Source organism: Pholis gunnellus, assembly GCF_910591455.1.
Source record: "Pholis gunnellus genome assembly, chromosome: 2".
NCBI classification, from domain to species: domain Eukaryota; kingdom Metazoa; phylum Chordata; class Actinopteri; order Perciformes; family Pholidae; genus Pholis; species Pholis gunnellus.
In genome coordinates this window covers 12,559,699-12,631,787 of record NC_136536.1, presented here as the reverse complement: position 1 = coordinate 12,631,787, position 72,089 = coordinate 12,559,699, and the positions used below count along the sequence as shown (strand labels likewise).

The 72,089-nt window shown below is 42.2% G+C and overlaps 2 protein-coding genes across 2 annotated transcripts; one reads left to right on the top strand and one right to left on the bottom strand.

Moving 5' to 3' along the window:
• The first annotated feature begins 28,855 nt into the window (after nucleotides 1–28,855).
• LOC306706553 (rho-related GTP-binding protein RhoA-D) lies at nucleotides 28,856–44,439 on the top strand. The gene is made up of 5 exons (XM_079173677.1): nucleotides 28,856–28,954; nucleotides 38,401–38,556; nucleotides 40,361–40,481; nucleotides 41,877–42,007; nucleotides 42,474–44,439. The coding sequence occupies exons 2-5, from the start codon at nucleotides 38,401–38,403 to the stop codon at nucleotides 42,645–42,647; spliced, it is 582 nt and encodes a 193-aa protein (XP_079029803.1). The 5' UTR covers nucleotides 28,856–28,954; the 3' UTR covers nucleotides 42,648–44,439.
• A 285-nt stretch (nucleotides 44,440–44,724) lies between these two features.
• Nucleotides 44,725–55,667, bottom strand: LOC306713441 (putative helicase mov-10-B.2). The gene is made up of 23 exons (XM_079183123.1): nucleotides 55,443–55,667; nucleotides 55,259–55,361; nucleotides 54,056–54,237; nucleotides 53,565–53,661; nucleotides 53,336–53,477; nucleotides 52,769–53,021; nucleotides 52,541–52,654; nucleotides 51,927–52,107; nucleotides 51,242–51,384; nucleotides 50,851–51,036; nucleotides 49,133–49,245; nucleotides 48,856–49,052; nucleotides 48,483–48,580; nucleotides 48,202–48,299; nucleotides 47,575–47,670; nucleotides 47,285–47,393; nucleotides 47,090–47,207; nucleotides 46,209–46,400; nucleotides 45,979–46,047; nucleotides 45,770–45,895; nucleotides 45,604–45,692; nucleotides 45,389–45,501; nucleotides 44,725–45,278 (listed from the first exon to the last, which is right to left on the bottom strand). The coding sequence occupies exons 1-23, from the start codon at nucleotides 55,574–55,576 to the stop codon at nucleotides 45,217–45,219; spliced, it is 3,015 nt and encodes a 1,004-aa protein (XP_079039249.1). The 5' UTR covers nucleotides 55,577–55,667; the 3' UTR covers nucleotides 44,725–45,216.
• Nucleotides 55,668–72,089: the final 16,422 nt, after the last annotated feature.

The following is a 72,089-nucleotide window of genomic DNA, read 5'->3' as shown; positions in this document are numbered from 1 at the left end:
ACACACACACACACACACACACACACACACACACACACACACACACACACACACACACACACACACACACACACACACACACTCAATAAACACATCTGGCAATCAGAGATATGCAGAAACACACAGCAGGGAGAAGAGGATCAGTGCGATATTGATATTACAAACACACATACACCTGTGCACTCTCTTGATCCCTCTCAAACACACACACACACACACACTCCACCCCTGACAGAGATACGGACTGTTAATGACAGGCTGGAGGACGAATGATTTCCTGGCAGCCATCGTCTCCTCGCTTCTTAATCCAGGCTGTGGGAGGCGGGCAGTGTTGACATCTGAGACCAGTGTGTGGGATCCTTTCATATCTGACCTTTAACACAGCCAGACCAGAGCAGGTAAAGGTCTACAACTCCCCAGTGACTTGCATAGATTTGATAGTGCACTCCAGAACAACGGGGAGAGAGAGAGAGAGAGAGAGAGAGAAAGCACTGGGACAAATTGATAGACCTTGAATAAAAACCTATTAGCTACAAAGAAAATTAGGTTACTTCCCTCTTTCTTTTTAAGATCACGCATTCAGATTCCCTTCTTTTCCCAATAGAACTTTGTGCTCATGAGACGATATTAGCAAAAGCTTGAAATGTTGTGATGAAGCATGAATATATTCATTAGAGTATTCTGTGTATTTCTGGTTTTAATTCATATTCATAGACACAGAATAGGATCCTTAGTCGGTTAAATAGGTGGCCCTACTTTACGCCCTGTTTAATTCACATTCTCACCACATCATGGGATTGCATCATTAATACAGCATCATAGTGGGAAAACAACCAAGTATCTCTATGGATTACGTTCAAATTAGACAATTCGCCAGTGCAGCACATGCAATTTACGTCCAGTGTTTGTGAAGCTACAGTACTTTGAAACTGTAGCTAGTGAAGCTACAAGCTACTAGGCAAAATGGCCTACTAGCTATCTCACATGATGAAACCTCTGTTATTAAAGTTACTGTGAGGATCTTTCAACTGGTTATTAAACGTCAAAAGTCTCTGATTCCTCTATATGAACTACATAAGTCTAGGAGACTATCGGCAAGAAGATTGTAAGTAATATACAGCAATGAACAAATGCGCTCATTATTTTGTGCCGTAATTAAATCTAATGCCAACGTTAAAAAGAATTGTTCAACATATTTGGGCATGTGCTTTTTTGCTTTCTTACCAAGAGGTAGATGCGTTTGGATACCATAAGAAGAAGCGTGATACCACTCTCATATCCGTCCTTTAATTGTGAAGTTTAAGCTGATTGGCTAAGTGTCCTTCCTGGAGTCTTGTCGTTACTGTGAGGTTGCAACCCACCTCATAAACCACAACTTTTTACACTTGGGAATTAGTGACCTTTAGAGGTGCTGAAAGCCGATTATCCTTGGACAGAGACAAGCTAGCTGTTTCCCCGTTTTACAGTCTTTGTGCTAAGCTAAGCGGAAGACCTGCTGGCTGTAGCTTCATATTTACTGTATAGACATGGTAATAGCACCAATCTCCTCATCTAACTCTGCACCACTTTCCCAAAATGTCAAACTATTTCTTCAATGATACAATAACCCTACTGTACTTGCCATGCATAGATATTGTAGAAATTAAAGATATTAATAAAAAGTGTGGGCATTGAGTGTCAAAATCCAGCATGATGCCAACTTGTCCAATATCCTCAAGTCTTTAAATAGGATTGCAATAAGACTTTAGTCTAGTGAGGTTGCTTTAATGTGGCATGATGGCAAGTGTTGATCATCACTATCACCAAACGACCTCCCACATCCACAGCTCTCCCCTGCCGGGAGAAGGGAGATAAGGGCAGGCTTTGACCTGCCACCCGTACCCACGACACCTGCCACATGGGTCAATCAGCCAGGGGTGCCACGTCTGTTAGGGCCAGGGTGAGCCGGGTAGCTGGTCAGCAAGCAGTTTAATCTCCAACAGATTCCCACCACCTGGCTCTACTGGCATCGCACCAAGCCCTGCAGCCCTCCAATCTGGCAACCCCTACTGTCATGTTGCACAGGGTTCAACGGAAAGTGAACTGGAAATGGACGGATGGATGGATAGATGGACGAAGCACATAAGCGCAGGCAGCCTACATTTTAACTTCCATCTCTTAAAGAAAACGGTTTTCTTCTGTCGTGCTGCATGTTAGCCCCAGGGGAGGATTTGCTCTTGGGTCTTTGATTACCAGTTTGCAGTCAGGCTTTTCAAAATGACACAATTCTTAGATTCCCCTTCAGCAGTATAGCATGTGGCTTGTACTTAAATCTCTCATCTGTTGGATGAGGATTTAGCATTTGGGGTTGGCTGTCCATGTCCTTGTTGTAAATGTGTGCTGCGGAATTGTTTTATGCCTCTGAATGCAGTGTGAGGTTAACCATGTATGGCTTAGCTCCAAACGGAGGCTGAAGAAAATCAAAGAAATGCTTGTTTTAGTTTTACAGCGTAATCAAGAGGGTTGTACAGTATTTTGCATCGAAGGTATAACTGGCTGCACTAGATTGCATAACCAACGAGAATTTGTGACACAATTTGGACACAGCAGATTAATTTTCGTATCCTCCAAATCCGCCGCTCAGCACATTATCAGCCTTTCCTCACACAAAATAAACAAAGACATGCACACAGACCCACACTATGCCCCCATTCACCAACACACACACACACACATCACTTTGCAAGAGGTTTAACTAAATGATTAATTTGTCTTCTGTATTAAATAATAGTTCTGTGTTTCTATATGTATGTATGTAAACCCTTTACATTACATTTGTTGAGTTGTTGTGGGAACAAAGACAAATCCAATTAAACTTAGATTATCGACCGTTAACACACATAAAAAAGACAAATGAAAGTATTACGAGTTACTAGAGCTGAACTTGATCTCTTATATCTTCGTTCTGACCAAAAAAACAATACCCCAAAGGTATTCAATTAACAACGACATGAAGCAGAGAGGAGCCAAAACTGCAAATATTTAGTATTTTTCACTTTACTGACTAATACGAATAATAGATGGCGAGATTAGCAAAATTGCTCTGGTTCAATGTTTTAAATGTAATATTTTTATACATATTATCTATAATTGCGATCTCATTTTGAAGCTTAACACTGAAAATCCAATTCAACTGAATTAAAGTAAATGGAGTTGATTTAAATTGAGACGTGCTGTGCAGGAAACAAGAGACAGGAATGTCTTTCAACACCCAGAACCATTTGGAGGACTAACACTAGTCCACAATGTTCCATTAATCACGGTTATTAAGCACAGTAAGAGCAAATATTGGCTGCTTATTTTTCACGGTCTCATTCAACGGAGAAAGTTCGGAGATACAGACACCGAGCCCTCCCTCGCGATACCAACAAACAGCATCGCCATGACTCAACATTATAACCCAGTGAAGCAAATGAAGAGCTTATATTTGTGCTGCACTCGGCCGCCACTTGAAAACAGAGGGGCAGAGTTTGAGAAATGGAGCACCCAGATTGAAATAGATGAGTGTAAGGCAAGAAAAGAAACCGAGAGGCACCGGGACATGGAGAGAGGAAGGCACACGGAGAAAGAGAGAGGAATGGTTCGTAGGTGGGGACCTTGAAAAGCTTTTGTTCTCTGAACACAGAGGGTTAGTGAGGCATCACTTGGCAGTTGGTTCAAAGCAACAAACTCTAAATCAATCTTTTACAGCTTGTCCAAACAGACTCACACAGACATGCACACACTGACACAAAAAACAGACATACACACAGTAGCAACCACAAACAAGCAGACACTTTGTAGTGTAGACCTGTGTTGAGGAAAAAAAAGGTTTTCACTTTTTCACTTCCTATTTATGGTATGCTTGAAATAGGAGAGTCTGGTTTGATACTGAGACCATGTGTGTGTGTGTGTGTGTGTGTGTGTTGACGTAAAGTGTGTGTGTGGCCACGCTGTGTTTCTTTAATGAGCTCGGTTTACACACTTCGTTAATTGGCTGGCACGGCAAAGGACCATCCAAGATCTACAGGCCAGTCTGCACACACATATATACACATCTCCATTTCACTCTGCTTATTTATTCATGTATTAGTTAGTTTGTTCCACTAGGTTCACTTGCAGGCTGCTGTAGTAATTGCCACTATATTCCCTGCATTGATTTCCACTCCAACGGCAACACTCTCTGTGCCATGCACATGAGCACACACACACACACACACACACACATGCATACGCAGTCGCCGACTCCCTGTGCAAATCTGCCTTCGCAAGAAACAAAGCAACTGCAAATTGTGTTCTCACTCAATTTATCCATCCATTTATCTATTTACGTGTATCTCCCTAACATGTATTCATTTTGTGGTAACAAAGAGACAGGTAAGACAGCAAGAACAGCAGCCATTCTAATGAAAGTATCTGGGAAGGGAAGAGAGCAGAGCTTTCTTTCAGCACACCCCTCATCACACTGGCTGTAAAAATAGCATCAGCCCCACAATCCCGGGCAATGTTCTCTCTGCTTCCTGCTCAGGGCTGGTTTCTGGTTAGCAATAGGAGGTACAGTGGAGAGATTTTGCCGTTGCTGTACAACAAATACAGAGCAGCCAGATAGGCGTTCTGTTAGAGCCGTATGTGGTAGGGCATTCGGACTGGACTGTGTATGTGTGTGAGAGAGCCATGCAAAACATGATTACAGATGGTAGTGGTGTGTGTGTGTGTGTGTGTGTGTGTTTGTGGGTATGTGGGCAGGCAGGACAGGAGGCCTGCTGGGAGAGATAACTTCTCAAATCTGTCCTCTCCTTCTCACTGACACCCTTCTGCTCAGACCTCTAAAAGCTTACCCCTTAGGCTTACCCTGCGCACACATACAAGCACACACTCAAGCACGTGCGCACACACAGGATCCTCATATCAACCCTATCCCCAACTCCCATTTCAGTCGTCACAGTTCTCTGAGGTCCATTGGAGCTGTGGTTGATTTGGGTAAGATGGACATGGAGAGACAATAAAAAGAGGGATGGACAACAAGTGCATTAGCACAGAGGTCTGTCCAGCCGGGGTTATTATCTATTAATGGGGTGCAGGTTCACACATGCGTGCGCATATATACGCACATATGCACTCACTTACAATAGCAAACGCACATTCACAGAGGGAAAGAGAAAGTTGGAGAGCGGCCGTTTAATATTTAAACAGGATGCTTTAAAGTCTAAATTGAATTAGGGTGACACAAGGAGACACTCTGTTCCCCCAAAAATCTATTAAAATCTCATGCATTCTACAGATTTCATACTGCATGAAACTCAAAACGATGGCAAACAAAGCTCATTTCACAAATCCCCATCTTTTGTTTGTCCTCCATGTGCTCTCTTTCTAGAATTACTTTTTGTTTTTTCAACAGCGGTTCTTCCTTTGCAGCGACCCGTTGCCCTCCCCTCCCCTCTTTATCCCCGTGAACAAACACCTACACGTCAGATAGATTTTCCCTGCACCGTGCTTCATTGCATTATCTCCTCTTTTCCAAACACCTTTGGGGCTGAGAGGACAGACAGAAGGACCAGGCGATGTCAAGGAGATTCTTTAAATCCCTCCATGCTGGGGAGTCTCAGCTTTGAACAAATATGTCCTTAAAGCAGCAGGGGGGGGGGGGGGGGGGGGGGGGGGGGGGGGGGGGTGTTGTTCCTGCAGCACCACGGACAGCTCCCTCATTGAAGCCCTCTGCTCTGGTCAGCACCACAGACAGCTCCCCACTGCATAAGGTGCAGTCTGGATAACACAGGATGGCAATACTCAGAAAGGCGGTTTAGGAGGTCCTTTAATTAAGAGCCCAATTAGTGTAGTCAGGGGTACGTAGATTGTGCAGGATATACCCACCTCTAAACAGACAATATAAAGTGTACTCACAGCTCAGTCTGCCACTAATTCCTACAGTGTACAACCCAGATGGGGAAATTTGACCTGATGCCTCACTGATGGTCGTCACGTTGCATGCTCGTCATGACATTTATTAACTGATGAACACTTCATTCTCTTTCCTGAGTTTGATGTAAAATGCATATCACAGTCATCCATATTTGTTGTTGTTCAGTAAAAAAAAAACACAACATGCAGAGTCATAATTAAATCAATCTTTAAACAAGACAAAGACTCTGAAGATGGACAACAGCGCTTTGAGCTAACAATGCTAACATGCTGATGTTTAGCAGGTATAATGTTCACCAACAGACCGTCCAACAGATCAACATTGCCATCTATAGACCCATACCACTATCATGACTACAAATACATTTCTAATTTTAACATAATACTACAGAAATTCTTAATAAGTCAAAGACAAATAATTTCTTATTGAGATAAGAGCAACAAAACGTGTGGAAAACATATTGATTAAAATAATTGACAATGTAATTCCTTGTGACCAAAAGCCCTAAAGCCATCGGCATCACAAATAAAGCTCCTATTTGTGCCCTTTTCTGCCACAGCTGCAGTCCGGGGGAGGACACAAGGCCGGCTTAGCCTCATCACATAAAGGCAGGCGGAATGCTAATAAAGTTGGATTCAATCAAATTGAAAGCAGTCTTTTGGTAATTCATGGCTTTAAATTTAGAATTTTTGTTCTGCATTCAGAGCCTCTCTCTGCCGTTCCCACAGAGACTGAGTGTTATCCTCACTCGAACTGAGAGGATGTTGTGTTATCTACTGACTCCGTCCCTTTAATTGTACACAGACGTAAACGGTTAAAAACATACTATGATTATAAATGATCTGAAAGTGGTTCTGAATTAAATCCTCTTTTGTTATTGTAACATGATATTTGGTGCTCAACAAACTGCTGATGTTCCATTCCTCACAGTAGATATCATCTTTTTCTAGTCACTTTTGCTTTTTCCTCTCGCCATTTGTTCATTAAGTCCTGTTTTCTGGCGGCACTGACACATATCTTTGTCTCCTCGGCCTCGGGGGTTATCACTAAATCCAGCTAAGCAACACATTCCTGTAATGAACAACTGTGGCTGCTGGCAGAAAGTATCGAGCATCATAATCTGTCCACCAAATGGTTTTCTCCCGAAAAGACCAAGCCAGCACTTAAAATAATAAATAGCAAATGTAAAAGCTACATACGTGTTCAGTTTTAAACAGCATTAAGACAGATGTTTATTTGTATTAAACGTTGCATATTAAAACCGACCCAGGTTTGTGTTCATGCATATGTGCATGGCTGTGGTTTTCTCCCTCTGTGTCACCTCAAAATGTTCTGGCTAATGGCAGTGTCATAATATTAGTCATATTAGGAGGGGATTAGTAAGAGAAACCGTCTTAAGGATGTGATCCCTGGGAGGGGGGTGCCAGATCCTGCTTGTATTACTGTCTGCCCTGTCTCGCACACTGGGAGCCTAGCAAGCCTCGCCTGCTCTCTTCAATAGGATCTGTAGAGAAACATGTCACACCGAAGCGCACCACCTACTGTAGCTCATTCCCCTTCTTCCACTGTGTGTGTGTGTGTGTTTTTTATATATATCTCATCTATTGGAGTGCTGGTGTGAAACATGTCTTGTAGAAAAACAGAAATGCTCCGGCTGTGTTGGAATGTTGAAGTGTACGGATTAGGAGAACAAGACCAACGCTCTTGAGCTTCTTAACAAGGTGTTCCCTCTTACTGTCATTTAATGTTTGAAGTGACTTCTCAGGAACTAAAGTGCACGACTTACGTAACAGTATGTTTCTGAAAATGTAGTGTTGATACCATTGACGGCTGGCCGGTGGAAGGGCGCACATGCAGCGACCCCACCAGCCACAAAGCTTATTCAGTGTCAACAGCTTCCATAGGATCCAATGGGAAGCGGCTCGATTCCCGGCCCCCACAGTCTGCCTGTAGAAGTGTCATTGGGCAAAGATACTGAACCCCAAATTGCTCCCAAAGGCTGTGCCATCACTGTGTTTGTCAATGTGCATGAGTTTAGATCCTGATGGGCAGGTGACATCTTGCATGGCAGCCTCTGCCATCAGTGTCGGAATGTGTGTGCGAATGGGTGAATGTTGACATGTAGTGTACAGTGTTTTGAGTGGTCGGAAGACTAGAAAGGAGCACCATTTACCGATATGTAGCTATTAACAACTATTTCATTCATTTCCAGCTGGTCCAGGCAGATGTCAATGGCAAGATAGCACGGTAGGCTAAACTGTAGGCTGTTGCAATTTGTTTTACTGCACATTGAAATTGCAATAACAGAAGCAGTAAGCCTTTAAGCATTAAGCCAAATATAACAACCAAATCACGACAATATGTTTATAAAATTTTGGTCTGAATACATTGAAATAAACTATATATTTTTTCTAAATCTGTTTGTTTTTGTTTTGTTTGCTTGAGAGAAAGGTTAGTAGCCAAGATAAGCTGTTGCATGGAGTCTGTTTGCTTGTCTGATTCCATTTTTGAGTAAATGTAAGAGTCTTCTACAGTTGGAGTCAAAGTCTCTCTGACCCAAGCTAAACCAGCAGAAGCTCTCAGTAGCCCCACCCAGGTAAATAATCATCATCAGCCACTGGTTGGACACAAAAGTAGAACAATGTGTATGTATTTATTCCTCCATCCCCTTCTACGGCTCTGCCATTGGTGGGCTTCAAGCAAGAGACCAGCTAAACCACACTAACACACAACCAGCCCCCTGCAGTAATAACTGCTGTGTTTGTGCTACATCTTAAACATACCAATCTACAGCATATAAAGCTTCATACTGAAAGCATAACTGCATAATTAGATATAATTGCATGTGCTGTGGGCTTGCCTAACAACCTAATGAGGCAGCTATAAAGCTAGTGGTTCCACTTATAAGAGCATAATGAAAGACTACAAGATAAAAGGGCATACACAGACAAACACAGGCAACCAGTAGGATATGCCCTGAGCGGAAAACAGAGAGTAGAAATTATTAAAGTGACTGAGTGAGTTTAAGACTCTCATTATACTCTGTCAACAGAAGCTCAGTTCATCACTGACTGTGAGTGTCTCTGTTGTTCCCATGTCACAGCCTTTTGGGACGTCATTTGCGCCCCAACTTTTCTTTCGGCAGTCGCCGAAGGAATGACCAAGACGAGCCTCGCACAAACACTCCTCAGGAGAGCAGACATCTCACACACACACACACACACACACACACACACAAGGCCGGGCCTCACTATGCCGTCCTAATGACCACAGTGATTGCCGTGTAGTTGTTGATGTAGAAAGCTGCCGGAGCCAGAGGGTTGTATGTGTGGCGTAGCTCTGACTTCTGGTTAACGGCTCCTCGTTGCCGTCAGCCATAATGAGGCAGCCGTGACGCCGCCAAAAGCTGCAGTGTCTGTGTCGGTCGGTTTATTGCCGCCGCTGAAAGTGATACCACATCTACAGCCCACACACTGGTGGAGACTCCTGTCACTGCTGACTCATTAGCAGAAGCTACAGCTGCGCCGAAATCAACAAATCAAATTGCTTTCTTAATAAGTTGCAGTGGCGGGCCGTGGATTTTATACCTGGGCCTTCAGTGCTGTTCTCCACTTCTAATAACCTCATTATGACGTCACAGCTACGGGTTATTATTTGTTTCGTGTAAAAGCCGCATATTCACATAACACTGCAACATTTGACAAATGAAATAAAATGTGCAGATACATGAATACGATCATGACGGGACGCTGCGTCATTAACGGACAATATAGTCCAAATCAATGTAACACAATGACAACCTCACAAGAGCAGTCGCATATATTCATATGGCAACAAATCAATCCAGCAGACCTGCAGCGGATCCACGCATTCCACCACACGAGCACGAGCCATTCAAATACTATTCATAAAAACGCCACGATAGACAAATGAACAGTAGAACAAACGAAGTTCACTTACCAAATGCTGTCTATGCTGACAAAGAGTTTAATCCCAGTACATCAGTTCCAGTAAGAAGTCCAACCGGATCCGCCGCTGGTCGGTTGTCCGTGGTCCGCCGCTGTTCGGTTGTCGTCTTTGACCGACTTTCGGTTGTCTTCCGCTGCCGGTCGCTTGTCTGTCTTCCGCAGCCGGTCGGTGGTCCATTTTCCGCCGCAGTTCGGTGGTCGCCTTCGACCGCGTTCGGTGGTCGTCTTCGGCCGTGGACCAGCGAAGGGCGGGCCGCGGTTGTGAGTTGTAGATCCACTCGAGTCTCTCCAAAAGTACCGACGCTCAGTTAAAATGAAACACATTCCCAGCCATAACATGTGCAACGCTTCTGACACTGCATACAAATCCTTTTCCTGGCTGGGTCAGGACTGCTAGCTGTGGAGTCCTTTCTTACTGTCCAGTTTGTTCAGAAATGTCCTTCTTGAGAAAAGCGTTCCCAGTAACTCCGCCACTAAATCCGTTTCTCCTCCTTCCGCCATTTCATATTAAAAAAACAAAGCTAGGTAAAATGTCTTTCAAATATTTCCACTTGAACTCTGTCTGCTACAAAGCTCTGCTAGCAATCATGTTTCGCGGGCACATAGTCACATGCCCGCCCACTGACCAATCACAGCACACTCTGCACCTTGCTGGCAGAGAGGCATCTGGACTCTGAGCTGACGTAACTAGGCCTGCAAACTGCTCTGGTGGGGCCATGAATCCCAAACTAAAGATCTGATGGGTTGAATCAACAATATCGTCCCCATTCAATTTAAACTGCACATGGCAGCACTGGGTGAGTCTGCAGGCTGGGGCCTCTCTTCTTACTAGAGACACAGAGGTGAAATCTGATTGGATAAAAGCTCTACTTAAAACAAGCTGCACTGGAAGCAGAGCAACTGAGGAGCACAGTAGCTGTGCAATGAGAAAATAAGATAATGGGAAAAATATTTGTATAAATTATAATACATATAAGAAAAAATTAAATGTATTTAAGAAAAAATATTAAATTATAAAATAGCTATAACTTTGTGATTCTGTTTAGGCCAGCAGAGAAGGCTTTGCAGGCCCTGACGGCCCGCCACTGATAAGTTGCAACGTGTCACGGCAACAGTTGGCTGCTAAAAACAGCAACCATTGTTCTTAACCTGAACACCAAGAAATGGTTCCACAACATCCACCGCAGTCTAATGTTTCTGAAATGTTGTCGATTATGCCTCGATGAGCCAGCAGGTTTTTACAGTTCTGCAACATTGAAATGTGTCAACCAAACAAGCGCTCACGAGGCAATCGGCATTACATTATTAAAGAACTATTCACTTTTTCAGCTCAACTCAGATGCAGTACTTTAGTTCCTGGTGAAAATCTGATTGAAAGAAAATAAATGATGCATTCACTTCCTGGTGTACACACTGGAGTGCAGTTTATTGCTTAGCTTAGGGAAAAAGTTATATAGTTGGTGACAGTGAATCTCTCACCTGAACTGAACTAATCAATCAAAATGTCCACCTCTATTTTGAAATCGAAAATTTGAGTTTGAGAGTGAGAGGCTGGCAGTGAGACAGCACAGCAGAGAGTTTGGTCAAGAGAGAGAGATGGCCATTAACAGTGTAAATGAAGGGAAACATGTAATGACAGGACCCTCGAGTCACTGATGAGGGTGATGGATGGCTTTCAACTCAAATATATGGCAGGTCATCACTCACCGCAGACTTAAGCACGCGCATACGATGCATTTTCGGACACAGAATCACACACACTCACTCATGCTCTCTCTCATTCTCTCCCCTATTAACCTTCTGCTCATCCACTTACACTGCCTCGCACGTGCTATTCAGCATTGCATTGTTGGCCCTGCAATCACATCGATGGCTTTGAAAAACACTCATGTATGCACAGAAATACAAACACACACAGAGAGCGTCGGTCACCGTTGCCCTATTACATAACCTCATTAGTCAAATAAGGAAAGCAGTATTCCTCTGTCTTCTGTCTTTTTCTTTGCCACAAATAATTATCGTTATCTATAACCATTTGCTTATTGTTGTCTTTTAGCTTACAAAATGTATAAAATAATGACGAATAGCAATCAAATAATTACAAGAGATCAACATGATTTCTTAAATTTGCTTGTTTTGTCTGACCAACAGTAAAAGATCCCAAACAAATCAATACAATATGTCTGTAACTGGAAAACATTTGTTATCTTTTACTTGATGAATAATTATTAATTTAGGGCTGCTATTACTGATTATTTTTAATGTCGATTATTTTGTTATTATTTTAGTCATTTTGAGATTAATTGGTTAAAATCTTTAAATTCCTTGTTATTTCTAACAAATTGTCCAAACACCAAAGATACTCAATGAAAGAAAGCAAATCCTCATATTTAAGACTCTGCAACTAGATTTATTTTGGCATCTTTGCGTGTAAATTACCTAACTGATTACTCAGTTATCAAAATTGTTGGAAGAGTTCAACAGGAGCTCTTAAAATTGCTAATTTTGTCCAATTGTCAAAAAAAACAAGGTATTCATAATGTAATGAATACATTATGGCAGCAACTGGCAGAAGTTTATTTCTATTTGAAGAATAACATAAACTATTTATTTAGGGCTGCAACTAGGAATTATTTTTATTCTGTATTAATCATTTAGTCAATGTCCAACACATTTTCCAAAACACAGAGATATTAAATGAGTGGAGCTATTAAATATAGAAAAGCTGATCACTCCTCAAATTTAAAAAGCAAGAACCAGAATTTTGAAATATTTTTTTATTTATCTATACATTTAAAAAACTGACTCCTAACACTACAGTTGTCTTTTATTTTGCTCTTCTTCGTTTTGTCTTGGTGCCTTATTTTGTCCTTTAGCACCTTTTGTTGGCTGCCTTGTTTGCACTGCTTCTAATCTTAAATGTGGCACCATTGGTTCACTCGGTTATCAAAAGTACTGCCATGAATTTTCTGATGATCAACTAACTAATTGATTTTCTCTCATTTGACCACTGAGTTCAACAACAAACAGCTCTACACACACACTGCCCTGGCTGTGACGACGACTGAAAGAAAAGCTTGATGTTTTTCCCCCGATGCAACTTCTCTCCTCTCCCTCTGGTCTTCACCACTTCCTTGCTCTGTAGTCCGGGGAATCGGTGTGTGGGGTACAGAGGTGCTGGGTAAACAGTGGTTCTGCAAAGTGCTTTTTGCCGGGCTCTGTATACCCGGGTAATAGAGGCAGTAATGGAGTTTGTTCAGGCTCACGTAATCCTGGAGCTGTGAGCACAGCATCTGCTGCTGTTTCCCTCTGACGCGGTTCTGTTCCACAGCAGGTACTGATGCTGTTGTAGCTGTCACCGTTACTGTCCCACACAAGCCGTTTGGGAGCAAAGCAATGTGTTGTGTGTGAATGTGTGTTTTCTACAACAACAAAAGTGTGTCAAAAAAAGATATATGTTTGTGTGCATCCTGAGCAAAAATTGCATACAGATAAAGTGAGGGTTTGCTCAAAGATGTGTGTCTGTGGGGGAGGGAAGGTGTCTGGAAGTGTGTGTGTGTGTGTGTGTGTGTGTGTGTGTGTGTGTGTGTGTGTGTGTGTGTGTGTGTGTGTGTGTGTGTGTGTGTGTGTGTGTGTTTGTTGAAAAGTCTGGGTCTGTGTGTATATGTGTGCGCAGAGAAAGAATCTAAAAAATATATGTTTGGATGTGATAGCTCACCTTTGGGAGGTGGGATAAGAACAGGGCTGGCGGCTAGGAATGAATTTACGGGGCCCGATCTCCCAGAAACAATTTCTTTATGTGGGTTACACACATTTAGAGTGGCTACTCGTCCCCCCTGGGCCTCGGCACACCACACACAGCTACTGGAGATGGCCAATGAAATACAGAACACCTTTTATAGGACACATGCTTTTTATTTATTTGTATTTATCCCCTGTAGCTTCCCCCCCCCCTCTCTCTTTCTCTCTCTCTGTGTTTAGGTCTCTGTCTCACTTGCTCCTGCTTCTCATTCTTGTTCTTTCTTTTTTAATTATCTCCTCTTCTTTTCTCATCATGCAGAGCTACAGGAGGTGGCAAATAGAAACAAGATCACCTTTAACACAGACTATACTTTTTAATTTCTTCCTGGTTGCTCTCCTTGTCTTTGTTTGTCTCTCTTTCTCTCTATAGACAGCATGCTTTGACAGTATTCCCATGACCCAGAGGGCTTATTGGTAGAAGAGAAGGATAAAGGAAGTGAGAGAGAGACATGTAGGAAGAGGGAGCGTATGAGTTAAAAGTGTACAGGGAGACATAAGGAAATTGTGGATTATGGAAACATGAAAGCTTGCTGTATTTTAAGGATAACTCACGTGTGCTTTTGGTCATGTTGCCAGAAGGAGGCAGGGTAAAATTGTCCAATTTAAACATTGACCTGCTGGTTTGCAAATCAGTGTATCCCCTGCATTGCCAATCCCATACAGCCATTCAATTTCCAAAAGCAAACATGCACTGGGGCGTCCCTGTGGCACAGGGATTAAGACGCCCACTATGACCTTTGTTGCATCTCTCTCCATTATTTCCTGTCACCTTTCCACTAATCACTATGTAATAAAGGAAAAAAACGGCAAAAGAATTTAATAAAAAGCAAAGATTCACCTAAAACCGAGTCTTGACCGAGGTGGTTCTTCTTTACATCATCCTCTCCATCTCTCGTGTTATTTCAGTTAAATAGTTAAATGGTTTTGAAGGAGATATAATGTGAGTCAGCCAACCATGGCAATTCATTTTAAAGTAAGGACACATGAGGAGAAGTGCTATTCTGTTGTGTTTTATTTATTGGACCGGTTGTGCATCCGTCACAGAAAGGAGGCTGCAATTACTTAATGGTTCCTAAATGACATGGCACAAAAGAAGACATAGGTTATATAAATGCATGTAAAGATTTAACCTTTATTAAAAGATGAAAGTCTAAATCTCCTGCTCACTTGAACGTAATTTCCATTCTTCCTTCCCCTGTCCTCATTTTTCTATCTTTCCTCTCATTCTCTCCATTTTATGGAATGAACTGGTGATGTTTTAACATTTCATGATGGTATTCATCAGCCTGTGGCCATATTAAAAATACATTTGAGAACCATTCTCGGAGCAAGTGACCTCACATGTATTTGTTTATTTTAATGCATTCCTTTTCCACATAAACCTCAGCACCTTATCTTGGTCCCCCCCCCCCCCCCGCCCTCTAGCTGCCACCTCCCTGCATCTCTACTCTCCTGTCACTCATGTCTCACTGTCAGTTCTCTTCCTGCTTATTTTGTAACTCCCTCACACCACTTCTCAGCCTCGTCTCTTCTATGTTCCTTGCAGAGGCTCATGAAAACAGGGGGAGCGTAAGAGACAGAGACAGATGGAGCTGGAGCATGTCAAAGATATGTCCGCAGTTGGGATGACCCTCTTTGTTTAAATCAAATCACCCTGTATGCACACACAAGGATTTTATGAACAAGTCAAGGGGATTAAAGGGCCAGAAATAGCCATAAGATAACATGATGAGGAGACACAAATGTTACCATGCAGGCTGTTCTCATACACTGTTCTTCGCTATACCTATACGTAGTATAAAATGAGAACAGAAGCAGCAGGTCTCAGGGTGGATGGTTGAGTCTACAAACACTGGACTTTCATTCGGGAAACCGCTGTTCATGTCTCGTGTGAAACCAGAAGTAAATGTTGAATTATTTGCCACTTCCGTAATTACTTTAACCTAAACACTGACTTATTTGTCCCTTAACCTACATACTTAACTAATGCCACTTTAGTTACTTGAACATAAACGTTGACTTATTTGTCCCTTAACCTACATACTTAACTAATGCCACTTTAGTTACTTGAACATAAACGTTGACTTATTTGTTACTGAACTTTTGTACTCAAGTAACAACACTTCTGTAGTTATTTTAACCCAAAACATGGTCCTTTCCAAAACCTAACCAAGTCGTTTTTTTGCCTAAACTCCGCAGGCGCTTGCGCAGGTGCACTGGTCGCTCGTGTTGCTTGACATTCGTTGGAAAACTCACAAAAAAAGAATAGGAAAACCGTTCAGAAGATATCATACAAACCATTGTAAGAGGATATGTTGCACCATGTTACCTCGAACAGTGTATTTTAACATATCCAGAGCTAAAAGTATAGCGACTGCAACAACTCACAGCCTCTACACTGCTACCAAATTGATGCACAATGTGTCCACTGTCGCCAATAAAGGTCATCTTATGAATCACCATCTACAGTAGATCAGGTGATCCATGGTGCTGCTGCAGAAGACGCCCACCGCTTTCAGGGTGATGAGTTCCTCTACATGCTCCACTCACACTTCACATTTGTTATGTGTACATATGTTCCTCTCATGTAAAGACTATCCAAACCACTGTTGAGTGCAACTATTTTTTTTTTCTTCAAATGGGAGACAATTTAGTGCGAAGGAAACGTTAAGGTTCCTTATCTGTTCTTTCACCATGAAATAAGGCAACAACATATTTCTCATTTAGCACCTTTGGACACATCACAGCTCATAACATTTGTCAAAACGAGGTGAGCAGCTGTTTGCGCCCGCTAAAGCTCTGCATAAAACAGCGCACTGAACCCGGTGCCATATGCCCGTATACGCACAGTTTAGACCTACGTGCCCCCTTTGTGCACGCGTGTGTGTGTGTGAGAGAGAGAGAGAGAGTGAGAGAGAGAGAGAGAGAGAGAGAGAGAGAGAGACGGCTGTGCAACACCTGAAACACCCGCAATCATTTGTCTTTGCTGTAAAACCACCACCCGATAATAAAACTCATACCATGCCAGAGAAGGCTGATGGGATATTACCGCGAGGAAATCTTTTTTGCATAACTCTCATGCATTCATAAAATCAATATCTTGTATATTCCCTAAAATGGAACGGATGAAGTATAATCCATTCCGTGCGTAACTGGTGTTCAAAGACGAGATGAGTCGACTGTTATAAAGCATATTAATCACGCGTGGCAGGTGTGCCACTAATTTACTTTGTCTCACGCGCACTGCCAACAGTCAACAGAAATCGCATTAAAACCGTGGGACACCGTGGGCAGGTGTAAAGGCACTGATCCATACCTGTTGGTGCGGTGTGGTCTTGTTCTGTTAGCCCAGCAGGTGATCCTCTCTCCTCATAGCCGCTCCGCTACCCGAGACGGAGGAGAGGCTCGCATCCCCTCTCCGGTACCATAAAACGGATCCTCTCTCTCACACCGGCCGCTTAGGTTCGACTGAAGCGGAAAAAGTTACACCATACTCTCCACCTCCGCAGCCGGGCAAGAGAGCAACGAAGCCGGTGGCAGATATGACCTCCCGGGTTAAAAGCAGCGGTTACTCCGGTGCAAGAAAGGGTCCCTTGAAAGTTCCGCTGCTCTCCTCCGCTTTTGCACAACGGGGTGAGACAGGAAACTTAGTTATTAAGACATACCAACATGGAGGAAACATCCAAGTTAAAACCTCCCCAAATCAGCCTTTTGTTTTGCACCGAGAATCCCCCGTTTATCCTCTTCTGGGGGAAGCGACGACAAAGTAGCCGAGTGTGACGGGACAGAGGTGCGATGCGGTCGGGGAGTCAGACAGACTGTTGGTGCGCTCCCGATGATGCGCCTGGAAGACAGAGAGCGCTGCTTCACTGTCAGCTGTGAAGCGGAGCAGCGCTCCCTAGCGGCCCGAAGAGGGAACAGCTGACTAGACAGGCGCATGCAATAAATGTAAATGATACTGTACAGTAATGTGAAGAAGACCATATGGGCTGCACCAAGACCTGTTGGATATATTATATGTGTCCTCTGTTGTCAACATAGACTGGCTGACAAACAGAAAGAGGCATGAGCTAATGTAGGCCCTATCAGCAACCACACACACGTACACGTACACAATTCCAAATGCGTCAGCAATGGCTCTCTGGGGGATGGATGCTGGACATGGGGAAAGTCTGAAATGTTTGTGTCACTTCAAGAAGGACAAAAACATATTGGATCGCCCACACCCTCCCCCTCGTCTCTCTCCCTCTCCCTCTCACAGCTGTGTGAAGTTCAAATTAAATTGAACTCACTTTAGCTGAGCTATGGGCATTTCCCGGTAGACTATAGCAACAGGAGCAGAGGGGTGATCGACACCATGCCCAACCAAATTGACCTGTGTGTGTGTGTGTGTGTGTGTGTGTGTGTGTGTGTGTGTGTGTGTGGTCTCCTTCCACTGCCTGGAATGACCTGAGCTGCCCAAATAAGTTTACTCACAACAAATGACTTTGTCCAGACTCTGTGACTCTGCAGTTCATTTGAGGAGGAAGCCCCACTGGCTCTGGAGTGTAACTGTGTGTGACTGTGCATATAGGTGTGTGTGTGTTGCGTGTGTGTGTGTGTAGGTGTGTGTGTGTGTCTCGTCTGTCTGCATAAGAAACAGGTAATAGTAATAGGTATCAATGCCACAGAAGTCAAGCAGTCGAGAACCTTGGTCATAAAACACTACACACACAATCAGCCAGTGAAAGTACAGTTCTAGCGGTGTGTGTGTGTGTGTGTGTGTGTGTACAGTATAGCCTATGTAGGAGTTAGCATGTAAGTGCCAGAGTTGGTGTGTCTGTGAGGTGTAATCGAGGTGATGATGTATGGCTGCAAACATGGATGACAGGGTAATTGATCCATAGTGGGGGCGTGATTGTGCTCGTGTGCATGTGAGGAGGCTTAGTCATATATCATTTCACCCAGTGAGCTAATCTGTTACTCTGAAAAAAAGAGTTCAGATTACTGAACTGAGCTTCTCGAGCCTTCAACACTCTCCTCTTCAACACTTTTCCTCTCTTTTTTTCCACACTCAGTGTTTTATTTCTCATTCTTTGATTCCTCCATATTATCAAAGCATTCTCCTTCTATCTGTCTCTCTCTCTCTGTCTGTCTCTCCATTGCTTTCTCTCTCTGTCTCTCTCTCTCTTCAAGTAACACAGGTGAATCATGGATAACCAAGCCACCGGATTTGTCTTCTACACCGTTCTCTGGCAGCACAGTTAAACTCAGCATGTGGATTGCGAGATAACAAATAGCACATGCATGCAAGATCCCTGTGCTGCTTGGAAGACCTCAAAATCAACCTAATTCCTTTGGGATCTGTGGCATTTGCACACATACATCGTCACCCACAGACATGTATACTCACACACATGCACGCACTCCAACTGGTGGCCTCCCAATCACACAGGGAGGGATTTAACATGTGCCAATCAGAGTGCTTGGTGCATTTCTGTCACAGAATAGATAGTCAATTCCCACAGAGAGAAGCTTTACAGACCACATGACAGCCCAGGAGAGTCCTGTTTTGCGTACATGGAGAGAGGCCCATGCTAGCACACACACACACACAAACACAGCCACGTGGACATATTAATAGAGCAGCTCAAAATAATCTAATCACGTTAGCTTGTCACACATTTCCTTCAATCACTGAAAGGGAAATCAGCTCAACGTAACAACTGGAATGGAGGAAAATGCTGTCGGACCATGAGATAATCCTTACAGGCATGAGATGTTTGCCACATGGCCTTTCATATCATAATCAGAGCTGTTGATGAGAGCAGACGATGTACAATGGAGCATACGAGGTCTATACAATCAGACCTATATATTTTAAGAAAAAAAGCCATTTCCCATCTGTTACAATACATTCTAACTGTCATCCTAAAAGGTACCCAGCACAATATGCATAACATTTGATTGTCATGTAAAAACATCAAAGTAAAGATGAAAGCTTGTTACACAGTATTATGTGTACAAATGTGCGCGCGTTTAAAAGCCTTGCCAGATTACTCTTATTAGCAAAACCACGTGAGTGCATCGCTTCATTTGGAATAAACACACAGAAACACACACGTTGTGTTCTCTGTTGCATTGGCAGGCGGTAATACCAGCATTAGCATATGAAAGACGGCAGCTGGAAGGTGTAGCTGTCACTGTTGTTGTTTCTTGTTGCTTGTTGTGTTATCCATTTGGATGGCAGCTCCTCTGTTCCTGCTAACCCTCGCCGCTTTCGCGCTCCCTCCCGTCTTTCTGTGTGTCTCCTTCTGTCTGTCAGTCATGCTCCTCTTTTTTCTCCCTCATGTATCATACATATCCCTCTGGGAATGTAGGGGATATACACTACATGCATGTACGAAGGGTGAACACGCATGCCGGACAGCTCAGACAAAAATGGGGTAAACATGCATCGTTCATCATATTTGTGTTAATTGTTCTCGGTCAGAATTCAAACATATGCTGACTCTCTGGAAATTCTAAAACGTATTTCCTCAAAGTTCCCACTAATCTAGGAATCTCTGCATTAATTTGTAAACTTGAAAAAGCTGAATAAGCTTCTTTTTTTTACTCGAGCAGTGCTTTTTAGAAGACTGTGATTTACAGTGTTAAATAAGTTACAGTAGATCACTCATCACAGAGCCTTAGTGGAGTTGAAAGACTCGCCAAAGAACACTTTTTCTCAAATAGCATCAGGGTGCCACCTACCAACTGAACTCTCTCTCCTCCTGTCTGTTTCTGCCTTTCTCTCACTCAAAGATGTAAATGTTCAAACAGACTAATTCCTTCAAAGCGCCGATGGGCATGAAAGATCATTCTCCGCCCTCATTGCTAATTGATGGCCTTGCATCGCAGCATGAAAGCTCCATGAGCCATGCTTGAGACTCTCATTAGCGTTAACTACACTAGAGTTAGCCGCATTAAAATTACATGACAGACATCCTCGACACACCTTATACCGATCTGCTTTCTGTCACGTTAAATGTCCTTTACAGTACATGAAAATGAGCTGAATGATCTCATCGCCAAAAACAAAGAGGCAGAATAGCCGCAGTGTTTATTCAGGTGGTCAGACTAACGTTGCTCTCTTCCTCACCTTTCCGTGTGACTGGTCACACCACCGGTTCATGCTTCTTTTTCAGCTTGAGCTTTCCCCCTGGGACAGCCAGTGTGGCATGGGACCGTAGGCAGTTGTTGAACCTCAGACAGAAGAGCAACATGACGGATTGACTGACAGCATTTCCCAGCTGGTATGGCAGCACCTGGAGTTCCTCCAGGGAGAGCTGGGAGGATGCTGCTTTTAGAAAAGATCATCTATGACACTCTGCTTGCCCTGTGAATGAATGCAGGGGAAGATGCATTTAGTACGTTTCTGTAAAATAACTCTGACCTCCTTTATAACGGCATTAATTTATTCAAGCTGTGAACCCAACATTGTCACATGTTGACTATATTAAGTCAATATTCACTCTTCTTTACCTCTGTTTTCTGTCTTTAGCTGCTGAAGTCTCCACTGTGTTCACCTGCTAGTCGCTAACTGGGTCTGATATTTGGTGCTGGGCAGGTAGTGACTTTACAGCTTTTTCACAGCTGCCTGATGAAACACGTTAATGATGGCAGTGAATGTGAGTGCAGGCTATACAAAATAAAACAAAACAATGAGCTGAAAGACACCAAAACTGCAAATGTGGGTTATATATGGCTGTTGGTTTACCATGAAGAGCGAGTCCTCGCACACATTGCTACAGTGCAAATGCAGCTTCAAAGGAACAGTGTGTAACATTAAGTTGGATTCATTGGCAGAAATGGAATACAATATTCATAACTATGTATAAATCAGCGTATAACCACCTGATGTGTTTTAATGTTTTGTTGTCATTTATTATTAACCTGCAGTGCACATCTCTGATCTCTCTGCCGGGGCTGAGCTCCTCTAACTACACACACACACACAAACACGCACATGCACATACACACACACATATGCACACAAAGCATCAATGGAGACAGTGAGGTGAACCAGGTGAAGGGAAGGTTACTAGAGTTGACAATGACTAGAGCAGCAAAACAGCAAAGTCACCGTATAAAGGCATTAATATCTGGAAATACAAAATAATGAACAAGTTCATAAAGAACGATGAACACAGACGTCCATCAGTATCCGTCAGTATTGTCAGTTGGTTTGTAAAATGCCTTTGTGCTGTGTTTGTGTAAGCAGTGGATTAGAGACTGTGTGACAGAGCCGATTGAATTAGGTTTTGCTTTCGTGCTTGTTGAACAGATGTATTCATAAAGTTCTGGCTTTTTAACTATTATCCACACTCATGTCAAAGGATTGAGTGGCAACAACTCCACCACTCTTTGTCAGATAAAAACAATCAGTGGTCCAACGGTCACACGCGTAGGCTTGAGGACATGCTGGATCGCAGCTTCCTCACATCCAGTTGACTTTGATAAACACAGCAAGGAGGAAATGAAGAGCATCGTGTCACCACCCGATGTTCTGTTCTCAAAATGTCGCTCCTTTACGCTTCGTCGGGTTTTACACAAACGTAGACACAACAGGAGTGCACCAGAGACATCTCTACAGGAATAGACTCTCCTCAACAGGCTTTGTCACCAGGCTGTTTGACCAGTGTTTGCATTCAGCGCCAAACATGGAACTAGTGTAACCAGATGTTTTCAAAGAATATATGCATTTATTAAGCATAGAATTAAGTAGATTAAAAAACGTTCATACGTGTTGATTATGGGAATGCAGTGACAGCGGTTTTGTCACACAGGTGCCGCTCTGGAACAAGAAGAGGGCAGAGAGTGATGATCCTTTAACTTATCAGATATCCGTGTGTGATGGGAGTCAGTTAACCCATACATGGAGGAGGATATGCACACCAGCTGGAGAGCTCTCTCAGTGCAACGAGAGACTTGTTTCCATGGCTTTTTAAAATATTCAGTGGTGAAGAGTTGAAGATGATGGCACCGCTTCACCAGGCAGTGCAAATAGAAGCTCTATTTCTCTGTGTGTGTGTTTTTTTTTTTACAGATACTGGGGAACAATAGAGAGTAACAGAGAAAAGGTCTTAGTACCAATCCTTAAACAACTCAATTCCTCAGCTTGTGTCTTGACCTCTCAGCTCCACTCATCTGAGCAGTAGGTTGGTGAGGTCCAGTTAGATAATCTCCTGAGCACAATCAGATACAGGCGTTATAATGCAACAGCCACTCATAATCCAAAATCGTTTCAAGAAAAACAACAGCCATAAAAATCTGGGATTATGTTGTTCCACGCCACCGGTTCAGGGACAGGAATGTCTATCGCTCCTTCTGTCTTTCTTTTTTTAATCCTCTCTCACTCTCAGTGTTTCCGTCTTTCTCTCCTCCAGCATTTCTCTCTCTCTCTCTCTCTCTCTCTCTCTCTCTCTCTCTCTCTCTCTCGTAAACAGCTTTAGTAGGATGGAACCAGACAGATAAGGGTCTATTTGGAGGCTGAAGAGCAAAGTTGCACTGTCGAATGCACTTGTCAGGTTTATACTGTACAGCTAAGAGAGAGGCAGAGAGCATGCAGTTGTTTTAGGGATTAGAGACTGTTCTCCCACTTGCATTGGAAAGTATTAGTAGATATTATGCCTTTAACTCATCCCTGCATCCACCACCCTGCTGTGGCTCAATGTACATAAACTGGATTAGAAGGTCTGACACAAACACAAGTACTGACGCATGCCTTTGGCTTTACATATTAAAACAGCACAGCTGGGTATTTGACCCAAGTGAAAACGAGATAAAAGTTTAACTGTCCCCTCAATTCCTGTTTTTTATGTTTGCATGGCTTGCTCATCCCTGTAAAGCCTTACAAGAAGGAGGCAATTGTTTTTAAACTCCTCGTGAACTTGTTCTGCTGAACAAAAGATTCACATTCATATAGGTTTTAAATTGCCTGATACTCACACAACATCCCATCCATACAGATGCGTGTCTAGAACCCCATAGAGGCACCCCTGTGCAAAGCACAGCCACCGAAAGCAATTCAGTCTGTTTGTATATGCTGCCAGTGGGACCACACTGCATTCATTCATCCGTCTCACCCCTCTCTCGACACTTCTTTCCCACCTGCTTCCCCCTATCCCCCTCACTTCTTTCCTCTGACCTCATTCCCCCCCCCCCCCCCCCCCCCCCCCCCCCGATGACAACACCAACACATGATTAATGATAATCCATGCTGGCCAATGGTTGTGATGTGGGAGCGTTTTTATATGAGGCAGCAGGGATGATTTCCACTCACTCTTTCTCTGTTCCCAGTTGTGTCTTTTACTCAACTGACTCCAGCTTACTGAGGAAAAAAGACACCAGAGGGAGCCACGATGAAAGACACTTTGGAGAGGAGAAAACCAGTGAGCCCACATTCCCTGCTACTAATAGCACTATTTTGAAGAGAAATCAGCTCCGAGCATGAGTAGGAGGAGGCAGACGAGGTCGGTGGTTATAAATGTCGTCTTCTGGAGTAATATGTTTTTCATTTTTAGTTTTGGCCTTGTTCAAAACGTCAATGTTGCAGTTCAAGGGGTGAACGGGCATGAGCAGTAGGCAGGGGGTGTTTCATTGGAAGTCAATAGTGGTAAAAATCTGTCTCTTAAAATACCGTATGTGAAGACAATGAATTGTTTTGTAACCATGAAGAAAGAAAGGCATACAGAGGAGTTGTTTATTGACACTATTTGTGAGATTGTAGGGCCCTCTAGTGGTCCGGTCTGTTACTCTCCTAAAACATATTCTTGTTAAATTGCCTTTGCACAGATCGATATTATAATCGTTTCAAAGCATTTGTCATGATTTGTTATCACGTCTGGTAGACAGGTGTGTAGGAAAATAAAGATAAATCATGTTTTATTTATGGATCTTCGTCAGGCACAACGTGAACCAAAATGTCTTTGTAGTTAAGCCACAGGCTTAAATAACCTGTAAAATGTAAGACCTGAGAAAGTTAACACATCAATAATTGACTCTTTCTTGTTTGGTACTTTGACAATTTCTTGGGTTCCAATATTTGCTCGGCTCTTTGTTTCATATTTTAGAGAAACGGTTGCCTTCTTCATCGGAGCATTAAAATATAATATTAGACTATTTACTTGAAATATTGATGGATATTTTGTGGAATATTTCTTCATGTTTTCTTAATATAATCAGCAGATATGACTTGTTTTTCTTAAAGGTTATGGAGATTATGAAGACCCAGTTACGATAAGGAGACATAGACTTAATATTTTCAGATCTGCCCATAAAATGCCCATCCCAAGTTCTCAGAGCCCATAGTCTACAACTCGAAGATATTCAGTTTACTTAATAAAAGACAAAGAAAAACAGAAAACATTCACATTTGAGATGCTGGAACCAGTGATTCTTTGCCATTTTTGCTCAAAAACTATTTTTTTTGTCAATTAACTAATCAACTAATCATTACAGCTCCATTGATGATAACTTGATTATTTTGCATTCCCCATATAATCTTATTTTTCCTCTATTTTAATTAGTATTCAACCCATTTTGACATATCTTTTTCATTTGAGGCTGTTTTTTATTACTGGTTAAAGTTACTGGTGTGTTAATTCAGGTGTCAGGTGTTTGTTATCACAGCCTATTGCATTATTAGTCTAAAGATGTTTTGGTTCACATTGTGAATTTGGTCCATGGCCAAACTATTGTGTCTCTAATAAATTCCGTGCTGACGGAGTGGGAGGACCTTTTCTTTCTAAGCATGACAGCATCTGGACTGAAAACGAGTCCAGATGTTGACTCCATTGTTTTAACCAAACCAGATTGATGAGGTGGATTTCCTTCTGTTTCTTGACATCAGCCTTCCTCACTACTCCAACAGATTACCTCGCACAGACAGTGTTACAGCATTCAGGTTGTACTGTGTGTGTTACACCACTAAGGGTCGCTGCGTCCTCACATACTGTAGCTGTGTAAATGCTGTAAGGGTGAAGTGAGGACATCTAGTCCACCTCCTCTCTCATGAGCAAACTTCCTCAGGGACTTGATGGTGACTCAGTAGTTCACCGCAGCCTCAAGCTTGTTCTCTTGTGTTCTGTGTCCACTGATCCACAACGACCAGTGCGAGAAAACGATGAGAAATGCCAGAAGTGCGTTTCACAGAGATACTATTGATGTTTTGGTGTTGTCTCCAGAGGGAAAAGGCACTGTGTAACCCCAAAGATGAATTATATAAGCGTTAATAAATCAATGAAAGGCGTAGGTCATTGTACGTGTAACTTTTGATGCACAAGCCGTCCTCTCAAAAGGTTTATATTCCACACTGGACACCGTGATGCAATGTCAGCATAGTCTGTGATACTGTCATTTGTTTTGTAGATGAAAGGTTTTTACGTACATTGTTAAACTACCACCTGAATTGTAATGGTGTAAGAATAAAAGTGCAATCCTTTAAACCCACTGTGTAATGGTGACATGTTGATACTAGAGTCTACTGTACAACTCTATCATTCATTTTTGGTTGGTAATGCATAATTGTATGACACATTGCCCCAGGCCGGGAAACATATTGCCAGTTTGTGTGAACAGTTTTGCAGTCCATTTTCACAGTTCATTTATCTTGTCTTAGCTATCTGTGGATGGATTCCTTCCTCGGTTTATTTTACGTTGTGATGCTAGACGTTTAACATTACACATGGAAAATAATGGATTTAAATCCATTATTTTCATGACATCAAACGTGCCATGACATCAAACCAAACTTTTGCACCAATTCCTTTCTGAACTTGTCTATTTCTTCCATTCAGTCACCCTCCCCCACTACAGTAAATCACACACCATCTTTTCTCAACAACTTACCCGTATAACTACACTGTAAAAAGAAGAAAAAAAATAACTCAATCCATACATCTAAATTACTGTGAAAAAGTCAGTGCTATCTCGTAGCAGTGTGGGAGTTTCCCCTCGAGGCTGTACACACTTACTGTATATTACTGAGCCCACACTGGAAACTCTACTCACTCTTCCAGCTACTGAGGCGCTGAATAGTGACACTTGACTTCTGTACTTAACTTCAACCGGGCTCACTCTGGCTCAGCAGTGGTGCTAAATGCTAATATGTTTTCTATATGGATACAAATAATACTTTAATTATTCTAATCTTTTCAGTTCAGCGACTCTCATGATAAAAAAACACAGAAGTGCTTCTAGATTTAGAAAGTAGCTCCTTGTAAAATGGCAGTTTATACTACGACTCTTTTAGATTGGATGGTGCTAATATGATAGCTTTCTCCCCATATTGGACCAGGTCTCTCTGTTTACTCAAAAGCAGTCAAGATGAATTATCATTGGTCAATGACATGGATTTACATGTGAAAGTTCAGCCTGAAATTGCACTGTTAAAAACCTTTAGAAACTCAAAAGTTTACATTTTTTTACACCAAAAGAAATTACTCTGTGTGCACAGATCAGTAAATATTAACACTATGGATGTCTCCAAATAATTCAACCATCTACGTGTACAGCTGATGCACCACGTAGCATGGTGTCACAATAGCAGCTAGAGGGAGAATGATGGAGAGAGCACATAGAGGTGTTGTTTGCGAGCTCTCTGAATTGCAGCTGCATCGCAAACGCTCATCTTTCTCCGGTCGACACACATCCGCCCCATCCTCCCAGACAGCTCATATAAATACCATCAGTATTCTTTGGGACTGAGAGGGGCCACTGTGCACTGTTTTATTTTAAACTACTACAGTATGTGGGTATTACCATGGAAACTGCAGAGAACTGTCCAAATGACTGTCAAAGAGCCAGGATACAGAAGAGGAGGATACATTCAGTGTGTTGTGGAGGCTTGTGGTTCAGGCCTGTCAACAACTAAAGTCTTTGTTTTGTCTCCCCACACGAGAAGCACAACTAATGCACTAGAAACTGGCCGCTAGGTTGTTTTTCTTTGGGTACAATAAATCTTCCCGATTGACTTCAAAAGAACTGTCTTGATAAACATGTGAGTGTTTATAATAGGCTACTGTGGGTTAATAATAGGCCTACTGTCCTTATCCTGGAGCTGCGATGTTTTTAAAGTGTACTGCACTCTAAGGCGAATTAACTTCTGACCTCACAAAGCTCAAATCCCTGTTGTGTGATTTCCTGTAGCACTGTTTGAAAACAGCAATCCAGTTAAAGTCCATTTCCTTACACAACAAGGAATAATACTACTGATAATAATTATTAATTATTAACTAATGACATTAATAATGAAATCAACGTACGATTATGTTAATGTATTAATCTCAGATCTTTACAAAACACTGAAAAACATTGAAAACCCAACTAATGGTGACAATTTAAACCACAGACCACCTCTTTATATAAATGATGTCATTATTCTCTAACCGTAAAGGGGAGGGGCCTCTTAACGGTTAAATCCTGTCCGCCAATAGCGTGCAGACGCTGGAATCTTAAACAGTGAAGACACCGTGCTGCATTCAGGTGCAGTCTGGAATTTTTATTTTCAGAATGCTGTACGCATCTGAGCCTCTGTCCCAAATGTTGTTTTTCAGTGTGGTAGTGTTAAAGGAAACGTAGAATTTAATAAATGTCTTTAATTCGTTTATGTGTAGTATTGATGGACGATTTGTGTCACAGGATTCTGCACACAATGGGATTGCGGGAGCCTTTTACATCAGAATTATTTTTTTGGGGATTTCTTGAAACATGTATTTGTTTTCTTCCGGAAAATATAGTTACAGAGACAGGAAATTTAAGAAATATTTGGTGCCAATCATAGCAATCAATATGAGCTTTAAAAAAAGCAAAAATGTACATTAATTAACTGTGTATAAATCACATTGGTCGGTAGAGATCTGGTGTGGTATTCAGTGTGTAGATCTGGTGTGGTAATTGAGGGGAAAGCTGGCAGAGAGCATGCAAACCATGTCAAAAAGGATGACAACAATAAGATACTGCACTTAACTGTTTTATCTTTATCTTTTTTAAGTGTGCGTCTTAGAAATATACAAAGATGTTGCATTATTTCCTCGAGCCAGACGATTAAAATGGCGGTTTCAAGATTTCCGAGGGGGACCATGAACGCAGTGTTAAGGGAGGGTCTTGAGTATCGGTTTGGTCGCTTCCTCCTCGGCCGTTTTTACTCTACAGCTGCTCCACGGACGGAAGTCGGCAGGAGAGGGGAACACGGAGGCCTTTGATATTTAAAAAAAGCACACTCAAGGTAAGAACATATTTGTTTTCCCTTTCTCGTTTCATTTCGCAAGCGCCTCGAGTCAGTAAAGCGAGTTTTGAGGTGTGAAGGAAAAGTGACACGTTAATGAGCCGAGATACGACCAAGCTGCAGCTCGGAGAGAGTGGAAACCTGTTACTTGTTTAGAAGTTTGTTTGTTTTTCCAGCCGAATGGCTTACGTGTTTTCGACGTTTAGTTCGTATACATATAAAGGAAAAGTACAACTAACTGTGTGGGCACACCTGTTTGTTCTCTCCTGTCGGAGATATGGGTCATATCAGCATTCCTACCACACAAACCCAGCCCTGCCTCATAATGTGCCTTATTACGTAATCTAATTATAATGGACTTCAGCTGTGGAGGACGGCAACGCTGATCTTTACTCGCTGTAAACAACGTATCGCCTCTTTCTTTCTGGAAACCTGTTTGGCCAGTAACTGGGAGTTGATGGTGTCGAGTATTTTTGTCCTGCTGTACATGAACTATTAAAAGCCAAAATATCAATAGTACTTATAGGCTACCGAGTGACCTCTTCTTATTTAGTTTGGACCTTTTTTTAAAGTCTCTCCTTCTCGCCCATTTGAAGTAACTGTTAAAACATTTGTCCGTCCCGAGGACATTCCTCGGTCGGAGTCACCACACCCTTGTTATGCTGCTCGGCTGCCGTAGCCCTCATACGTCTCACAGACTTGTTCCCTTAATTGTCTCGGCGCGTTCCCCATAATAAAGATGCTACCACCGGTATCCGAGCCCTGCAGAACTAATGCCATCCATCAACTGGACTGCTCCCCTTTGTGTCTACACTGTCACAAGGGCAGACACAAACCCAGAAGAAGAATGCTTAAAGATATCTTCCTGGCGTGTGTGTGCATGTTTTTATGTAAAATGTTTGTGTGGCTACTACAGGAGAAAGTATGATGTCATTGTAGCAGAACAGCTGATCAGGCGGTTTGCAGGTAGTGGTCAGAAGTGGAAGTGTTACACTCACACACACATAAATCAGTGCCAATGCAGTGGAAGGAAATCCCCGATCTAGACTACATTAATGTAAAAGCAGAAGTCATGATGTCTGCGGCTGTCATCAGCAGCATCCGTGTGGTTTTGACTGTCACTCTACCGAGTGATGCAATCCAGATCCTCTCTGTGTGAAGTGGGCTGTGTTTGGCTTGTAGAAGTAAAGTATGAGTGGTGTAATTTCCAAATAGAGATGGATGTAGATGGTGGATTGGAAATACTAATGTTCAGAAAAGAAAAAAGAGCTCACCCACATAGAGGAATCCTTGCACACATGTAATTTAAGAGAAGTTCAATATCTTTGATCAAAACATTCACTAATTAAATGTTTTGAAAGGTTTTCTTGGCTTGAACTGCACAAACAAGTATTTTACCCACAGCATACCGATAAGTTAAGCTTATGGATCCTGAGTATGTGGATCAGGTAGCTTGTGGAGCGTCGGATACATATTAATTCAACATTTAGGTAAATGTTAACTAGTATCGAATTAAACTCTGTATCAGCATTAAAGGACTCGGATCCAGATTTGATCGGGACATCCATACAAATACCCCAAATATCCTAACCATCTAATTAAAATCAGAGATGGTGTATCGTAATGACAGACTTGACATCTCTAGCCTGTGCACTCTTATTCTTTTCTTCTTGTCGTATTGAGGTCATCTCAGACGACAACTGAAGCTCAGTAGGTCACTACGGAAGCCTTTATGGACAATTCTGGATCAAAAGCTCTATATATGTCAGCATCTCCAGAGGCCGTTTCACCCTGGTGCTGCACCTCATAGTGTTGCTCTCCACCACTGGCCTACTACTTGTGTTTTACTTATTGTACATGCCAGGCCGAGCCTTAGGGATGGCGAATGCAGAAAGTTCTCCCGAGCAAAGATTTAGGAAGTGGTGCATAGACAGAAGGGGAATGCCCAATAACGGCCGTTATTCCATCCTTCCTGCTCATGCTCATGTTCAGTGGGGAGCCGCTGGTTTGTGTATTTTAAGGCCATAGGTGCTTATCAGTGGAGCTGCTCAAACACAATGTTCCACCCTAACAGAACCCAGGAAAATGCTTATCTGTGTTCTAGTCATCTGACCGTGACTAGCAAACATGTCCGCATGGAAAATTGTGTCTGTAAGCTGCTGGGTGTATAATGCACAGCCAGTAAGCAGATGAGAAAATCCTCTAGGGCAAAAAGAAAAATCTCGTTCGGCGGCCTTTTGCTTTGTGCTTGCAGTTTCAGGAAGTCCTTAAAGGGGCAATTAGGAAAGCCAAACATGTCTTCTGAGTAACATTATCAGCAGAGCTCTTAGGAATGGGAACTGGTAGCTGGTTCCATTTTGCAAAATACCCCAATTAGTTAGCTGAGAGATGCTAACAAATCTCTTATGACATCTTTTATTTCTCTTCACGTTTTTACTAGCAAAGAGTGCAAATCACATAGTCAGCAGGCTTCATTTTTAATAGCAGACTGTTAAAATGACAAACGTCACGATCAGCTGTAGCGTTAAATCTGTTCAACAACAGTGAAAAGTGTGTCTGTTCTCTGATTCATGTGCTCTCTGCAGCTGGTGTCTGTATTCAGCCAAAGATTGTTTGTTGAAGGACGCATCACTCTCTGTTGTGACGCTGTACGAGGACTGTTCGTGGACTCTGTGTGTTTTTGTAGTTCAGCAGAGATCAACAGAGTGGCGAAATAATCCAGCTCATCACCTCAAGTCACTTTGAGAATCTCCCTGTTAAATCTTTATTCATATATCAATATTTGACAGTAATCAGATAAACCTAATAGTTGTGAGACGGGACCTTTAGTATTTAGTAAGTAGGCTACAAGTATTATTTGAATGTGTCCTAATGTTTTAAGTACAGGCTGTGAACAAGCTGTAGTGTTTCTGCCTTGTCAGCCAAGAAAAGGTGATTAGACATCTTTGGGTTGCAGTTATTTTAGCATTTAGTTGCAGCCAAAGTTAAAAAGGTGAACTTAATAAGATAAGGGTTTTGAAATGATTGGGAAATCGTTATTGCTTTGTAATACTAATAAATGCTATTGAACACTGCACATTGGCACAGGTGGACTGGACAGATGCGATGAACTGGTGTTTTCCAGGGAGGGAGGGAGGGAGGGAGGGAGGGAGGGGGGTACAGGAACAAATTCTGAGGGAGTAAGAAGCAGGGCTACGGAAACACGTTAATGATTTCTAACCAAGTCCTGATTAGCTCTGTTCCCTCTCCACTCCATGACTAATTCATCCATTTATTTATTTTGTACTCATGGAATATTATTCAAAGACGTTGGTATGTTTTAAGTTTCTCACTATCTGTTGCTGGTGTATAACTTGCGAATGTTCTGACCACCACGCCTCTCCTTCCTCCCTTCCCTCCATCCGTCTGTCTGCATGGCAAGTGAAATTCGGGGGGGGGGGGGGGGGGGGGGATGAGAGGATAATTCTGTGTGCTGTTTCTCTCTTTCGTCCTCTGCTCTGCTCGGAGCTGTGCTCTGTGATGAATTGGGTCGGAGTAGTCTCAATGGCTCTGTCCTATTTTGGGCTCCAGCTAGGTTCTCATGACTTTAGCTGGATCCTGAGCAGCCGCTTCTGGTCTCAAGCTGGATTCAACCTTGTGTAAGGAGAGAGAGAGACAAAAAGCTGATGGAGCGCAGCAGTAGTTTCTAGGTTCATCCTCATTTTGTTGTGCCACAACTTCCAGAGTTTGATCGTCTATGTATATATTTTAAATTATATTTGATTTATATTTCCCTACATTATACATCTCCACAGTACAAACTTCGCCTTAAGTAAGTCTACATTGAAAGCAGTCTGAGTATGTTGTTCAACTAAATAGCTCTGCATTAAGAAAGTACATCCGGTACCTCCCTAAACCGGTCCTGCACTGATTTTACACATCAGTGTGTTCCAGGTCTTCCAGGAGAGTATTACTGCATATGAGAACGGTTCTATAAAGCCTTTTGTGGCTCCAGAGAGAGCGGCCTTAAATCTGATAAGTTGCCTCAATTGATTCTGAATTGAAACGTTTTCTTTCTTTCCTGCTCTTTAATTTCCTTTCAGAGCGACACGCACCGCGTCCTGTCGGAAGTCAGTCGTGGGTCCGCATGACGTCTTGTGTATTTTGTCATCTGCGTTTTGTTTCCTGCGCTGTTTGTTCGGTATTCCCCAATTTCATATCCTCATTAAGTGGCCGCGCACACCGTCAGAAAATCGAAAAACCAAACCCAAACTTTTTCATTTTAAAGGCAAAGAAAACCAGCAGTTATTCACATCATTATCCACATCCGTAGACCAGGGATTTTGTTTGGGGGCATTTCTGATTTAACAATGAGAATGTTTCTATCATCTTTTGTGTAATAGGAGTGTCATTGTAAACCTGTTGTGTCAGAAAGGTTTGAACAGGATGCAGACAGCCTCTCCGTCCCCAGCATGTTCAAAACACTGCCCTGAAATGCAGTCTTCAACCAAAAGCAACACTTAAATGAGGTGGAGACAAGTTGCTCCGCCTGTTACAGTGTCAGGTGAAAGTGTAGTTGTTGCAGTTTGGCCCCATGTCTGTGATCCACGCTGGTCTTCATGTCTAATCCATTCCTCAACATTTCAACCAGGAGAATAAGGGAGAGGTACTGGTGGACGGAGAGATGTTGTGTGTTTAGAAGAAAGGGGTGAGGGGTGTTGAAAGTGGGTGAGACATTCCTCAAAGCTTCCGTCCTCCCACATTTGTACACAGTCAGACAGGGTTTGATTGTGAGCATTCACTGATCCGTTATTAATTTTCATGTGGAATGCTTATTCCTGCTTTTGACCGATCAGTGTGTCAATATCTCAACTGTTAACACTCAATAACAACTGAAACATCACCTGAAAGTATACAGCTAGTATAAAGTTGACAGGGGGTGTCCTGGCACATTCCAAGGAAAAGGAAATCAGGGTGACATGAATTAATTCATGGTCTGCTGAGCAGCTGAATTTTGTAGCAGTTTGTGATTCTACATTTACATTTCTCTGTCCTTATTCAGTAACGTCTGGTGATATATTTCGCCCAGGTCAGATATGGTGTGTCTATTGCTTTAGTATGTATGTCTCCAGATGCTTCATTCATTACAGTTTCTATTGTCCTTTCTCTGTCAAACTGGATCAGAAGGTGAAGCGACACCTTCAGGTCTTGACTTGGCCAAACGAGGTTTGACTCTATTTATCATCTCCTCTTGACTTCCATCACTTAATGTAGCTTAGAGGCATCTACATATCATGACTTTACCTCCAACAGGTTTTACGTTGTACAGCCGGTGAGACATGAAATACCATCCAGCCAGTATAGTGAACTGAGCCATGAGTTTGAAGGCTTCCCAGACGCCAAAATGCAGCACAAGTTTATGATACCGTGAGACAGGATTTTACAACTTCATCACGAGGTGAAGACTAGAAATATGTTGTTCATGTTGCATAGTAATCCACCAGGAATTTGCACTTGTATGTATTTAATCGGTCACTCAGCCGTGCCTTGTCAGGTTACATCATGTTGCGCTGCAGAAAAGCTTCAAACGCAAGAACAAAATGCTGAAGTTCAGGTGCAGCATTTCAAAGGTGTGGTTCACCTGCAACATTCCACTGAAACGGAGGTATTTTTTTTGACACGAAGCAGCTCTGATTGCTTTACTTTCTGCTGCACGCTGTTCAACTCTTTGCGGTTCCACTGTAACAGTTTTACTAAATAACAACAATACCTACAATGTTTATTTGTGTTGTTTTAATAAGTACTCTTAATCAAAAGGGCCACTAACTGCAGTGTTGGTTTTAATACCTTGAGTTTGCTGATCCATGTGATTAGAATGTCTTTTTTTTTGCTATTGTCCCCCCCCCACACACACACACACACACACACACACACACACACACACACACACACACACACACACACACACACACACACACACACACACACACACACACACACACACACACACACACACACACACACACACACACACACACACATACTTCTGTTGAACAGGACTGGCTAATGTGTTGTGCATGTGCAAGGAATGTGAACTTTGTCCTTTGCTACCCCACACAGGGACTAACATTATGCAAGACGGGAGTATTCACCCTGAGAAACGTGTGAACGCATTTCTAGGTTATACGACCTTTCTCTCTCTCTCTGTATATTATGGCTCACTACTCGCTTATTGTTTTTTGCAACACTGAGAATAATGCAGCTGTACTATCACGTGGCTGGCTTGGTCTATTCAATTCACTGCTGCTGGTACAAGTGTTTGTAACAACACACAGATCTTCATTTCAATTATTAATGAGTGTATTTGGACTGTTTTCCCCAAACACTGAGGCCTACTTATTGCAACATAAAATCAAGGCAACCCTTAATTATTGATTGTTGAATATAACTCAACATAGTGTCATAATACAAAAGCAAATGGTAAAACAATGAACAGCTGCATACTTTAGGATGATGTTCTTTGGTGGGTTTAATTTGTTTTAATGAGGTTTGTGTAGCACTTTGTAATATAATTCATAACATTAAGGGATCATTTTTAGATTTAGTAAAACTCACTCTCAGGCCATGGCTAGAGTCCTAGTTAGTGATGATATGAATCATATTTACTTTGATTCGTACAACCTCCACTCTGTTATATGGGTGTCTGCTCTCCATGAATCCTCACACACGGTGCAGACTCTTGTTAAAGGAACAATCCCACACTGAGTCCAGACTTGTCTGACTTCAGGGAAAGGAAGAGACTCCTCCTTGTGCTAATAAAGCTCATTTGTAACTGACCTGAGGGGAGAAACTCGAGGAGGGAGAATAAGAGAAAATGACAAAATGGTTGAACTCCAGATGTCTTTCCAGTGGCTCATTTTCTCTCCTCCCTCTACTGTTTATGTCATACCAGGAAGTCACTACTTAAAGGAAGTAAGGAAGGCAAATGAGGACACAAATGTCATGGGAAAAAGCACTTTAAGCACCTGCAGATGTTCACCTCACAGCAGAGGATGACTCTTGTTTTGCAGACCTGTGCTTCCAGCAGGAAGAGCATACAAATGGATAGTTAATGAGTTCATAATAAATCGAAACCATAACACTTTAAATTCTTAAAAGAAATGATTTCACTGTTCCACAGCTGGCTTCCCACGGCTACGCTGTCTGATATTTATGTGTAAGCAACATGTGCCAGAGTTTGACAATTATATTAATGAATTGACATGATACAATCAATTGAGAAAGATTGGTTCATAGTTATTCTACTGATTGAATTATTTAAATTTCATAAATTATGAATTTATGCATCACCACTTCGTATGATATCACTGTTAAAGTGAAGTTTCATGCCACATTTTAAGGGTAGCAGACCACGCCTCAACATCAGCACTTATTTAGAGAAGAAGTCCTTGGAGTGCCTGTTCCCATCTTTGTACCGTCAGTGTGCACACACACACACATTAGTGCAAAGGTTAGGGGCCATTATCCCCACTAAGCACCATGTGTGGCCCCCGGCACCGTATAGGCAGCATGCTGGGAGAGCTATCGTCGTCAATAAGCAACATTATTTTGTAACGGCACAAGATCTGCAGGACTAACAAAGCTTTGTGTGTGTGTGTGTGTGTGTGTGTGTGTGTGTGTGTGTGTGTGTGTGTGTGTGTGCGTCCGTCCCTCCTTCTGGTAGTGACAGTATGATGAATGGAGTAACAGCAGCCTGCTATCACTGAGAACAGGTGGCTCTCTCCAGAGACAAACTGGCCTGATTTAACATGTGGGAGAGAAAAAGCAAACTGAACAATTGTCTTTTGATTCTTGTGGTGAAGATGGTAGATGAGGCGAATCAAAATGAAGGACGTGGAGATGGATGCACAAACGTCTCGCCTCAAAGTCTTTTTTAACAAAGCTGAAGGAAATGTAATTCATGCAATAAATGACAGAATACATCGTTTCGGTCCCTCTATGTAGAGGAGCCACCATGTTCCCATTAAGAATTGAATTTGCTTTAGTTTCTATGAATATTTGGTATCAACAGCCCACCCACTGACCATTTCAGAGGAAACAACTGTTTGTACACTCAGTAATACTCTGTTTACCATTCCATAGAGCAAAACTACAGTTTGACATATTACAGCTGCTAGTATACCAGTTTGAGTTTGTGGATCTGATGCTGATGATGAAAGAAGTACTTTAACAAGTGCTTAGACGTTTTGCTTTCTTGGGGTTACGTCTTGTTTTCTAGAAGCTGCAATAAATTACTTTTTGGCCACTTTGCAGGAAAAACAAGCTGTAAACACGACACTGAATGATCACATGTTAAATTGATATGACAAACTTCTCAGCAAGCAGTTGCGTATTTACACACCCAGTGTGTACACAACCTTATTCAGTGTGAGTTGATTATGAATGTAAAAGCAATCTAATCTCTCCTTTTGTAGCTGTGTGTTTGCTCCACTAACTGGCTCTTTAGCTGCTAAATGCTCCAATATGTTCACCAGCTAGCTGTGTCTGTCTGCCGTTTGGTGCTGGGCAGGTAGTGTAGAGTGGGGATCTTACTTTTTTACTGAAAACAGCTGCCCGCTGTAGTCAAAACAACACTGTGAGAGCGGTGAGAATAAATTCAAAACAGTAAAGTTATGGTTCTTAAAACCAAAACACTAAGCTGAAAAATGCTTTTTTTTTATTTTTGCATGTGGACTCCTCAGCTCTGTAGAGCTGAGGAGTCCACATGCAAATAAACATATCATCCATTAATAATATATAACTATTATAGCTCCTTTTTAAATAATCTGTGTAGATCTTTGTTTGGTTCAGAAACTCTCAGATTGGTAAATGTACATTGTCTCATCACCTACTGCCTTCTCTCCCTTATTGTCAGCTTGTGGGAGATGCTTATTGATCCGTGTGAGTTTGTGGGTATGTGTGGCTATATCTTTCTCTGGCAAGCCACATTTCACTCCCATACACCCTCCTCACAGGGATACAAGCAAAGATAATGGGAGAACATTGTGTGCCATACAGAGGCTTCAACAGAAACCAGTAAGAGCTGTAGATCACAAGGCCACAGGGATGTAGAAGTGACACATTTAGGATCATTTTTAATGTGATGTGCAGCCGTGTGTTGGAGCACCGAGGCTGCAGCATTCCCAACACTGTTGCTCGGCTCCTGTTCTCTTCCCTCCCACTGCTGACTCCTCAGCCGGACTCTGTTTTTTTCACAGGACGCAGTCCAGGAAAGGGAAGAGGGTGCGGCTCTAAAACAGACTTCGATCATCTCTTCTTCTTTTTTCCTCTTGTTCTTTCACTCTTACTATTTCTGGTTGGATTGATTCACCTCCCTCCTGTCTTGAAAGAGATTTGCTTCTCCCCAGTGTACTGATTGTTTGGTTATTCTTAAAATAAAGCCTACCCACATTTTATTCTGTTTGTAGATGGCAGCCATCAGGAAGAAGTTGGTGATCGTTGGGGATGGTGCGTGTGGGAAGACCTGTCTGCTCATCGTCTTCAGTAAGGACCAGTTCCCAGAGGTCTACGTCCCCACGGTGTTTGAGAACTACATCGCTGACATCGAAGTTGATGGCAAACAGGTACTTTATATTTTAAATGTACCTTATGATAATGAATAAGGTTTATATTTTGAGTATACTGTTATTTCAGAAGGAAATATTGTACTTTCTATTCAACAACATTTAGCTGACTAGTTGCTTTTCAGAATAACACAAAAAAACAAACATAAGCTATGCTTATAAAAATTTATTGTTAACCAAAAAATCAGTAGTTCCCAAACCTTTGACTTGTGACCTCCTACAAACTGTCTGGTGGGGGCATCTTGTCATATTTCAGACGTCTGAGATGATAGAAATACCACCAAAGAACCATTTTCCCTCTAAACTGTCACTTTCTGCTTATCATATAAAGTAGCTAAAACTAGTTGCACCTCGACCAGCTACAACAGCACCACCTGCATCAGTATTAACAGTTTAATCATGTAATATAAAATAATATATTGTTCACAAGTACTTTTACTTCTTATGCTGTAAGTACATTTATCTGGTGATACCTCTGTGTTTCCATTTCAGTAGGATTTTAAATGGAGTACTTTTACTTGTAATGGAATACTTTTACTTGAGTAAAGGATAAGTACTTCTTCCGCCACTGATAACTCAAGACATTTTTCAGAACAGGCAGGTTTATGATTTGCTAAAGCTGCTGCTGTAGTGATAAAAATGTGACCCTGGTGGCCCTGCTGGTTGAGAACCATGTGCTATCAAGACCGATGGGGAGAAGTGCTTATTGTAAGCAAATCCTTGGGACTTTTTATTGTTCTACAGCAGCAGACCTCCAGCCAACAACAGGAAATGGATCAGTGCCACCTTCCTGCCCAGTGTTGAAACCCATTCCCTCATGCATCATGACTAATCTCCCATTTCCTGTTTCCTGTGCGGTATAATACAACATTGACTGTACTCCAAGCCCCTCAACCGTGGCAGACAGATTTTGGTGTAGTGAAATATTGTCAGTTTGTCAGTTTTATTGTCAGTGACACAGTTAAACTTGTTGTGGTTACAACACCCTAAAAGAGGAGTTCAGACAGGAAACCTTTCGGTAAAGTAAGTAGGCGAGGCTGACTCCTGAGAGACATCTAGTGGTGAAGTAATTCAGAAGCAGCAGAAATGGACAGGTTTGTCACGGTCGGTCAATGTCAGCCCACCGTCTCACATACTATGGTGTAGCCAGCCAGGCTAGTAGCTTGTCGGCTAACAAGCAAGATTTAGCAAAACATGAGAGCAGAAGTGAGAAAAGTCCAGAGTAGCTGCTGACATGCTGTCCTCGGCTGCATCAGGCACAGTTCTCCAGCTGTAACTGCAATGTGGGTGAGGTTACTGTAGGATTAAGTCATCAGGATAAACTAGGTCTAGATTACAATTAAAGCTAATAGTCCACAGCCGTTTAGGAGATGTTTACAGACAAAAGCCACACCATGTATTTAATGCAATGACACTCGTAGGCTACTGTGTAGAAGACATTCCTCTGTGGTGCTTTGGGGTTGTTTTGTAGCATCTGTTACAGACCTTGCTGAGCTCAAATGTTTTTGTGCTGGGCATTTGTTTTATCTAGAGCAGGTCAGGCACGCAGGGACTGCTAACTGTTTGATTAACAGCCTCAGAATATCCTGTGGGAACAATCTCCACCTCTGGGGAGTTGCTTTTTAGGCATGAACGCAATGAATTGTTTTAAATCCTCTTTTTTTTCCTTCATGTTCACTTTTCCCCTCTTCATCCTGCTGCAGAAGAAGTTGGATTATTCTACCTTTTTAATAACGTTACTTATATTGCGCTCTTCGCTAACAGCCACTTGCTTCACTTCTGTTCTTCTTCTCCTCTTCCTCAGGTGGAGTTGGCGTTGTGGGATACAGCCGGTCAGGAAGACTATGACAGACTGAGGCCTCTCTCCTACCCTGACACAGATGTTATCCTTATGTGCTTCTCCATAGATAGTCCCGACAGTTTAGGTAAGGCTGCATACACATTGTTTACCATTAAACGAATATAAAAACTATTTGGTATCACGGCATGGTTTCAGTGACCCAAGAGACTTGACACAGAAGGAACCTGATTAAAATAGTGATATGAATTAATTTGTTGTATTATCTTTGTTATGCTACCTCAGTGAGTCAAGGCAGCTGGCTTATGTTTGTTTAGTCATTTATACAGAATTTAATAAGTTTTTTAAGTAATTGTGAAGAAGCTCGACAAAGTGCATATATGGATTCAATCCACAGAAAAATAAGATGCAAAGAAAATTCAGAGCTTGCATGCCGTACTGATGCTTAATATAGGAAAATAATAACCTGGTTGGGACTCTTTGCATTGAAAATAAAAAAACGATATTCAATACTGTTTCATACAGATGCAGGAAGGCATTTTGACAAATGCTCCACTAAATGTCCACATTTCTGTTCGTGCAGTAAAATCCACACCGATCCCCTCTATAGGTTTTTCCCCCGTTTTGATTATTTATGTATTTTGCATTACATTTCTCTGTCCACTGCCTCTGCGCATAATGCAATTAATGATCCATTTTATGAAAACGTAATGCTTATTTAGATGGCGTCTGGTCATTAGTATGATTACATTATTGGTGTGGTAATTAATCCTGCTGCTGCCATCAAGACGAGCCACACAATGAACTGGTAGTCGTGTCTTCAGTGCGGAACTAAACCAGAACAGGAGAGCTGGCCGTTTCTCAGCTCCAGCAATTTGAATACATAATTTAATATCTTAAAGGAGCAATGTACGGCACTCAGAGCATTCATATAGCAGCAAACTATTTGCTATGTAAAGATATGGTGGAGTAGTTCCTACCTGAGCAGAGAATGAAGTCACTCACTCTCCCTCTGTGTGGGATGATATCAGACTCTCTCCTTGCTTCTATGACATAGCAGGGCTGGCCGTGTGTGCTTTTAGTGCAAAAGTACATTTTAAAGTCAATTAGAAGTTGATTGACCAGTATCCAAGATTAACCCCTTTGTGGATTGATTCTGATCAATGCATCCTTAAGACTCTTTAACTTCATAGATGCATTTTAATTCAGTTGTTTCCACATTAAAAGGAAACGAGATGAACGAGCACATTTCCCGGGGCTTTCTCCCAGAGTGTTGTTGATATGGACGATGACACAGATGGCATGTCTACTCCATCACAGTGGGGCGTCTCCCTCCAGACAGCGCAGCATGCTCGCCCATGTATCGGGGAGCAGTCAGTGACCTCTTGGTATTTATGTTTGTACAGTCACAAGGGAAACTGCACGGGCTCTCCCAACTGTCCTTGTAGGGAAATAAGTCTGGAATTTGCTGTGCAGTGACTTGACTTGTTTTTGTATTTCGTTATTTTTTTCCTTCTTGCAGAGAACATTCCCGAGAAATGGACGCCTGAAGTGAAACACTTTTGTCCCAATGTCCCGATCATTCTCGTGGGTAACAAGAAGGACCTGAGGAATGATGAACACACACGCAGGGAGCTGGCCAAGATGAAACAGGTGTGTGTGTGTGTGTGTGTGTGAGAGACTCCATATCCTTATATGTTACTGGCATCAAATGATCCCAAAGCCAGTGCTGGAAGAAGTAGTATTACTACTCATATTACTTAAGTAAAAGTACTAATACCACACATTGAAAATACTCCACTACAAGTAAAACACCTGCATTCAATACCTGAAGTAAAAGTATGCAAGTATCATCGGCAAAATGTACTTTGTTTGAAAAGTACTCATTGTGTATTAAAATATTCCCTGTTTGTGGATGTAAAAAATATATTAACCTCTGTGATGTAGTCAAGTAGAAGTATAAAGTTGCATGAAAGGGAAATACTCTAGAGTACAGGAATTTGTACTAGGGTACAGTACTTGAGTAAATGTACTTAATACTATTCTACTGCTCTGCTAAACTGTTCACTGTACACCTACAGCCTAATTCTAACCCTCCGTCTTTACCTTAAACCTGCAGGAGCCTGTGAAGTCTGAGGAGGGCAGAGACATGGCCAACCGCATCAGTGCCTTCGGCTACCTGGAGTGCTCCGCCAAGACCAAGGACGGTGTGCGGGAGGTGTTTGAGATGGCCACTAGAGCAGCACTGCAGGTCCGCAAGCGCAGGAGGAGGACCGGCTGCCAGCTACTGTGAAGGGGCGGAGTCTGTTGGCCAATCAGCACCCGAGGGAGGATCCCCCCCCCCACACACCCACACACCCCCACACCCCCCTTGCGCACAGAGCAAACCTAGAGAAACCTTAAATCGATGGCTTCCGTGGACTATACTTACTTCACAGATGCAGATATGCCACAGGACAATATGGAAGACTGACACACCTGTTTAGAAGCAAAACCAATCAGCCTTTTTTAACTCTCCTCTGCTACTCACACAACTTTGTTTCTGTTTGTTTGCTGTTCTGTCTTCCTCCACCAGCCTGCTTGTGTGAAGGACCTGTCCCTCCCTCTTATATGAATGTATGTTTGTATATATATGTATATATACTTTACAAACATACCATGCCTGTATTGTGTTTACAGAAAAGGGTATTGTAGCTCAAATGCCTCCTGAATGGAAAGACGGATTTAGGATTTGCTTTAATAGTATGGAAGCCCTGCTCCTCTCCAACCTGCATGTACCACTGTCCCGATTCACCTCTCTATCACACCACTATTCATTTTACACCCTTAAAATCCTTTTTCATCATGTGTTGAGTCAGCAGAGCTCCATTTTCCTCAGCTTTCTCTTCTGGCATTAATGACTAAATTTAGAGCCTGTTCACGCTGCGTTCATCCACTGAAACCTGCGTAAACTGCAGCATCAGCGGCTATTTGTGTGGAGAGCTTTTGGACTTCACCTCGCTGTGTCTCTCTTCCATGGCGATGGCTTAAACCGGCACTGGAGACAGTCGTCTATTGTCATGGACACAATACTCAGTCATGCTCACACTGGCTCTGACTCCCGACAGACTTGCCTCCACCGAGACGTCAACGCCTTCCCCAAACAAGCCTTCTGTCTGAACTCTGTACTGTTAAATGAGATCCAGTACACAGTCATTATGCATCACTGTATACTGAATCTACAGCTTTCTGGTGTCAACACGCAATGGATGCACACTGTACAATTCAGACAAATTCTAGGTCTATTCTGTGCATAAAAGTTTGAATAAAATTTCCAGTTGACAGCTCAAATTTTGTCATTACCAATGTAATATCTCCTCAGTTTAGCTCAGCAGACCAGTAGCTTTCTGGAATATTTGAAATCGGGGCTTTGTTGTTGTGTAATAGGCCTTTATTTGACACTACACACAAGGGACTTAGCTTGAAATGTGATTTGGAATAAGCGTATCAGAGTGTGTGGCCAGTGTCCGGTCAAAACCTTTCTCTTGAGTGTTCGTCATTGAAGTAGAGCCAGCTGATAAACGGACTGTCTGAGAACAACGGTGGTGTGTTTGGGCTCAGAGCTGCACCAACACGTCATAAAAGTGCCGATCACAGAACAAGAAATTGCATTGAGACAACTATCCGTGGTAGTAACCACAATTTGTATACTTTTCTCCACAAGTGTATCGTCGTCATCACTAAGTGACGCGATCATAAAACCCCCTCATCTCTTTACAGGCAGCCCTCTGATGCAGTTAGTGTTTCTGCGTCATGGCTGAAGCAAAGACATGCATGCAGTACACACATTGCATGTCCTGTCATGAAAGAATAAGTATATTTAATGGTATATTGATCTCACCACCGTCACAAGCTACACTAGTGGTGATCTTCTTATCGGGTACATTCAGACCCACATGGATCAGAATGTTGGGTTAATTGTCTGTTATGTTAAACACCATAGTTCCAGAGAAATGTTGATTGTGATGACGCTTTACAAACGGGAGTGGGATGTGTTGAATGTCTGGATGAGAGAAACATGCTATTAAAGTATTTTTTAAATACTATGTAATCTTAACTGGTTTGGTTTAGCTTTTTTTTCTTTTTTTTTTACAAACTGTCTGCAAAATCAAAACTTAAAATCTTGCAAATGCATTTGAAATCTTATAAATGAATTTACATTCATATCGTAGCATTGTTTGTATAACTTTCCCATGAGCAAAAGGACTTTGTTTGGACGACAACATATATTTTGTTTTAAAATCTGTTTTTAGAAAAGGCGAAACAGTTGAATCACAATCAAAATTGATCACAAACATTTTTTAATAGTCAATACTTTAAAAAGCTGTATTTTATAACAGTGATTTCAAAATAGATACATGGACACATATACCACTTCATGATTCTAAGAGAGCAGTGATGATTGAGCAACGTTAAAAAACTATCGCTTAAATAACCCTGAGACTGACATTTTTGGTAAAATTCCTTTTAAAGAACAAAGATTATTTAAAAAATTGAAGAATCTAGTCCAAATCATTTTCTGTGACTTTAACGACGTTCAAAAGGAGCATTTGTAGCAGTTTGAAAGTCGAGGGGCATTTGTGCAGTCCGACAAGGTAGCTAAAGACGAACTGCTCTAAATATGAATTTGCTCATTTCGGGTCTTTGTTCAACTTCATATAGCTGACGTTACAGAAGGTCTATTGGAACGCTTTATTTGTTTGGAAAAAAACGAGGAAAGGTGACTTAAGCCCTTTTTAAAGAATTTAAGTAAAAATGTAAAATCTCGTCTTGAAACGTCGATGCAAAATGAATCGGGATGGAAGATTGTACTCTCGTTTCCCTCACAGGTCGCTCCTCCACTCGGGGTCCAGAACCTGCTGAACAACGCTCTCTGCAGTCTCCACTGGCGACAAAAGATTCAGAGAAAGAAAGCAAGGTGGACAATTTTAACATCTATTCAAAAATCTTCATTTTGAGGGGTGATGCTAATGAAAACAAAGATGCGTCTGTCACCTTCAATATCGATGTTGATGTAGAGGGCAGCGAGTCTCTCCACCACGTCCAGGTCTTCCTCTACGGGCTCATAGCCGTCGTAGCCTCCTTCATCTCGACAGTACTGGATGAATCTGCATGGAAGGAGAGAATAATGTATTGACTTTGTGAATTTAAAATGAAATGTTAATATGTGTGCTGGCAGCAGAAATTAGAAGCAGTCATGTGGCACATACCGGGCCCAGGTAGGATCTGAGTTCAGCACTCTGGGGTTTCCCACCACGATTAGCAGGGCTTTAGCTCGAGTCACGGCCACGTTGAATCTCTGGAAAAGAAGAGAGCGTGTCAGAATCCTGTTTTGTGTGCACATACAGTGTTTGTGCACGTGTTTGCTTCGCATACCTTCTCGTTCTTGACGAAGCCTAGGTTGAACTGTTTATCGATCTCTACGTAATTGGGGCTGCTCCGAACTGTAGACACCATGATCACTCTCCTCTCCTGACCCTGGAACTCCTCCACCGAACCAACCTGACACACACGAGTGTATACACACTTAAGACATTTCCTCTGCTGTGTGGTTCACATTACTTAAACGTGAATGATTCTGTTACCTTCAGCCCGCCCATGTCCTTATTAAGGTCTTTACCAACTTTTATCAGGGCCTTGCGGATTTTCTGCACCTATGTGACACAGAGGGGGAAAAAAAACAGCTCCAGCTTTTAATCAACATATAATTACATTGTTCCACTTCAACCTGTGTTCATTTGGACTTGGACTAACGTAATCTGCAGCAACAGAAAGATAAATTGTTGTAATCTGTGTGCGTTGAATGATTTCAGACCTGTTTCCTGTAGGGAGCGATGATGCCTATGTCTCTGGGTGAGATGGTAGGCCGGCCCCTCTTGCCATCTGTCTCCATCAGTTTCCTCAAGTAGTCCATGAGCACCTCCACCTCTGCTATGTTGAAGAATGAAGGACTGCTTTCCTCACGGTCGTCCATACCGGTCACACCTCGGAAGATCACCGGGAAGTTCTGAGAGGTATGTGAGATATAAGTTATATTTTATTATATAAACTTTAAAAAGAAAATGTTTGATGAGAACTTCTTTTGAATACTGAGCAGACCAATCAGTTTGCTTCTCTACTGTCAACAACAATCAATGATGAAATGGAAATCAATCTGAATTTCAACACTTTTCAACTTGCATTTTAAATTAGTTTTTATTAAGATATTCTGTAAAATCATTAAATTAAATAAGATGTTACATTTATTTTCCTTCAATTATTTTTATTATCACTTAGTCTACTAATTACTTAACTACTTAATTCTTGATCATTTTAATCGTAAACTATCAAATTGAGAAATACAATCATAGTTTCTTTAATTAAAATAGTTTTTTCCAACTGACAATTAAAATTCTATTCAATTTACAATGACATGATACAGACACATCTGTAAATCCTCACGTTGGAGATGCTGGCACTAGCATTAATAGCTGGCAATTCATTTTCTGTCAATCAACTAATTGATTAGGAAACTAATTGTTTCAGCTCTAGAATGAGAATGAAATGGCTCCATTACATATTGATTAACAAAGATATAAGTCATGAGGTTCAGGCGTATTGGTGGTCATTTTTTATTCTTTGATTTCTAAATGTCCGTTTCTGTTTGCACACGGTCTGTACAGTATGAGTGTGCTAAAACAAAAGAAGGAGCACTACCTTGTTCTTGAGGTATTCCCATCCGCAGTAGGAGCTGCGCAACATTTCATCTGCGCAACACTGCAGCTCGTTATCATAGAAGAGCTCGTTGGGAACCTTCAGAATGGCCGGATGGGACCTAAGCAGGACAAACAAAATCAAATCAAAATCAAGCACTTTCTGTCAAGGAGCCTATAACAATCTCTAGTACCGAACCTGTAGTTGCGCAGCAGTTTGGTGACAAAGCGATTGTTGAACTCGTCCCCGTCCTCGTCCTTCCGGTACAAAGAGAAATCCTTCATCAGGCGCTCCAAGAGGGACACTCCTGCAGATAGAAGACTCTTTAACTCCAGAAATGCACACACAAGTCAAGCCAAGTCAACATTATTAAGTGTAAGTCTGTTTGTCGGCTAACAAAAACCGTGTTGCAGAACTACGTATCCTCATTTATTCAAGCTACAGTGTCATTAACAAGAGAGTGTCTATGTGAGTGTGTCTGTACTTACCCATGCCGTATTTCAGTGCAAAAGGGGATCTGAGAATGGGTCCGAGCTGCTTGGGGTCCCCAGCCAGAACAACCTGACCCTCTGCATCGAGCAGCCCTTTGTTTTGTTTTGTGTGGGGGGAAGGAAAAAAGGTACAAAACAAGTACAATCAACAATAGTGCAAATTATGCTGCAAGACAATTGGTCACAAACAGTAAACAAAAGAAGTATTATTACACTGAAACTCAAGAGAAACTAAAATTGTATTATGATTAAACAAATAAAAACACTTTTTTAACATCATTTTAAGTGACCTAAAGTAATTGTCAAAACTATACATGAAAGAGGTACTTACATGTATTCAAAATAATCACAAGATTAACAATATTGGAATGCTTGCATCCAAGTTTTCAAAGTTTTTGCATTGACCAATTATAGATATCAGTCCAAAACCAACTAGTGTAAGAAAAAGGGTTGTTTTTTCTTGACTTTAGGAGCAACAGGATATGATAGATGAAAAGAATACGACTGTCGCCTTAAAGTTATCACATTATTAATCCAACACATGTATTGAGCAGCCCTTTGTCCCACAGATAACACAAATCAATTAACACATTAAGCACGTTCAATAGTTAAATAGTTTTTTACCTGCCAATGGGACTAAACATTCAGTCTCCACAGCGTGTCCTGCCTCGTCCACAAACACATGAGTGAAGTGACCATCAGGAATGTTTCCTGTGACCAGCCTGCAGAGATCAGAGAGAAGATATACGGTAGAAAACGCTCCCCCACAGAAGTTCATCTGTGGACTTGACTGTTAATATTTTTGGATGACAGAGAATATAAACAGAAGGTAAATACTGCAGTATGCAACAGTGAGATGCACATTTTTTTATGGTGTCATGCAGGTGAGCAAAGTCATTCACTACCTTCCAGCTGTTAACAGGGTGGTGACCATGATCCTATACTCCATCAGCTTCTCTTTAGCAGGATAAACGTAACACTCCCCTACCAGGTTAGAGCATGCCTGTGAAGGTACCACAATGTCCGTGTACACAAACCTTAGTGAGGCTCGTAAAAGACCTACGATTACAACAGTATCAAACACATAAAGCAGAAGGAAGTGAAGCAGTATTGTTGTGTCATCTATCGACACTGCTGTGCATCACAAAGTCCACCAGTAAGTAGATTACCTAACTGTGACCAATCGAATGAGAGTGAATGAATGTCAGTTACTTTCTGCATCAAAGAGATGCTTCACATCGAAAACAAACGGCATGCATCGAATGCATTGACACTGACCATTAGTTCATCGGGGACGTATTTTGGGTCACGGCTGCTGGCGTACATGCGGAACACTTTATGCCCGTCCACGTGGTCCAGAATCTTCTTGCAGAGCAGATCGGCGGCGCTGTTGGAGGGAGCGCAGGCCAGGATGTGGCAGGAGGCCTGGGTCTTCTCTATCTGCTTAATGGCCTCCACCAGAGTCACAGTTTTGCCTGAACACACAGAATACATTGCTAAACAGTTTAGCTCTATTGACACAGTAGACACGGTATTATGCTGGTACTCGCTGTACCTGTTCCAGGTGGGCCGAACACCAGGTATGGGGCAGGTTTGGATGAGCCAGCTACAATGTGTTGTACAGCCTGATACTGCTCTGGGTTTCTTTCCAGCTTTGAGTCAAACAGCCTATTGACAGAAAGATACAGGAACAGAGGGATGATGTCAGAGCAGAGTAATTCAATTCCATTCAATTTATTTTTGTATAGCCCAAAATCACAAATTAGTCTCAGAGGGCTTTACAATCTGTACACATACGACATCCTCTTGTCCCAGAACCCTCACATCAGAACAGGAAAAACTCCCCCCAAAAAAACCTTTAACGGGGAGAAAAGAGGAAGAGACCTGTGCTAGAGCAACAGAGGAGGGATCCCTCACCCAGGATGGACAGAAGTGCAAAATATGTCATGCAGAATGATCAGCTTAACAGTTAACAGAGTAACAACACATTCAATGCTTACGACAGTAATGGGTAGAGAGAGCCAGACGTCATGTTTAAATGCACAGTGAATCGCACACTCTTATCGGGTAACACAAGTACCTGGTTTTGGGACAGCACTGTTAGAATAAATAGGTTTATCTTGTAATAAGAGTATAAGAAAGCTCTTTAAAATGTCTCCATTCATACGATATTTGATGCAGTACAGCGGCATCCTTTAGTGTTGTAGGAGAAAAATGTATGCGTGTGCAATTATATTCCTTGCTTAAGAGTTTAGTACATAGTCTTTGCTCAGGTATCATTATAATCTTGCAAACATATTCCTTGGGGTTAGTATTAGTTCATGTATCTTCACAGTCGCATATTCATAAAGCTGTGAATGGACACGTATTTCATGTACTTTCATAAAAACATGTCAGTACACCAGAGGCCTTCAGCAGTGTAGCCATCGCTGTGTCCCAAGGAAACAAGCTGTCCTCTGTGCATGCGCTGCTGGGTCAGCTTGACCGAAGGGACTCTGGTACACAGAGTCATCAAAACACAGATAGTTGAACGGTACAAAGAATAATAAAGTGTCTCCATGCACAAAGAATTGATAAGGTAAAAATGTAGACGTTATGTCTACATGACAAGTGCACAGAGCATTGTTAGTATAGAGATGTAGACGTGATGTCTACTTAACGAGATTCCAAAAAAAGTGTTAATGTAAAGATGGGAGACGTTATGTCTTCATAACGAGCTTCTAAAGAAGAAGAGCAGGGGACGTAAGGGCCAACGCCAGGGGTACATTAGCAGATAAATGATATATCATGTGACCAGATGTCCCAAAAGCCCCCAATGTACCGGGGCTGAAGGTGCATCGTTAATCCTAACTGTATTACACGATGAACGAGATGACTGTCTAGAGGAACATTGGGAACGGAAGGGTGAAAAGAGGGGGGGGCGATCATAAAAAGGGGGAACAAGGCTCTAAAGTAAGGCACATTTCTTTGTTTTGTCAGCTGATTCCGGACAACTCGGTTTTCTTGTACTCTGTGTGATGCAAATAAACCTGCGTGAACTGAAGAAACTCCAATCTGAAAGCAAACAGTTATTAAGCCAGCCTTTAAGTATTACGTTTAATATAAAGTTAAAGTCCAATAAATTGATCATAGACATAGAAAAAAACACAACAGTGTTAACTCGGAATTAAGCAGTTTTTTCCTGTTATCACTATGGCTATCTTCATTTTTCCCTCCATATTTGGAGCTGTAGGTAGGGTGTTGATATACAGCCTACATGCTAGCATGCCTAACCTGAGTTGGGGAAGCTCAGTTTGCTGAGAGGAGTCGGCAGGTGCAGCAGGTGCAGCAGGGAACAACACCTCTCCCAGCCTGAATGTAGTTGCCAGCTCTGCTGCTCGGTGCTGAACGCGCACCGTCAGGCGGTTGACAGTGAACTCAACATTGAACTTCATGTTATCTACAAAGTGATCCAGCAATCTGCGAACAAATTTAGACAAGATGCGTGTATCTTTAATATTTATATAGCAGTTTTAAAAACAGTTACAGAGTGCTTTGACAGACAAAACTAAGGTAACTTGTAAACACTGATAAAAAGGTACAATAGCTAAAACTATAAAAAAAAAAAAAAAAATGCTAGAAAGGCATCAACCGATTGTATGTTACCGTAATGTCTTGATCTTACTTTGACCCAAAGCCGAGCTTCACACTGTCCAGCTGCACACTGTGGACGTAGCCGCGGTACTTCACCCCTTTTTCCCCTGCAGGATACGCCAGCAGCGAATCCCCTCGTAGAACAGACGGGCGGTTCTCAGACACACCAGGTACCTGGCAGGTGAACAAAAATGAGAAAACACACCTTAATTCATTTTGTGTCAGTGAATATGACGATGAATATGTTGCTATTTTAAATTATTTTAAATCTATCAGACATTTCTTTTCTTTTGGTTTTCTTCATCCTATATTTCTTTTCTTTTATCATAATGCATCACAACCGGAATGCATGATTACACTTTTTACAAGTTTTTACAAGGGATCATTATGATATGCCCGGAATTATAGATTAAACCTGAACATGTGTTTACGTCAGAATTCCACTGATAAGCATCCCCTAAAACAATGTAAAGTAGACCAGAGCCAGTAGTTTAAATAAAATGTAATCATCACTCTTGCTTTACACTACCAATGTGTGCACTGTTTATGATATGTACGTGTGTCTGTTTTATTTATTCCTCCTCTCCAGGAACTACAGATACTATTTAGGTAGCTAGCTAGAGTAGCTTATCTTAAATAAATCATTAACAGAAGGAAGTGAAGGAATGAGCGATGATGTGAGTGCTGTAAGTGAATGAGTGAGAGCACATAATAACCTCCAGAATGAGAAGTTTCTTGTTGCGCTGATCTCTAATCATGACGGCGTGTTCTTTTTCACTGTTGGGGATGTTGTATCTCTTGATGTCCACTTCCATCTGAAGCTCCTCCAGATACAGCATCAGCTGAAACTTCTCAGTGTAGTCCTCCCAGCTCAGGGGACTTTCCAGCAAGGCCCTCCTAAGCAGACCAAATGGAAAGAAACAATGAACAATGTATGGCAGTGTATATATTAAACATCAGAAGCTGGGTTGTTTTTAATATGCCAGGGGTGATAGCGCAGGACTGTGAGAGCAGGTTTCACATCCTGAGTCCTACTACAAGTGGATATTATATTGCAAGATCGGATATTTTGGTGAAAAGCATTGTCATGTCATAGCATCAACATTTTTGCGACTTGCCAGATATGTTAATAAACCACAATTCCTCATTATGTTGATAGAAAACAATTAACTGGAGGGCATTACGTTTCCCTCCAAAAGGTAATTGCTGTTGCAAGTTAGTTGTATGTAAACTTATTTTCTGCTGTCTACACAGTGATTTATAAAAGACATTAACATCAAATGGAAAACCCATCAGACAAACGCGTCGCAACATCAAAAATTGAATTTACCTTTTATCACCGAAGTAAGTAGAGTGCTTCAGTGACTGGATGAGCTGGTTCATGTATGCTGGTATTTGATACTTTTTTAGCTCAATCACATTTTGTAGTTGCATCACTGACAGCCTGGTAAGAGGAGACCAAATGAAAAAAGGTTGGATACATCACTGGGAGACTTACAGCATGTCATTCTTTTACATTTGCTGAATATTTAACAGTGTGTTGAGTGAACGCTCGTACCCTTCGGGTCGCTGTCCATCCACGATCGTGCAGTTGGCCTCAGGGGTCCAGGCAGGGAGGGAGCGGGGTTTGTAGGGAGCTACAGGTGCCAGCTCCAGTCCCAAGGCAGTTATACACTGAGCCTCAATGAAGCGCACGATGTGGAACGCAGCGGTGGAGGGCTGCAGGTCTGGTTTGAACTCAAAGGCCAATGTAGCTGGATAGAAACCAACCAGACTGCAGCTGAAGATGACCTGGACTTCATATGTGTCACCTGAGAACAAGACATAACTGGTAATAATGTTTAGTGGAGTCATAGAGATTTATTGTGTCCATAAATTCTCTCTCAGCGGAGTAAAATATGCTATTATGAATTTATATGGAAAATGCAGGATAACCACCGCTGCACCTGGCTTCATTTTCACTAAGGATGCTGGAAGTATCAAAGCGTTCAAACTGATTAAAGACATATCCACACACTTGGATCAATGCATGTACTCTGCATAGGTCTAAATGTGCAGCTATCTCTTTTATCATCATGAATTATTATTATAATAAAATGAAACTGTTTAGTGATGTTTTCATTACCTGGTTGTAAACACAGAGGGTTCGTCTTGGTCACCTTGTTCTCATCCTTCAGGATGAAGTCCCTGAGCCAGTGCAGTGGGGTGTAGTAGGTGAAATACACTGGTTCTGTTCCAGTGTTCTGCACCTTCAGATTCACCGTGCACTGTTTAAAAAAGAACAGATCTATGCAGCGGAGCTTCACATTTTAGCAGATGATCATCAGAGAATGCGGCAGTCATTACATCAGTACCTCACATGAGCCATCAACGCGCAAGCACAGTTTCCCTTTCTCAAACTGATGGTCGGAGTCAATGCAGATACCACGTTTGTCAGAGATGAACTGAGCCCTGTGGGGCAAAAAGAGCAGGTTATGATGAACTGTATTTAAGGCAGGGGAGTGGTGTGTGACTTTGAAGATCGCAGAGCCAAATTTCAAATGTACTTTTTAGATATATTGTTGTTTTATTTCTGCATGGAGAAATAATACAGGCAGAAGAGAACGTAGTGAATGCAGGGCCAGTCACAGAAGTCAATGACAGCTATAGATGTATATCTATAGATACATAGTAGAAAAAAAACAGTGTCAAAAATGTAAAAAAATAAAAATGAAACCTGTGCAAACAAAGGGCTCTTTCAACACTCTTGTAGTGACAAGCAGAGGAAAAAACAAACTCGCTCACAGAAAAGGCTTTTGGGGGGCGTGGCATTTAAAAGAGGACTCTCGTTCTTTATTCCTGTTACCTGTCTGTCTTCAGTCTGGTCATCAGAAGGCTTGCCAGTTTCCTCCGGACTCGAACTCCCGTCTCTGCCTGATCTTCGGAGGTGTAGGCCTGCTCTGTCCTGGGACTGGCTGCTCCATTCTGGACTGGTTCTGGTCGGCTGCCCCTTGGTGAATGCCACTGGTCCAGAAAAAGAGCTGTGACCTGTGCAGAGGATCACTTCAGGTCAATTTTGTCTTCAGATGGAAAATTCCTAAAATCAAGTAACTCTGCTCCATCAAGTTTGCTCTGTTATGATTTTTTTTGTTAACAGTAGCAGACATAATGGTGTCCTTGCCTGCTTTTAAAGGAACCTAATCTGCATATGAAAATGATCTATAGAAATGCATTGTAAGTATAACAAGCTAGCTTTGTCTTCAGACATTCAAAGGGGCTTTTTCTATCACCGGAAGTTTTGCTTCTGAGAAAGTGACAATATCCTCCCGCTACACAAACAGTAATTTTGCAAGTCATCGGGGCTTGAGAGGCAAAAACTTAGCTTAAGAATTGATACATTTAAAACATTAAAGCCCTGAAAACTTGGCTTGAAATTTCATTTTTCATTTTTCCATAATATTAAATCATTATTAATAACTGATCCACCAGAATAATGCTTTAGAACCAAGATTTTAAATTGTGTTTACATTGCATCAGTGATCTGTGGTTCAAAGTGACGTCACTGTAGCACGTGACCTACTCGTTATTTATCGTGTGCTCAGATGTGTAATAGACTGTGACCCATCATTTAGAGCAATTCAACTTCAATTTGATTTAATTAGTAAATGACCGTTCTAAATAAAGAGACATTCGAGCTAAATCCACCCAACAGTAATTCCTTGTTTAATCTGATTCACGGCAAGTAATTAACTCATTATAAATAACAATACATACTGTACTTAACAGCGTGTACTAACTAACTTAAACAAAGTGGCGTCAAACCCTAAGCATGAGGAGGAAAGTACAGATAAAGATGAGCTTTGTATTTCCACTTTATCAGGTGATCACACAGTATTGATGAATACAGTGCGCCGCTAGGCTTTAGTGATCGGTTTCGATTAAACAGCTGGTGAAAGCCAAAGACTCCCCGCTGATTCTGCTGAATCATTGAAAAAGCTGTAAATGCAGACACTGGTGTATACATCTGAAATAGGCTTAAGTGTCTAAAACATAACGCGGAAGTGCAAACCGTGGAGTTGAAGCGAATCTTATCCCTTCGTCTTGTTACTTTGTTGGACACCTTCAGGGCATAGAGGACTGAACCGAAGTTTGGATCTTTGGTCCCCGAATTCCTAAAATAAACATAAAAACATTGAAATCCGGAAGCATTTACAGAACTGTCCCACACATCCCCATAATGTAGAACAACTCACCTGATCCTGAACTCCGTGTTGTAAATGTCTCTCAGTTCAATTCTGTCTGTGATGGATGCTCGATCACTCTCCTTCAGGAACTCAAAGAAGTCGATTCCAATTTGGCAGCGAACAGACAATTTCATATTAACCATGATCGAAGATTGCTGTGATGATCAAAGACTTGCAAAGAAGAAAACGCCAGAGTCTGGAGACAGTGTAGCGCTCATCGACCCACAGCTTCAATTTGCGTCTCAGAGGAAATACCGGAAATTTTCAATTTTGGTCTGTGGACAGTTCACAGGGGCGGTGTTTCTCTGTTTGTCATGTTAAGAAGCGGAAATACTAAGACGGTCAAGCTCGAATGAGTAAAACAGGTGCACCCCGACAGACAGTCAGTCCGGAGAAACGAAACTTAAGGCGCTGATCCCGTTAAACCGAAATGACTAAAGCGAAACCGCAAACAAATGTAATCAAAGGGTTCAACAGTAATATATTACCATTATATCCTCATATTTATGCTGCCTACTACTGCTACTACTAATACTATTTAACATAAATTATATAGACAACAGAGTGAAAAATCCAGCGCCTGTGTTATTTAAATTATGACTGGAAGGTTCAAATTTATCATACATACATAATTTATACAATTATGTTTCGCCATGGCCCCATAAGTGATCACCTGGGGGGGCTTACATGAAAATAGAAAAAGAGGATATGAAAAGAGGATTATAATTAGAATGGGAATATACCTTTATACGTGATTAAAATGGAGAGTAACATTCGTGGAATAAAAATGTGAGGCTTGTCTGGATCAATACAAAAAGCACAGGACATAGCAGCACTGTTACATTTGGAGAGTGTGCATAACGTTGTAAGTCTCCATTACTGATTCACTCTTTAAAACTTAAATTGCACTTAATGACATTTTGTGACATGAGCATGCGGTCACATGCATGTTGATTCACTGAGCAGTAAATGGGCCTCTGAATGCTAACAGTGGACACAAAAGTGGACACAAAGTGCAACAGTTTCATACTTTTCCCAAGTTGTTTTTTTTATTTAGTCTAGATTGCCAAAGCAACTCTATTAAAACCTTTGAGTACGTTTAAAAGTGAAAACTCTTGAAACAAATACTTGTTGAGATTAAAACTGGTATCAGTTGTTTGATTTTTGATTTTCCTCTTTACAGACAAAATCTGTGTTGGCATCAACAGTACACTAATCATTTAGGAAGTACTCCAAGTAACTCAATAAACAATACATTAATTAATTGTAGGAAACAGCTCTCTCTCTCTCTCTCTCTCTCTCTCTCTCTCTCTCTCTCTCTCTCTCTCTCTCTCTCTCTCTCTCTCTCTATATATATATATATATATATATATATATATATATGTAACACAAATTAACAAACACTGAGTTGTGATTGTGTTGTTAATCACACAAGATGCTCATAATTACAGTCATAGGCAGACTTATAATCATTCTTCTCTTTGCGATTTTACCAACAATTATTTTGACAGACAAATAAAAGGGGGAAATACTACAGATATGCAAAGATCTATTGACTCAACTACAGCATGTCGAGTCATCTCGTTGTTCCGGGTAAACAGACACACATTCCGCTATCATTTGTTTTTCCACATTTCGTTTGCTAACCATAAAGTATTCAATATTTTCTACAGTCAGTTTTCAGCAGGTGACACCGATTGTTACCACGGAAAAACTTATAATTAGATTGCCATTACATTTTCACTCCCTTAATAATTTGAATGTCTGTAATAAATCTGAGATGTAGGCAGTGATTCATACGTCTAGACCAGGGGTGTCAAACTCATTGTTGCTCTGGGGCCGCATCGGCATCATGGTTGCCCCCAAAGGGCCGGTTGTCGGCGGGGGGGGGGGGGGGTGCTGCTGCTCCTTCGTCGTCGTCGGCGGCGGGGGGGCTGCTGCTGCCACATACGCTGGTGGAGGTGTGTGCGCGCGGATCGGGGAGGAGCTCCGCCGTGCGCGATTTCCATTTTTTTTTTTTTTTGCTGGTAGATTCGCGGGCCACATAAAATGACGTGGCGGGCCGGATCCGGCCCGCGGGCCGTATGTTTGACACCCCTGGTCTAGACACAGGATATGGGCAGGGTGGCAAACTTTTTTGGCTTTGAATTTGCCTGTATTTTTGTGAAACAATCTTGTTCACACAAGGTTAGTCTGAAGATGTGTGTGTGTGTGTGTGTGTGTGTGTGTGTGTGTGTCTGTCTGCATTATGTCCTTGGGCAGCTGTTCCCATTTGCAGTTTGAACTGCATGTCATTTTATCAGCATACGGTTGAAGTTCTCCATTATAAAAGAGCTCATTGGAAATTTTCAGAATTGCAGGATGGGACCTGAGAGAGAGAGAGAATAGGGAAAGAAAATAATTTAAAAAATGTACACCAGGGACAAGTTTTGACAAAAAAGTGGACAGAAGTATGAAAGAGTGGTTTCAAAGTACAACATTGTGAGATGACAAAGCATCAAATGTAAGCATCTCTCCTTCTCACCTGTAGTTCGAAGTAATTTGGTTACAAAGCGAGCGTTGAACCCGTGCTCCTCATGTGACTTGTAAAGGTTCTTGTCGTTCATCAGCCGTTCCAACATCCACACATACACCTGCACAGAGTCTTTCAACGTCCTTAGGCTCAGCCAATAATAAACAGAATTCAGACACCAAGTGAAAGCTCAAGATCTGTTCAGCTAGTAGCTTCAATTTTCACTATTATTTTCAGATTTTGCATTAAATGAACGTAACCCTAAGATACATAAAACACTTGACTATATGTTATGTTATCTGTTTAAAAGAGTTCTCACCCGTGCCATGTTTCTCTGCCAGTCTGGATCAGATGACAGGGCGTAACTGTTTATGGCCTCCAGCCAGCACTACTTGGCATTTCTCTCGTTTCAGAAGACCTTTGTATCAAAACCCTAAAATATTAAGGGCACACCAATGGGGCCGGTCACATCGAGACGCGTGGCAACAGGCACGGCCGCTAAAAAAACGCCCCTTGGAAAGCGAGTCGGGCAAAACAGCTGATGAGCTGGTGGAACGGGGGTGCGTGCGCAACCAGGCCATCAAACGTAAACAACGGAGGGGAAATGATTCAATGCAGACATCGACCACTTGCTGTTTCTGTGGTATTGAAATACGAGGAGGGGGGAATTAGATGGTTAATCGTAATTGACTATCGCTAATATAATGTTGGTTCCTATCTACGGGCATCAAAAGAGGAAGTCAGTGGTAAAGTAGTAAAGCCCGCCTCTCGCTTTCTTTGACTGGCTGCCTCGGTCATGTGTGACACTGACTCCGTGCCTGGCTCTGAAACGTTGAAACTATTTTAACTTTCATGCGTGTCTAAAGACTGCAGGAAAAACGCGGTGCGCGGCGCAAGAGAGGAGCGCACGCGTGGCCATAGGAAAACAAGGGTTTTGCGGGCGACGCGTTTCGGTGTGATCGGCCCCATACAGAGTATAAAATGCTGCACGTTAAAGAAGCTTGCTTGCTTGCTTGTCACCTGCTAAAGGGATGAGGCACTCAGTTTCTGCTGCATGGGATGCCTCATCCACAAATAGATGTGTACTGATCTGAAGGATACAGTCACCAGCCTGACGAGACACAGGGAGAGCAAGACATGGCGGATCTTTAACTTTCTTGCATTTCTTTAACTTTCTTAACTTCTCACACATGTGCCTCTTTTTCATACAAGTTGATGTAATGAAAATGTGAAATAGGGAGTGACATGTTCACATGAAACAGGCCTACTGTAAGTATACATAAGTAAAGTACTTCACATTGAATTGACAATCCTATTTCAAGTGGATCTGAAGTCATTTGTATATCGTCATTTTGAAAACATTCAATGTATAAAAATGACACATAATGCTAAAATTAAACATTTTTGCCAGTATGTTATGTTGTCCATGTTCACTATAGCTCAGTGTGTGCTTGTGTTAGCCAGGAGGACAACACAGGAAACACTGTGATCTGTGTGTTGATGAATAGGCGTAACTACGATGGCTGTTCCCAGCAAGCCACTCTATTGAGCAAGCATGCACATTGCCACACCTAAATGCAGCCATTCATTATATTAATAATTACACCTGTTATTTTCCTGCTGTGAAATGTTCTGTAAAATCCTTATTGGCTTTTTAAGGAAGAATATAACAAATACAAGAACATACTGTACCTTCCTGCAGTTTGCAGGCTGGTGACTATGATCTTATGCTCCATCAGCTCATCGTGGGAATCACAAGTGTCTCTGTTTCATGGCTCAGGTTGCAGCAAAACTATAGAAAACCACAAAGCACATGCATACGTATAGTACACATGTGCACAGGCCAAATAAAGTTTGTCAGGATTTACTTAAAAAAGTTAAAAACAACAGAATATCAGAGAGTGAAAGATATTTGATCAAGGTGATGTAGCAGAACTCTTCATAAATGTGCTGGTATGTCTTTGTGGATCTTTATCAACAGTCCTTGTTTGAGATTGTGGTATATGTGACTTCTAGCCAAATATGTGTGTTGTCTTGAAGCTAATGATGAGGTTTGTTTATTTTGCACAGGGAAAACTGAATTGTAGGGACAGATGGGATGAAAGGCACAAAACAGCACTGATGGGAACAGCACCGTGACTGTATCAAATGTTTTGGATGTTTTGTCTGGATTCTCGACCTTGAGGTCTGACCTGTGTAGATGTGACTTGTGGGAAGAAAAGTATCCAGTAGGGAACAGCACCTCCCTCAGATTGTTCTTGCACACCAGCGCTGCTGCTCTAGGGGCACACGGTTGATAGCAAAGTGTAAATGGAACCTCATGCCCTGCTTGAAACAACTCAGGAACCTGCATTCAAATTCACACAGATTTGATTCACCATTCACTTTCTATCGCATACCAAGACAGAGATAGAGAAAGCTAGTCGCACACTGGGTCCTGGCCTTTCCTGGGAACATTCAAGAGCGCTATCATCCTTGTGTCCTTGACTCAACAGATATGAGTAAGAGTTTGCTATATTTTGCACACAATCAGAGGATGATTCTGATGCTGTCAAGGAGGGACGTTGACTCCATTCAGGTGGGGGCTGGGGTGGCTCCCCTTCAATGTGTCTGGCTTGTTGTGTTATGTCTTGTAGTTGTAGTATTGATTCCTCTCGTCTGTGGTCCTTAGATGGAGCAGATGGGTGACGCAGGAAGTAAAATGGTTTGAAGATGAACAATTTTAATCCTATAATCCCAGAAAAAAAGTTTAAATTGTCAATAAAGTGCACTGTATTGAAGGTACATGCAGTTGAAAGCGAGGTGTTCACTGCCAACAATCTGCTGAATCTCTCAACTGATAAACACCAGTGTTCAAGGAGCTGAGTTTGGTCAGTAGATAACTTGATACAATTCTTCTGATTGCTCTGTCCAAGTGTCATTTGATGCCCAGTTGTTAGCTTTCCCTGTAGCTTTTTGCTTTAAGGATTACTCTCACACTGTTGTGTGAGGATATACAGGTCATCTGAGAATCTGGATCCTGCAGCAGTTGGTGGAATTCTGTTTTCAAGTTGTACACTTGCTGGTTTGTTGCCAACTCTTTCTTTTGCAGCTGTCCACAGATGTGTCCTGTTACGAACAGGGGTTGATGAGGCGCACTGCCTGGATGGTAGTGCAGGCTGGACTCTGGGTGTCATTTTTTCTCTCATTTCCGAGGAAAATGATTTATTGTTAGGCTTAGCCCCTGTTTCTTAATAGTCTTGTAGGTGTTATTTAGCCATGTGTTAGCATTCTCTTGTCCACTGTTTTGTGTCTATGGTAAAGAGGTATCATTTGTACCCATAAAAAAAAAATATGGTTGTAGCCTTCTAGCAGCAAAAGAATGTAAGCAGAGCGGAGAGCAAGCAGCAAAGCGTCTGACACTGCACTGTAAAAGCAGGACGCTTGGAACTGCAGAGCTAATTATCATTTTATTTCCATTTGTTCACTGTCCTTCTTCAGGGCATGCAAATAGTAACGTTTAGGATAGGATTAGGAAAAGTTAAAAAAATCACATCACACCAATCAGGTTTCAGCGTTGCGATGATCTCCCTGTGCGCACGTCAGACACATTTGGAAAAAGATATTTTGAACTACACTGAATTTATCTATGAATTTTAACTCTAGTCATATCATGTTTTAAAAAAGTTATGATACCTGAATAGTATGGTACCTTTGGTAAATATAACTTTGTCTGCTGAAATAACGTTGCCATTTTCAGACGAGCTTCAGTCTTTTGGCGGGCCTGCTGAAACATCTCTGCTTCAACAATTGATGTGTTTTGTGGCCCATTCAGGTAACCAGATGTTCCCGGTCCTGTATTCTGGACAGACTGCACTGCAGGTGGTGTTGCCTGTAGTGGCTGCCCTTGCTGCTGGTGGAATAAGCTCATTTGGTCCTGCATGATACTTAAAAAAAAAGAACCAGAAAGGATCATTAACCCACTGTCTGCAGTATGAGTATACGATGAGCTGTGATTATTGCAAAACCGCTAAGCCCTATGCTGACATTAACATTTAGTCATTACAACAGCATAGTCCCTAATATTAATAGATAGATGGCATAAACTAGCAGTAACGTTAGCTAAACAGCCTTGATCTCAACCACAGCAAATGGCAGGAATATACACATTTAGCAAACATACAACGTCATGGTAAATTACTTTATAGGCCGACATCAGGTAACTAGCAGCACTGGAGTCTGGGGGAAAAGTGAATTTGAATATAAACAGAATCACAGAGTGTATCCTGTTGCTGGTGATGCAGCTTGTAGGGTGTCAACAGGTGTGCTGAGGTGTGTTTGCATTGATATAACATCTGGTTTATGTTTGACTCATGTTTAAATTCTCTAGTTATATTTTAACTCTGGCCACTAGGGGGCAACGCAGACTAATGTTTGCTCTGTGTGTTTAAGCAGACACTGTTCATATTTAAAAAAAGAAAAAGTAGGTCTGCAATTTTTGCAAGCTGAACAGATTGGTAGCTTGCACTATCCCTTTTGTGACCTTTTTGTGTGGTTATGTGTTAAATAACTAATAAATAAATTAAGATTCATTTGATTTGGTTAAATGTGGCCTTTTCACTCTTCATACAGTGGCTTATTGGGTGTTTCTGCAATGCTTTGTTAGCTAAGAGTGACTATATCACAATATTCATGGTAACACTATAATATTCCTGTAAGAATTTAAATTACTTTTGGTGTCATTTATTGTAGCGATCACGTTTTGCCTCTTCATTGGATGCTTATATAGCTTTTGTACAGTCTAAAATTAGCCCCACAAACACAGTCCCACATCATAAAAGTGTTTGAAAAAAAATAGAAAACATGTAACCTGACAAATCAGGTTGGATGTGTTTTATGTTGTGACGTGAAACAGTAAACTGAGGGGTGATCTCATGGGGACAGGATTATTACCATGATAGCTATTATGATATTATTAGTTCCTATGTTAAGCTCATATTGCAATATGTCTTTATTTGTATGCACCTACATTTTTATTTAGGTGCATACAAATAAAAATGAAATAATAATAAGTATAGACAGGGACTATATTAGGTAAAATTGTGGTGTACAATATGTGCAATAATTCCTCAGAGAGTTGGTTTCTAGGCTTGTTGTAAGTTTCAGGGTTCAGGAGGGGTTAGTTTGTGTGTGTGTGTGTGTGTGTGTGGTGTGTGTGTGTGTGTGTGTATCTGAGTGTAGGAGGTGTCTGCTGATTACTCTGAAGAAAGTTTGGAAGTGGTCAAATGAGGCTTAGAGGAACAGGGGGTCGGGTTTGTTTTGACACAAAAATCCTCAGAACAACCAGCGGTGTTTGTTTATCCTGATCAGTGTTAGTCATGTGCATGTGTCTGTTTGTGTGTGTGTTTCTGTCAGCCTCATATCTGTCCGCCTGTCCATGTTTGTGTTTGAAGCTGAATGCTGTCAGACCGCATGATGACTCAGCCGTCCAAACTGTCTTACTGTACGATCACCTCTCTCTCTCTCTCAGTCCTGCTTCACCGACAAGTGACTCAGTGATCGTTTTGCTGTCCTGGTGGCTACGACCCCACATGAGTCCCAATCACGCCCACACATGCAGAGCTCGTATGTCTCTGTGTGAGAGAGAGACACAGTGGCCCTGATAGCAACGTGCATGTGTAACTGTTTATCTGACAAAACGTCGATGCATTTCTGTGTCAATGACCCACAGAGACAGCAGAGCCAAGAAATTACTTAAACGGCCGCAGCTGCATATCCATGGCAACAGGGTGTTTTAATGGAGGGACATTATGGGCTGGAGAGCAGGGTAATGACCGCTCTGGCCGTCGGAATGCCTTGATCTTATCACCATGGCGAGAGGGGATGCTCCTACTTTCTGATAGTCTAATAGCCCCTGCTCTAATAGACAGGCGGCCTGGGCCACCGAGGTCACTCAGAAACACAGGACCCTCCCACACACACACACACACACACACACACACACACACACACACACTGGCACAAACACCAAACCATAGCGCTGCTTTTCCACAGAAGCATAAGCACAAAGCTGTGTTCAGTTTTGCCTTTGTGACAATTGGACATATAGTATATTTGTGAGGGAAATGTAATCAAAGGACATTTCTTTTAGGAGAAGAAGAAACAAGGGAACGGACGAGGACAGAGCAGAAGAACGATAAGAGTTTGTTCAAAACTTGTTTGCAGAAGAATTGCCTGTCACTTTGTTGGCACCCATTACACACTCTAGTACTCGCATACTCTTGCAAATCTCACACAGCACGGCGGAGTGTATACATGACCAAATCCTATAAGTCCATTTGAATACCACAACAGTCTTCTTCTAATCTGTTTGTTTGAAATTTGTGATGAATCTGCAGTTTTCAGCAGACCCAGTGCAGGCCTTATCCACACCTATTTGTCCATGTTAAGGGTTGAGTTATTTCTCAACACGATTGGTTGAATGCCAATGGAGGAGTGTGTGTGTGTGTGTGTGTGTGTGTGAGTGAGTGAATGTTCCTCTTTATCTCACTCAATGAGTGAGTGGAGGTTGGCTGTAAGGCTATCTGTCCCTCTCAGACACCCAATCTGTCTCTGTCACTGTGCCTGCAGCCTGCGCACACACACACACACACGCTCACGCAGACATACATTGATGAACTGGCGTCAGCAACGTTACCTTTGTTAGATGCTGATATCGCATCAGTACCACGTTATTGGCTATTTAGTACCAAAAATAACTCTGTAACGAACGACTGAAGTGAGTAGATTTGGTTGTAATCAAATGAACAATCTTGAAGTTGAATTTCTCAAAGTCCCTTTCTCTCTCCGTCATGACAGGTAGACACACGGCGCTCAGGGTGAGAGCTGCGCCTGTACTGAAGTGTCCCATTGAGCTTCCTGAAGTGGACTTATCTCCTACCATCCCTTCTCGCATCTCACTCTTTCCTGGATCCATGACAGGGCTGAGCGCCACACTCATCTAGCCCTCCTCACACCAGGGAGGCCTCTCTCTTCTGGGCTCAGTCCCACACTCAGACCTCCTCAGCCACACAGCCTCCTTGCAGTTGGCAGAGTGCTGCAGGAGACTCAAGGCGATGATCTAGTGTTTGAAAACTGTACAGTTGATGGCGGTGGTGATGATGTTGACAGAAATATTGATGCCACCGCCAAAAATACTGCTGATTCTGATTGGACAGAAAAGACACAATCTGGAAGAAAGGCATACATCCTCGAGGCCTGTTGTTATGGCAACTAATATTCACATACTGTTATGAGAGAGCAATAGTAGAGCGGTGAAAGGAAATGATGGAAAAAGAGATGCCACAAAGGTCCAAAGACAGATTTTTGAGTGGAATCTGATTGAAATGTATTAGACCATGTGCACATGCTGTGTAGTACCACTAGCAGCTTAATGTTGTAATAGTGTAGAGTAACTATACACAGACATCTACGTATTCTACCATCTGGCTGTTAAGAAGTTTCACAAAACTGCATGTTCTGGCTCTATCCCTAAAGGTAGTGGTCACAAGTGCAACATATCACAGTACACTTGATAAAGTTGACTTTATAGGCTTTCATTTAATTCATCTTCTTTTCCCGCACGGGCGTCAGAAATCCACACCACACCTATTTATCAAATAGGGCACATATTGTCACATAATCCATGTGTCATTTTGAGTACTTTACTGTGACACATTAGTTTGTAGGGATGTAACACTAACTAGGGGTTGCAGTGAAATGACGTTGTTGTGCTGGCTTTGCGTTGTAGTGAAGTTTCTGTGAACTCAAGTGATGTATTTCTACAGTCACGGGACCACTAATGCAGCCATATTCATAGTACCATAGGCTCAACCACAACTGCAACAACAGCCGGCGCATTAACCACCACAGTGGCTGTACACTGCTGGAGCTTGTTCTTTTGAAAGGAGTATGAGCAATGAATGCGTCACATCATCCTCCTTTCTATAGTATTTGCAGAACACTAAACTAAACTGGCAGTGTATTATAACTTCATTAGAATTCGGAATCATTTCAACAAATAAGAGTTCAATTGAACGAATTATGTACTTTAAAAGGTTGAAAATAACATTAAAATATATATATATTTAATATATATATATATATCTCTGCAAGCAGCTATGCGTGAGGTCTGCCGATGGGACAAACACAAATAGATGTTTGAAATACTGCAACTGTCCAGCTACACTGAGGACACACACATAATATATACAAAGACTAAAAGTAGCACATCAGATTAAACAAAAGAGATTAAATAGTACATCAAATGCTATTCTATGCTAATCGTGTTTGTTTAATCTGAAAATGAAGAGGAAGAACTGTATATACTATAACGTGGTCACATTGTGCATCATCATGATGACATATTGTTCCTATAGGTTTTCTTATACATCTGCATGTAGTTTAGTCTGGTGTGGTTCTTATTGTTGAAGTGGAATCCTGTTTATTGATTTGTTGTGTTACTTGTAGTAGTAGTACGAGGCTTTTCAAGCAGCTTTCGTTCTCCCTCCTCCACTCTCCCTCTTTGACTCCAAACTGTAGGGTGAGGTAGCGTGTTGCTGCAGGTGGATTATCACTTCCAGGGTGGCCGTATTCACCAACTAATCCAAGACACAGATTGCCTCCAACATCACCTTCAGTGTGTAGCTCCATCAGATTATGTTATGTTCCTCGTGCTGTTGTTGTATGCGGTTTGGCTCTGTGAGTGGTAAACAGCCGTTGGTGTGTGCTTTAGTGTCTGATAAACACATTAGACTGTTGTTTACGCTCCCCTAAACTGTCCCGGTTCAAACACTTGAGAGAGACGGAACTCCAAGCCAAGTTGTGAAGATGTGAGCATCGTTACAGTACTGTGACTAGTGAGAACAAAATCATGCTGCCCGAGCACACGCACACACACACACACACACACACACACACACTTTATGAGCTAGTATCAGTGTTTGTATACAGTATATCTATGTGTGCATAGTGGCGTAGAATTTCCCTGCGCTAGGTTTTTTTTCGTAATACCATGAAACAAACAAGAGTTTATGCGTTTACACCCTCTGTGTATGTGATTACCTGGTGTAAATGGGTGAATGCATGTACAGTGCATGTACAGTGCACATGCTAGAGTAATGTTCATGTGTTGGGTGTATGATCTGTAATATATATACACCTAGTATGGTAAAGTTGTTGCTGCTGCCGGCCCCCACGGTTTCTGCACGAACTGTCTAAAAGTCTGAGTCGGCTTTAGTTGCTGGAGGAGGACGTGGACACAGCATGGTATTGCCAAAACAAGGTGTGGTGTGTCCCAACCTTTGTGGCTGACAGTGGGTATAATTAAAATATCACAATTCCTTGAGGCCTTTGGACACCAATGTGATGCGTCTCTTCTTCTCCCGAGCTGTTGTCTGTAATTAGGCAGATCATTTTTGTCGAAATTTACCGTGATTTCAAAATCTGTGTTAACAACGCCCAGATATTAACAGTAAAACCTCTCGTCTATTGACGTGTAATAGAATACTATTCTAGATTTATGAGATCAGGCTCCAGATTCGGGTGCTGTAGCATTGGTATCAATGCTTGGTTAAGCCCGTGTGAAAGCTCTATTATACTTGATTGAATTATCTCCTTACAGAGAGTGGGAGGCCGCAGCATAAACAAGTCACTCTGAACGTAGAGAGGGACAGATGAGTTTCCTTCTGTTGTTTTTGTTACACCAGCACTTTATTGTAAAACTGAAATGATATTGTTCCCGTGGCAGCTTTGTGTAAATGTTTTGTGCACAGTATTCCTCCATTTCATGCCGAGCGCTCGCTGTGTTTACCACTGTTTACTGAGCGACTGAGGCTACTGTACTGTGTCCTTGCTCTCGATCAGCTGTCTCCATGCTGGTAGAAGGTGAACCCCCAGTCGTTCGTGGTGTGGGGGCTTTTTACTGCCGCACTGGCCCTGCAGACATCAACAGACGGTTGTGAAAACGAGACATAGAGTTAAAAGATAATCCTGAGTTTTTATAATTCTATGTCTGGGCCAATCTAAGTGGAAAGGAAAATTGAACATTGGAGAAAACTGCAACTCAAAACACAAACAACACATTCCACAAGGAGAGTGTTTGTTTGTGTGGTGTGGGTTTGAGATTCGCTGTGTGTATCTGTAGTGGTTTGTGTTTTTAAAGGTGTGGAGTCTAGCAGACTGGGAGTGCGACGTTGGCTCCAGTGATGTGGTAAACACATCTTCACTCTAAGCAACACTAAACACATAGTTGTGATGATGTTTGAGTACAGGTAGACACTCCAGTAGTTGCTTTCACCTTTCACCAATGTGGCACTTAAGAAGCTGTGGCCTTAGGCTATTTTTTTGACTTTGCACCTGGTACCCCGATTTTCTTCCCTTTGGCAGAGGTTCATGGTGACAGAGCATATGCTGAGTAAAAGTCACAGGGATGAGCTGAGTTTTGGGTTTGATTGTGTGTGCACGCTGGGATGGCTCCCCGCTATCTATCAATGTCACTCAGGTAGCCATGGTATCACTGTTAGTGTCAGCATCAGTGTGTGTCAGCTGGTATCACTCACTGGTATCTATGTCTGTGAGGCCTACACAATTTGACCCTGACCCTGTATCTCTCCTGTTTCCCACACCTCTGTCTCTCGTTGTCTGTCTGTGTGTGTGTGTGTGTGTGTGTGTGGTTCAGTGTGTATTGTCAGCCCAAACCCCCAGATTCCTTGGTATGTTGGTGGAATTTCGACTATTTTTCCAGGTCACTGTTGTTTGTGCCTTGCGAGGTGTGTCTGTAAATTCCCACACAGGGAGGCAGATAAACAGACTCACACTGTCACGAGCGTATGCAAACCTCGTCACATGGCAGCCAACACCTTGTAGGGTTAAGAATTCACCGCGACTAACTGTCTTAAACGTCCGACTCAGGCTCAGCACCGGCACTCTTTGTCCTTTAACCCTCATGGTGGCTGTCTGTGAGCCAGGCCTGCAGTGTGCTATCCAGCGCTAAGCCTGACTTGTGTCCTAGCAGCAAGTGAGTTACATCAAAGATAAATTGGGGATGACAAATTGGTGGTGTGTGAGGTCACATGGGCTTTCTACTCACAGAAAAATTCTTAGAGGTCAACCTTCATGAGATTATATGTGTTAGTAGTTGGAGCGATTGTAAAAGCACCGGAAATGTTTTACATGCAACGGTGAGTGAGTTTCTGAAATACTCCAATGAAGGGGAACTGTTGGGACAATTCCAGTGTAATTCTTCTGATTGCCAATCAAAGAATTGACTTGGCAAACAGTTGCGTGTTGGACCAATGTTTTGAGTTACATGAAACTGGGGTTGTTGCTGTGATGGTATAGGGGTGATTGCTGTCAAAATGAGTTGAACCATTATAGGAAATGCTTGAGTAAAGGGGGCAGTTTTGCTGTAGATCTCAGGAGATAAGTGTTTTGTGTCATAATCCTCTTTTTCCCCTCATACCTATACTTTCTCTCCCTCTCTGTCTCTACACCACTCGGTACCTGGCAGGTCACGTAAATATTAGTCTGAGCTCCCTAATAAATCTGCACCTCCCACTGCTCCCACAACCTCCCAACCCAAACCTAATGGCTGACCCCCCCCCCCCCCCCCCCCCCCCCCCCTCCCATCAGATTCAGCAGAGCGAAAGGACGGGAGATGAATGGAAGAGTTGACACTGTAGGCAGCTATGCTGTCGGCCAGATTTGAATCCAGCAGGGCAGGTGTTCCAGTTCCAATTCACCTCTTTGCTGGACGGCCAGAGAAGAGCTCAGCTACTCGAGCAAGGCGTTAATGTTTAGGAGGTGTCAACAGGCGATGGATCAGTGTTGGTCGTTCATAGTGACAAAGGTTCTCTGTTGACACACCTAAACTTTATGACCCCTGACCTCAACCGGACCCCCCCCCCCTCCAACCTCCGGGGAAAAAAAAAGACCTACGTTGTGCTCGCCCTGGAGGTAAACTCATCCCACGACACACACACACACACACTTGTATGTTTGTATGCACTTTCTGATCACAAACAGTGAGTGACAGAGTAGAAAGGCTCGGTAACATACCGAGGACTTTACCAGACAGGTGATAGCTGAGCTCAGAGGGCACTGAGGGGGTCCCATCCTAGCCTGCAGGTATGTACATGTGAATATGTGTGCGAAACAGATCGCATGGCTGACACCCGGACCACCCCAAGGTGAATGTTATAGGGCAATTGTTGTGTTGGTGGGGTATCTGGCTAGATTCCCCCAGAGAGAAACCTGTATCAGACGCTGGGAGCAGGAGAGAGGTGGAGGGAGGCGGTCAGAGGGACGTGGCAGGTGGGGCGAGTAGTGATGATGAATTGTGGGGAACGAGGTTCTTTCGGCTCAGATTAAAATCTGCTGATAAACATGCCCGCCAGGTCTCTAGGTAACCCAAAACATTTCTCTCTCCCGTTCATCACTGTCTCACACCTCTTCCTTTTTTCTGTCTCTTAGTCCAAGATGGATTTTAGATGTTAAAGTCTTGTCACATTCTAGGTGGGGGGCTCTGTTCTGTCCATGTACCTCCAGGCGCTCTGTGCGTGTGTGTGTGTGTGTGTGTGTGTGTGTGTGTGTGTGTGTGTGTGTGTGTGTGTGTGTGTGTGTGTGTGTGTGTGTGTGTGTGTGTGTGTGTGTGTGCCTGCAGTTGCATGTATGTTTGTGTACGTAATCAGAGTGTGCTTTATTCTCTATTCTCAGGGTTGCTGTCATTTGGCAACCAGATCTCAGGCTGACATGCATTACAGCCTGAACTAATCTGTCTAACTGTCACTACCGAGACACAGGGGGAGTCAAGAGTGAGGGAGAATATAGAGGTGTTAAAAGTTTGAGACTAACTGCGATGGGGTTAAATAAATGATTGGGCTGCGTGCATAACTAACAGGTCTAAAGATACTGCAGCAATGTGTGTGTCAGTGTAAAGGTACGGTCACGTAACGTTTCCATTCGACGGCATTGCCTCACACTCAGTCCAGAAAAAGGACATGACGTCCCGGCTAGGATGCAGGTAACATATAAATATTGATCGAGCACAAACTAAAAACATTGTTTAAGAGTACATGTACTAAGGCAATAACTTTCTCCATTGTCAAATCTTGCGCAATAGTGTTACTGTTGGCCGATCAAGCACTTCCTGCGAAACTGCCAGAGCCAGCTGGAGATCACACTGAAACAGGAAACGCATGTTTTAATTTGTCTGTCGTACCGGCTTCAATATAATTGAATGGGAGATGGAGTGTATCTTCGTAAGACGGAAGTGTAATGCGACCGTAACAAACATTTAACACAATCAGGCCCGTGTCATACAACCTGGGGGGAAACCTTTACATTTCATTTCAGCAAGACATATTTCAGCTGGGCCACAGTTTGACCTGAACTACTTGTGCCCGTGATTTGGTTTCAGTCAAATTACTTGGCCTAGCTGTGTTATTAAAGGATGATTCTGGTTTATTACATTGTGGTCCTTGGGTCTTACCCACAAAGTGAATATCAGATCTAAAACCAGGGATGACATTTCTGCAATGGGGCAATAAATACAAGCAGTCAAGACATTCATTATAAACAAACCAACAAGACCAAAAGTGACCGCACCCATATTGTCCATAATAATTCCCCATGACAAAGGAAAACTGTGTACGCACAACTGCCGCAAGTGCTGCAGGTCAAATTGAACCACAAAGTCGGTCTGTAAACTGAGATGGATGGTCACAAAGGTTAGCTGATCATTTTACTGTTTGACATTATTTTCACTTCCAAATAACTTTGGCTCGCCTGGGGTTTGTTTAAAACACGTACGACCACCTTTGTACGAACCCCATTTCCCTTCCCAGATGTTAGTTATTCAGTGGGTGAGCGCAATATTATCATAGCCCGTAATAACAATGCAATTAGTTCCATTGACCTACAAAAATGTTTCCAAGTTGACCTCCTCCTGTGTTGCTTGGTGCCATTTCTGTGCCTATAGCTCTACCTGCCAGCTGTGAAGACTGGTTTGCCTGTGAAACTGCAACAGGAATGCTCTCAGCCTGGCATCCAGGACCCAGATAGACTCTGCCACAGGAAGATGGCACTATAATAGTCTCAATGACTGGAATTGCTTGATAATATTACCC

Coding starts and splice junctions, on each gene's coding strand:
- LOC306706553 (XM_079173677.1), top strand. CDS start 38,401: ATGGCAGCCATCAGGAAGAAGTTGGTGATCGTTGGGGATGGTGCGTGT. Junction 38,557..40,360: donor TCGAAGTTGATGGCAAACAG/GTACTTTATATT, acceptor CCTCTTCCTCAG/GTGGAGTTGGCGTTGTGGGA. Junction 42,008..42,473: donor AGCTGGCCAAGATGAAACAG/GTGTGTGTGTGT, acceptor TTAAACCTGCAG/GAGCCTGTGAAGTCTGAGGA.
- LOC306713441 (XM_079183123.1), bottom strand. CDS start 55,576: ATGGTTAATATGAAATTGTCTGTTCGCTGCCAAATTGGAATCGACTTC. Junction 51,037..51,241: donor AAGCTCGGCTTTGGGTCAAA/GTAAGATCAAGA, acceptor ATTTGTTCGCAG/ATTGCTGGATCACTTTGTAG. Junction 46,048..46,208: donor TCGCTCCCTACAGGAAACAG/GTCTGAAATCAT, acceptor TGTGTCACATAG/GTGCAGAAAATCCGCAAGGC.